This window comes from Spinacia oleracea, chromosome 4, assembly GCF_020520425.1.
Source record: "Spinacia oleracea cultivar Varoflay chromosome 4, BTI_SOV_V1, whole genome shotgun sequence".
NCBI classification, from domain to species: domain Eukaryota; kingdom Viridiplantae; phylum Streptophyta; class Magnoliopsida; order Caryophyllales; family Amaranthaceae; genus Spinacia; species Spinacia oleracea.
This window is the reverse complement of record NC_079490.1, coordinates 127509162-127581250: the sequence shown is the minus strand read 5'-3', so window position 1 is coordinate 127581250 and position 72089 is coordinate 127509162. Positions and strand designations below refer to the sequence as shown.

At 37.1% G+C, this 72089-nt stretch overlaps 2 protein-coding genes across 3 annotated transcripts; both read right to left on the bottom strand.

Annotated features, from left to right (window-relative positions):
* Positions 1 to 11702: 11702 nt before the first annotated feature.
* On the bottom strand, positions 11703 to 15738 carry LOC130471868 (protein DETOXIFICATION 34). Its single transcript, XM_056842205.1, has 7 exons — positions 15582 to 15738; positions 12602 to 12782; positions 12477 to 12533; positions 12252 to 12340; positions 12102 to 12191; positions 11903 to 12048; positions 11703 to 11756 (listed from the first exon to the last, which is right to left on the bottom strand). The coding sequence occupies exons 1-7, from the start codon at positions 15736 to 15738 to the stop codon at positions 11703 to 11705; spliced, it is 774 nt and encodes a 257-aa protein (XP_056698183.1).
* Positions 15739 to 37363: 21625 nt separating this feature from the next.
* On the bottom strand, positions 37364 to 45145 carry LOC110788238 (glycerol-3-phosphate acyltransferase 9). 2 transcript variants are annotated; one of them, XM_021992872.2, is made up of 12 exons: positions 44726 to 45145; positions 44545 to 44602; positions 42271 to 42389; positions 41441 to 41540; positions 40366 to 40461; positions 40174 to 40270; positions 39654 to 39741; positions 39485 to 39581; positions 39267 to 39352; positions 38605 to 38724; positions 38410 to 38508; positions 37364 to 37691 (listed from the first exon to the last, which is right to left on the bottom strand). In XM_021992872.2, the coding sequence occupies exons 1-12, from the start codon at positions 44854 to 44856 to the stop codon at positions 37643 to 37645; spliced, it is 1140 nt and encodes a 379-aa protein (XP_021848564.1). In that variant the 5' UTR covers positions 44857 to 45145; the 3' UTR covers positions 37364 to 37642. The 2 variants fall into 2 exon arrangements, 1 of the variants encoding a protein (XP_021848564.1); XR_008932853.1 differs by lacking the exon at positions 37364 to 37691 and adding an exon at positions 38974 to 39053 and having other exon boundaries at positions 38425 to 38508; positions 44726 to 45139.
* Between the last annotated feature and the right edge of the window lie 26944 nt (positions 45146 to 72089).

Sequence of the window (72089 nt, the reverse complement as noted above, 5' to 3'; positions counted from 1 at the left end):
CACAACTCGCACACTGCAGCTATGGGAATCAAGCATATTGGAGAATGGCTTTGATGTCTCTGTTTAATGTTTTGAAGTTTTAGAGTTTAAATCTTTGTAAAACATTATTGGTTAATCATTCACAATAAATGAAATGAATTCATTTTTCCATTTAATTTGTGGTTTATTAAATGATGAGTCCCTTCAATTTGACGATATATTCAAGATAGACTGTCAGGACCAGTCCTGTGACTAAGAAATGTCTATCAAGTGAACTTGAATGTCAAAGGTTGAAAATGGTCCCTAATCGGAGTTTTCTATAAAATTGGACGCATAGAAAACGTTAGACGATTAGAATGCAAGATGACTAGTAGTTCTGTTTCTTGAACTATGTGGACATGGCAATGTCATAATCATTTGCATAGATACTTACTTTGGGAAGACTAGTATCGGACAAGACCTATGAAACTTTACTGTAAGAGATGAAAATCTGTCATAAGTAAATTTCATTAAATTATTAGACACTAAATCCTCAATACCTGAGTGATTTGAGATTACTTGTTTGAGAACTGGTTGCTTTGACGTTGACCAACCGTCGCACCGTATAAGGAGGCTATAAAGGCAACGCTCAGGTAATCACCTATCAAACGAAGTCTAATCTCAAGATCGCAAGATTGGGATTGTCCTCCCATAAATCGGGATGAGATGCTTAAAAGTTGTACAAGGCCACTCGGAGAGCTAGAAACTGTGAAATGCATGGCCGTGCTCGGATGAATCATAGGCTATGATTATCTGTTTATTTGATCAGTTGAACTCTGAAACCGAGGAACACCTCTGGACATAATAAGGATGACAACTCTTACCTTATGTTCAAGAGCAAGCATCGAGCGACAAAGGAATTAGGAAATGCACACTTGTCCCTAAGGACAAGTGGGAGACTGAAGGAAATAATGCCCTTGGTCCAAGTATGCATTCTATGTTAAGTCTAATAAATGCGGTTCAGTATTAATTAACAAGTTAATAATTCAGTGAGATCAAGTGAGCTGAATGCCTAGCTAGAGGCCGCTTCAGTTCAAGTGGAATTAATGATATTAATCCAAAGCTTACTCTTGACTGAACCCGTAGGGTCACACAAATAGTACGTAAACGGATCAAGTATTTAATGGCATTAAATACTCCATCTATGAATATTCGGAATCGACGGATCTTGGTTTCAGTGGGAGCTGAGATCGTCACAGGCAAGAAATGAATACTCCGGAAACGATGATATTGCCGGAAACGGAAATATGGATCGTATCGAAAATATAAATATTATCCAAGTCGTAGATGTTGCCGGAAACGGAAACATGGTACGTATTGGAAAATATTATCGGAAATGGAAATATTGCCAGAATCGGAAATATTGCCGGAAACGGAAATATTGTCAGAATCGGAAATATTACCGGAATCGGAAAATAATTCCGGAAACGGAAATATTAAATATTTGTTCGAAACGGAAATTAATTCCGGAATCGGAAATGTTAAATATTGTTCGTATCGGAAATGAATTCCGGAATCGGAAATTTAATCGGAAGCGCATCGTACGAATAAGCATCGGACGAGGCCTGCCGGACGAGGCCCAGCACGAAGCCAGGCCATCGCCCAGCAAGCCAAGCGCGCCGCACAAACAGCCACGCCAGGCCCAGCGCTAGGCCAGGCCCAGCAGGCCGCGCAGCGCGCACAGCGCGCGCGAGAGCTGCCTGGGCTTGCAGCTCGCGCAGGCCTCGCTGCGTGGGCTGCTGCTCGCGCGCACGCATGGGCGGCCCTTCGTGGCTGCCGTGCGTGTGTGTGCAAGTGTTTGTGTTCGTGCACGTTTCCTAAAACATGCAGAGTTCGGTTAATGATTAAAATCCTAATTCTATTTGATAAATTAATTAAATTAGAGTTCTTGTAGGATTCTAAGTTTAATTAATTTGTATCTGAATAGGATTTCGATTCCCTTTCCATACCCCTATAAATATGAGGCTAGGGCTCACAATTTATAACGAGTTTCAAAGTATTCAAAGTGAGTTTTTGAGAGAAAAATTCAAACACACATCTTGCTCAAATTGCCGAAATTTTCTAGTACCTTAAGGGCGATTCTAGTTGGTCAATCTTAAGGCGGATCCGGAAGTGCTGTGGACTATCTACGGAGGGACGACACTTGGAGTCCTAAAGACTTGTTCTTGTTCGGTTCGGGCGCAGCTAGGGAGGGCACGCAACAAAGAGTATGCATCTAAATTATGCTATATGATTATGTGTAAATAATATGTAGTCCTGGGTTAATGGTTGTTTCCGCATGATTTATGCAATGTCATATGTATCATAACCTAACAATTATCCCCGCCCCATGACCCACCAAACTCACTCATGAGCCATCCAACACGCCACGTTGGCCATCTCTAGTTATTATCCCACTACAAATGCATCTTATCCGAAATTTCTTTTACCTTACATAGTAACTTTAAAATTTAAATATGAATCTATATAAAATGTGAAGTATATCTACTCATTTTTGAGAATTTTGAACTTATTTTACTAACAAAATATTTTATTAACTATAAAAATTATGGAAATATTCGGAACAAATGATTATAACTTATATTTCATATGTGTTTTCTTCACCCTTGAAAAAAAAAGTTATATCTTCAGATTTTATTAATTAAAAGTTCAAATTTTAATGTTGATTCGTTCGTTCATAAAAATTTGAATAATGTTAGCCTTTGATTTAATAATTTTACGAAATTGGATTGTCGTTGATGTTTATTAAATCGTTAAAAATCGTTGTTTTTCGAAAATAAAAATCGTAACTTTTTGAAAAATAATATTAATGCAAGTTCGTGAAATTAAATTTAATTTTAATCAAGTTGGTCCGTAGTACGAACCAAAGGCACGAACACAATGTATGGTGGACGTATGGCTCGCAAGGCCATGCGGGCTGCTATACGAGAGCCGAGCCGCAGCGACACGGGCAGCAGCAAGCTTGCTGCGTGCCTCGTGCTCGCTGGGCGAGGAAAGGGCGAGTGAATGCTTGCGGGGGCTGCGACGAAGCAAGGCACAAGGCCATGCGACGTCCAGGGCAGCGATGTATGACGACACAACGCAGGGGCAGCTACAGCTGTGGGCACGCGCGCGCGCGAAGGCTGCGGGGTGTGCGAGCTTGCTCGTGCGCCTCGTAGGCCACACGCAAGGGCTATGGGCTGGGCGCAAGCCTAGCCCAACTACGTAATTGAACTTTTTCGTTAAAAATTGTTTATTTTGTTGGGCTTCGCATATTTGCATTAATTTGGGCTAACGGGATATTTAATTTAATATTTTATTTGCTTGGGCCGGGCCGCGAGTTTTAATTTAATATTTCATAATTAATTATCCGGAATAATTATTGCTTTGAGTGGGAGCCACTAAATGAAATTAAAATGAAATAATTATTTTTAATTATTTTCGTAGGTCGCATTATTTTAATTAAATTCAATTTTAATTAGAATAAAGTCTAAGGATTAATAATTTGGAAATTGATTAATCTTTTAGGACGCGTTTATGTGAACGTGAATTTTAATTAATTCACGTAAATACTTGCATATTTACATGGGCCATTTGTTTTATCATACGAATGGGTGAATGCATAGAATGTATATTTTATGTAATGCAGGTACTCCAAGTGAATAGTATGGCCATTTAGGATAGTTAAATACGGTCTGCGTACCGTTCTATCTTTGAATGTAAAGTTTTAAATATGGTCTGCGTACCATGGAAATTTTGATGTAATTTAATTATTTTCAGGTATTTCTAAGTTTAGAACTTTAAGATAGCATTTGAACGAAGATTCAATACGATGCCAAGCTAACAAGGAGGTGATGAAGATTGGATGCGTCAAGACAAGATATTTTGGGCCGTACTAGATCACCATTTCTTTATGCAAATTATATATATATATATATATATATATATATATATATATATATATATATATATATATATATATATATATATATATATATATATATATATATTATGCGTGAATGTATGAATGTATGTATGCTTTGCATGAACAGGTTGTTTCATATGACTCGATTAGATTGAGTTCACTAAATAATCGAACCAACATAGAAACAACTAGGTCCAAGTAATATTGAGTTTAAAAATTGCGTTCCAAATCAAGCACTTAAAAAATCTAAGGATCTAAGATAGTAGGTTTACGCCAAAGCGAGGTGCTATTTTAGTTGACTTAGGTGGTAAGGCGTCCTAAAGGAGCACGTTGATTGTGGTTTCAACTCAAACAACAATGGCATTATGTTGTAGCAATGGGATAAATTATGGCATTAATTTATTAACCAAGAGTAATTTGGAGATTACTAGCAATAGGTTTTGCTTACCTAAAATCTTAAACTACTTAAGACATGCCAAAGCTGCTTAAGGATTTAGGACTTTTGGGGTCTTGGAATCGTTTCATTCATTTTTGGACCATGCTTTTGCCTTTGTATGAATGAAATGTTTTAATATATTTAATGATTGCATGTTTTTGCTTTTATTTCAAAGTTATTGAATTTTATGAATGGTTATTTATTGCAAATTCTTTTCGATTGTAGTAATAAAAATGGTAGCAAACATAACAACAATCATATCAGCAGAAATTCTGGATGTCGAGTTAGACTTGACTAATTTTCTTGAATAGAAAGGGGAACTTGTCGAAGTTTTGAAAGTTAATGGCATACACTATGTCATTGAACAACCTCTTCCTAGCTATGATGCGCGAGGCATGACTCCTGAAAAGTACAGAAGTTGGGCACTTCACAAGTACCTTGTCACAGAGTTCATCCTTAAGTCTATCCCTGAGAGTTGGAGAGGGAGGTTCATTACTTTTGAACCTCAAGCCCTCCTAAGTAGCCTCGAGGGTAAGTGTGCGGGTTTTCGACCCATGTGCCAAACTGGTGGCAATAGGGTTGATGAATTGGCTAATTCGATGAGCAATCTCAAGCTCATAACCCCACGCAAGTCGTGCCTAGAAATCGAACTTCTAGAGGCACAAAGGCGCATTTACTCTGTCAAGATGGACAAAAACACATCAATTCTGTTTCATGTGAATATGATGTCTGGATTATTTTTCACAATCGAGAGACTTGGTGGTTCCGTCAAAGAGTCGATAGCTATTGCACTAGTGCTGAATTCTCTTCATAAGGATTATGAGGGTTTCAAGATGCACTATCTCTTTAATTAGAAAGAGAGCACATTCTGTGAACTTGTGGAATTACTCGTGAAATTCGAGAAAATCCTTAAGTTCAATCAAGACCCTTTGAATGTGAGGTGCACTAAGTTCAAGAAAGTAGGCAAGGGGAAGAAAAGCAAGGCTGCATCTTCGTCCACTCCCGGAGGGCATCTGGCGCCTTCCAAGAGCAAGATAAAGAGGAATGCTTCTCCTTCCACATCGCAATGCTTCAATTGTAATGAAATTGGTCATTACAAGCGAGATTGCCCCAAACTAAAGGAAGAGAAGAAGGACAAAAACGTTGCTTCTCCTTCAGGTATGTATGTTATACATTGTAATCTTGCTAATTCTACTTCTTGGGTATTAGATACTGGTTGTGGCTCACACTTATGTTCCAATTCGTAGGGACTAAGGAGAAGTAGAAAGCTTGATAAAGGCGAGATGGATCTACGCGTGGGAAATGGAGCACGGATTGCTGCATTAGCCGTAGGATCTTATTTTATTTCTTTGCCTAGTGGGTTTGTTTTGGAACTAGAAAACTGTTACTATGTTCCTAGTATCACCAGAAACATCATTTCCGTTTCAAGTTTGGATTCTAAAGGTTTTAGTTTTCAATTTAAAGACAATAGTTGTTCTTTTTCTTTGAATGGAATGTTTTATGGTTCAGCACAACAAGAAAACGGTCTTTATGTGCTAGATACGAGCAAACACATTTATAACATAAATACCAAAAAGGCTAAAACTGGTGATTCGGATCTCACATTTCTGTGGCATTGTCGATTAGGCCATATAAACATAAAGCGCATGGAATTACTTCAACGGAAAGGAATTCTAGAATCATTCGACTTGGAGAAGATTGATCAATGCGAATCTTGTTTACTTGGCAAAATGACAAAGCAACCTTTCTCAAAGGTAGGAGAAAGAGCAAGCGAACTACTAGGGCTAATACATACGGACGTATGTGGGCCTATGAGTACAAAAGCTAGAGGTGAGTTCAGCTATTTCATAACGTTTACGGACGACTTCAGTAGATATGGCTATATTTACTTAATGAAGCACAAGTCTGAATCGTTTGAGAAATTCCGAGAATTTCAAAATGAAGTAGAGAATCAACATGGCAAGAAAATCAAAGCTCTAAGATCGGATCAAGGAGGTGAATATTTTAGCCACGTGTTTGATGACCATCTAAAAGAATGCGTTATTCTTTCTGAATTGACTGCTCCAGGGACACCTCAATGGAATGGAGTGTCAGAACGGAGAAACAGGACCTTACTCGATATGGTCAGGTCAATTATGGGTCAAGTCAATGATGGGTCTGGCCGAACTTCCTTTACAGTTCTGGGGACATGCGTTGCAAACTGCAGCACTCACACTGAATCGTGCTCCGTCAAAAGCTGTTGAAAAGACTCCATATGAATTATGGACTGGGAAACTTCCAAAGTTGTCTTTTCTGAAGATTTGGGGTTGCAAAGCATATGTCAAGCGATTAATTTCGGACAAGCTACAACCTAAATCTGACAAATGTTTCTTCGTTGGGTATCCAAAAGAAACTAAGGGGTATTATTTCTACAACAAGTCAGACAACAAGGTTTTCGTTGCTCGTGACGGTATCTTTTTGGAAAGAAATCATATTTCCAAATTGACAAGTGGGAGAATAATAGACCTCAAAGAGATTCGAGACGAACAACCAACTCAGAACTCTTTAGAAGAAGTTCAGGTTGATGAACCTCCAAGGTCTTTAGAAGAGCCAGTGGGAGTAGTTCCTCAAAACGTTGTTGCCCCTCGTAAGTCAAGTAGAACTATTTTTCAGCCGGGCAGATGGACAGGCGTCCTCTTGACTGAAAACTTAGACGTTCTCATATTGGATAGTGATGAACCTATGACTTACAAGCAAGTTATGACGAGCCTAAGCTCCACTAAATGGTTAGAGGCCATGCAATCTGAAATAGACTCCATGTCTGAAAATTAAGTCTGGGATTCGGTTGATTTGCCGTATGGGTTCACACCTATCGGATGCAAATGGGACTTCAAGTTGAAGAAAGACAAAGATGGAATTGTATACATATACAAGGCTAGATTGGTAGCAAAAGGTTACAGGCAAGTTCACGACATTGACTACGATGAAACCTTTTCTCCAGTCGCGATGCTTAAGTCTATTCGGATAATCCTTGCGATTGTCGCTTTTCATGACTATGAAATATGGCAAATGGATGTCAAAACTGCCTTCTTGAATGGTGTTCTTGAAGAGACTGCGTTCATGACACAGCCGGAGGGTTTTGTCGATCAAAAGAACCAAGGAAAGGTATGCAAGCTTAAGAAGTCCATCTACGGACTAAAGCAGGCATCAAGGAGTTGGAATAAACGATTTGATGAAGCAGTCAATAATTTTGGCTTCGTCAAGAATCAGGACGAATCTTGTGTATACAAGAAGGTCAGTGGGAGTAAAATTGCATTCCTAGTGTTGTATGTTGACGACATACTGCTTATTGGAAACGACATTCCTATGTTGGAGTCTGTAAAGACTTGGCTTGGAAAGTGTTTCTCAATGAAGGACTTAGGAGAGGCACAGTACATATTGGGCATCAAAATCTATAGGGATAGATCTAAGAGGATGATTGGACTAAGCCAAAGCACTTACATTGACAAAGTGCTAGCTAGGTTCAATATGATGGAAGCCAAGAGAGGCCATCTACCCATGTCACATGACACATTTTTAAGCAAGAATCAGTGTCCCAAAACATCTGATGAGCGTAGAAAGATGAGTCGAACTACATACGCTTCGGCTAATGGGTCCATCATGTATGCTATGATTTGTACAAGGCCGGATATTTCGTTCGCACTCAGTGCAACGAGCAGGTACCAATCAGAACCAGGTGAGGCGCATTGGACTGCTGCCAAGAACATCCTAAAGTACCTGAAAAGGACTAAGGATCAGTTTCTGGTTTATGATTGTATAGATGAGTTGATTGTTAAGGGTTATACGGACGCAAGCTTTCAAACCGACAGAGATGATTTCATATCACAGTCTGGGTTTGTGTTTTGCCTCAACGGCGGAGCAGTAAGCTGGAAAAGTGCTAAGCAAAGCACTATTGCGGATTCTACAACTGAAGCCGAGTACATTGCTGCCTCAGAAGAAGCAAAGGAAGCTGTTTGGATTCGGAAGTTCATCGAAGAACTTGGTGTTGTCCCCTCCATTAAAGGACCAGTGGCTTTGTATTGTGACAATAGCGGAGCCATTGCCCAGGCAAAGGAGCCTAGGAGCCACCAGAAGTCCAAGCACGTACTGCGGCGATTTCATATACTTCGAGAGATCGTTAAAAGAAAAGAAATCGAGATTTGCAAGGTTGGAACTGACGACAATGTCGCGGATCCATTGACAAAACCGTTACCACAAGTGACACACAACGCACATGTAGCAACCATGGGAATCAAGCATGTTGGAGAATGGATTTGATTTTCTAAGTATTGTTTTAGAACATCTGTTAGATTTATGTTTAAAACAATTGGTTTAACCATTTCATATTTATGAAATTTATTATTTCATATTCATTTAATTGTGGTTTAGAATTAAATGATAAGTCCATGTGATTCAAATCATTCAAATGGGATGTCAAGATGGATACTTCGACAAAGAAACACCCATGAGTGAACTTGAATATTGAAGTCACAAAGGATCCCTAATCCAGGTCATTGAAAGGTGGACGACCAATGATTAATGAAGATTAGATTGCAAGTAGATTACTTAGTTCTGTTTCTTGAACTAGAGTGACTGGATGTCAGAATCTTTTGCATAGATACTTATTGGATCTTGTATCGGATTGACCATGAGAACACTTAATAGATTAAATTCATGTCATAGGTAGTTCTCGTTAATGGTGATTAGAAACCGTTCCTCGGAACATGAGCGATTATGTCTGCTCGTTTGAGAATTAGTTCGCTTTGATGCTAGCTAAACGTCGCACCGTAAAAGGAGGCTATAAAAGCAGTTATCAGGCGTACTATGAATCAAAGTGAGTGTTCATAGATTGCAAGAATGGATTGTCCTCCTATCTTTGATAGGATATGGTGTTGTTGTGTAACAAGGCCTCTCGGAGAGTTAGATACTGTAAAATGCAGGGTCGTGCTCAGAATGGTTAAGGCTTAACCTTCTGCAAAAGTTTGACAGTTGAACTCTGTAATCCGAGAAACACTTATGGACCTAATAAGGATGGCTTGGATCTTACCTTATGTTCAGTAAGTAACACTAAGCGACAAAGGAATGTGAATGCACACTTGTCTGAATGACAAGTGGGAGACTGAAGGAAATATGTCCTTCACCCAAAGTCTAATACCAAAGTTCAGATTAATTGCGAACAATTAATTCAGTGAGATCAAGTGATCAGAACAGCTAGCTGGAGCAATGCTTCCGATCAGTGAGTTCTAATGAATATTAAACTCACATCTTACTCTTGACTGAACCTACAAGGTCACACCAATGACAAGTAACAGATCACCGGATTAAATGAATCGGAAATTCATTTAATAGCTTTTCGGGAATTAGTTGGAAAACGTATTATCGATACGACCTTGCATCGGAATCGTATATCGTATCGCGAATATTCGTAAGCTAGACGAGACGAATAAATCGTATCGTACGACGGTGATTCGTCGTGTACGAAACGATAAATAATATATCGGTAATATATTAATGGCGAATACGAAGAGCGGCCCACGAGCCGAGTGCACTAAGCACTCAAGGCCCATGGGCGCGCGCTAGGCAAGCAAGCAAGGCAACGACACAGCAGCGCTGGCCCATGGCCGAGGAGCTGTGTGCGCGCGGGCCAAGGCCACGTCACAGCAGCAGCTGCGCGGCCCACGGCCCAGCTCGTTGTGCGTGTCCGTGTGGTGTTGCGCGGGCTTGCTAGTCGGCCTTGCCTTATGGCTTGGTCGGTTAGTAAGGTTATGTGAATAACCTTCTAACCACTTTCCAACATAACACAATTCAGTTTACACACAACCCTAGGAGAAAACAGAGAACCCTAATTCTCTCTGTGCCTCCAAAGTGTGTTCATCCCAAAAAGCACAACTCTTGATCGATTGTCTAAGCTACAATAATCAAGGCGGATCTGATCGTGTCGGTGAACCAAGTAGAGGAACGACAACTGGAGTTCTAAGTTCATGTTCGTTGACAATTTGTGGAAAACACGCTTCAAACGTAAGTCTTCTTAATTTGTGCTTTATACATGCTTCCTGGCTTTGGGGATTGTTTCCGCACATGTTATTATGTTTAACTGTATTCCCCTACAGTTGGAAATTTTATATTCTCCATCTTCTCCAACAAGATTTCATCACAAAAGGGGGAATTACCGGGTTTAATTATGGCTCGAGTTGGGTTCAGATTACCCACTAGTGGAAAAAATACCTGTTGAGGGGGGCATTTTGGGCTTATTGAGGCGAACATGACCCGCTTCGACAGACGTGGCTTCAACAGCTCACTTAGCTGTTGAGGCGGGCTTTGTTCGCCTCAACAGGTGATCTGTTGTGGGGGGCTTTCAAAAGCCCGCCTCAACAGCCCAAAACCAAAGGTAAAAATGAGGACCTGTTGTGGGGGGCATTACCAAAGCCCGCCTCAACAGCCACCTCTGTTGAGGCTCACTTCTTAAATGCCCCCCACAACAGACCTGTATTTTTGCGCCAATATCTGTACATTTGCGCCATAAATTCATATGTTGTTGAGGCGTACATTAAAATCCCCCTTCAACAACATTAATTTTTTTTTTCAAATTCTTTTAAAATATAAAATACGTGGCAATAATCAAATCTATATATAAACACCATTGAGTATTGAAACATGTACACCAATCAACACCAGAATAGCAATGGTATGAATCTGCTTATTTTTGATAAATAAATCATTAAATTAACTTCATTTATATTAACCCAATAGAGAAAAGCGTATAGTACGTACGTTTACAATTTTTAAACACCTAGCTAGCTAGTCTAACAAATTAAAACTAATATTAACAAATAAAGACAAAAGGCTAGAGAGCTAGTCTAACAAATTTCTCTAATCTGGCCACTAAGCTCCCTTTAGATCATGCATTACAAACCTTAATTAAGGTCGTGTTGACTTTCTTCCAATCAACTCGATCCCTGCAAGATGGAAGGAAAATATATGAGCTATAGAGTACCAAAGTTTACACTCACGATATTATATTTACATTCCATTGAAGCATAAAAAGATATAGTTGCGCCTGAAAACCCTTGTATTTGATGAGCTCTTTCATCATGTCAACCACATAAAGCTGCCCTTCATCATCGAAGTACGCAAGATCTCCTGTATGCACCCAGCCTTGATTATCAATAGTCAACTTGGTGGCTTGTGGATTATTAAAGTAATCACACATCGTTGTTTTACTTATAGGAAAAATGACATGTATTATTGAACCAATAATTAAAGAAACTCACCTCTTTATTCCAGTTTGTTTCGTAAACTATGTAAACAAGGATAAATGTCTGAAGACTAGTTCCGATTATCATTCCTATCCAAATACCATGCATAGTGCAGCACAACACCCTATCAATCAGTGTTCCATAAAAATGAACTGATAAAGTTTATCACTTAATAAAATCAAATGTATTATTAGTTTAAAACAATTTCGATGACAGAGTTGTACAGAAAATAATGTATTTTGATTGAGAATATATATAGGTAATAATTACCTCCACACCTAAGGGAGTCTTATAGCCGAGGAAAAATCCCAGAGGAAGTCCAATAACATAGTAGGAAAACAGGTTTACGTAAGCAACTAAGGCCTGCCACCCTCCTCCAACCGCGACACCTATAATCAACAAAATTATACTTGAACCTGTTAAACCATGATCAGTTATATTTGATGTTGAATATTGATCAAAATAATACCTGATATGACTGGCTGGACACTGTTAAGCACCATGGTAATGCCCAGAAGATAGGCTAAATGAGCAACAGCGTTTTGCATATCTTTACTTTCTGTAAATATCACAGCAAAATGGTTCCTGGTGAGCATGACAGCTCACATTAGAAGAAGACCTATGTAGAGGGACTGAGAAACAATGACTATCACGGAATACTTGGCCGCTCTTGCATTTCCTGATCCAAGCTCGTTGGATACTCGAACTCTGAAATGTTTAAAGACAGTTTTAGAATGTTTAATGCTACTTAGTACTAGTAGTTAGTATGTAGTACAATCACAAGGATGCTTCGTAGTTGTAGAGTACAGTTAACTGGTTTAAGGAATATACAGAGAAGCATTACCCTATAGCAGCATTGATTCCTATTAATAGCATGCCTTCCCATCCATTTAAATTCATACTGCATAAGAAAAAACGAAAGCAGGATCAACTCATTGAATCAATGTATCAACTGTCAAGGTTTTTTACATAGTGAAAACTTCTACCATACATCTGTCAAGATTTATTGAAAGTGTTCTTGTTTTTACCAAAAAGTATATGAAATTGCTAAACCAAGTTCTAGAAGTTTTGAGGATCATAACAAAACTGCTAGAAACTACAAATGCATCTAAGCAGTTGTTTTGAAAGATAACACTGTAAGAATGCCAATCTGCAAGATGACTCAGATTTGACAAAGTCAGTAGGAATCAGAATTAAGAGGAGATGTTGAGCAGTGCATGTGTTCAGATCAGTTAAAGGGTTCTAGTGGTCAGAATATGCGGAAGCAAATTTTGAAGCTACATGTATACAGTCTAAGTAATCTAGCTTTATACAATATAGATTCAGGATCAATTTTTCAGCTTTGCGAATTTTGAACCTACAGGTGTACAGTCTAAGTTAACTTGGTTTCTGCTTTAATATTTCACGACCACACCGATGAACTGAACTGCTTTATACAATATAGATTCAGGATCATTTGTTCAGTTGCTGCTTCTTTTCTTGCTTAGTAACTTCAAGACCAAATCATTAATTGGTGAACAACTCAGGAAAGCAAACTATATGCAGGTGATGTGTGACTAGTTCCTACAAATGTTCCTCATACGACATACTTAATTAAGACTGACATTAAAAATATGAAATACTTGTGCAAACCAGAAGCACAGACTATCTGTTAAAGGGAAGAGGCTCAAATCCTACAGCATAGGTCGCAGAAAATGAGCATGAGCAATACTTGTGCAAACCAGAAGCACAGACTATCACACGCAATAAATTCTAGATGTTTCTAAATTCTACTCCGTAATGTTTTTGCCAGTTTCCACACAAAACAGGTTCAGAACTACAAAGGAAAGGAGCACCCATTCTTCCTAGCAAATTGGACCCGAATATTAGTGACTCCCTAAATTTCTACCAACTTCTAGTATAGAGCAAACATTGAAAGAACACTGTTAAACTCTGTCATACTCTATATTTCGCACAAATTTCTTGATCCACAGGTTCAGAATCTTGTGCATAAGTAAATGGAAAAACAAACTGCAAAAAGTTTTCTGCAGTGCCTCTAGAGAAGTAACAAAAAGTTGTAAACTGGCAATCTAACTTTTCCCTTCCAATGTTTCACATTAACCTCAGTTCCTTTTGCACTACACTAAGCACCAATACTACCAAAAGGGTGTCGAAAAGAAGAAAAGATATAAGATCCTCATAATTCAGAAGTACTCAAGTTCGAGTTGAACAGAAAAGGGTACTCCTTCCATCTGACAAGTTTAACATGAAGAATGAAACTTATGTAATCATACGAGAATCTTTGCCCATGTGATCCGGAGAGACACAGAGAGACACCACTAAGGTACTTACCAAAAAGAAATGTTAAAACTTATTTCAAAAAGACCAAAGAAAGAGAAGTGTTAATAGTTATTGACATAGGGAGTAATTGCTAATTAAGTTAAGAATACACATAAAAGAAATAATCACAGTGAGTCTGTCATAACACCAAAATTGAATATGATGTTGATGTTCTTACCTTCAAAGAGCTGTTTGGCTCCTCCAAGGAACCCAACCACGATTACTTATTTGCTGTAGACTCCACACCTATTATAGAAAGATGTAAAAAGATATTGCAATTAGCATTTCAATATATGATATGTACATATTACATATCAGTAATTTGATATCCATGGGGTTATCCAGAATCAGAACATCAACAGAAGATTATGTTATTTGACTTCTCTACGAGTGCCAACAAAGTACAAAACTAGCTATTTGCCATTTTTCGAAGACTTTGCATGTTTTTGCCAAGAAAAGGTCAAATTGTCACAAGTATAGCGGCAAAATTAGTGTGCAAAAACTAAGGTACTTCTGCTAAACTAACAACATTTTATAGTTTTGTATAATCCCCTATCGTTCACATTCTAAATTCACCACAGAGGTGTCAACCACAAATTGGAAAAAAGTCCCAATTGAACATATTACTAACAATTGAACTAAAAAACCACAAATATCAAACCCTAATTTGTAAATTCATCCAATAACTGTAACATTAGCCTAAATTTTCTGCAGAATCAACTCATTATGCTCAACTAATTAAGTGAAACTAAATTTCAAGATCAAACAAAACAGGAATCAAAAACGTTACAAACTAACCTTAAAAAAGAAGAGAGACAGAGGTGAGCGAGATAGGGAGGACCGCAGTCGGGGGCGAGTATTATGGAAGACGCGAATAAAGTGGTAGTGGTAGTGGTGGCGACGGTGAGAAGCGGGAACTGGCCGGGAATTCAGGAACCTACACCGCGCGGTGGGGAGCGGTGCGAATCGCCTTCAGATGCGTTGCAATAGATCGAGATTTGAAGTATACGTAGATCTCATCTGTTTGGCGGTGAGGAGGTTTAATTGTTTTAAATGTTGTGAAGCCCTGTTGAAGCGAACATACATAAGCCCGCCCCTTTAGACTAGTGTCTATTGAGGCGGGCAATTAAAAGCCCCCTTCAACAGGTTCTATAGAAGCGAACACCATAAAAGCCTGCCCCAACTTGTTAGTAAAATATTTGACCCGCGTTGACTAAGTGGTTATTGAGGCACGCTTATGTATGCCCCCTTCAACAAGGGGGCTACAACAGGGGTTTTTTCCACTAGTGACCTGACATGGAAGGATGCAATGGCCTGGATACCCCTTCTGTGATGGCCCTGAGTCTGGCTCTACTCGGAGTTGTACTCTCAGTGTCATATTCTTGAGAATCTGCACCTTCCATGTCTTGCTGCATGTTCCTCCTCTAGACACTAGGGCTGCTCTGAGGTCGGGGGCGTTTTTTCCTCTGCTGCTCTATCTCTACCTCTATAGAAGGCCTTTTGGTTTGAGTGTGATGATAAGGCTGAGTCAAGAAGGTTAAGATCTCCAAGGCAACGCGCATCTAGTCTGGTGAGAATTGAGCTCCCACACGCTACAGCAAAGCGGTAGTTGGGGTTTGGATGATCTGACCTGGGGTTGCTTTACTTTCTAAGGGTGGTGAATATTTGGTCTGTCCAACATTTGGAGGCATGCCGAACTGGGGTTTTGTTGTAGGTTCTGGGTTGGCCTTTGAGGTGGGTGGGTTTATTTGTTGGATTATCGGTTCTTCCGACTCTAGTGTTATCATTGTTTATAAGCTGGGTGATTTAGGACAAGATCTAGAAAGTAACCCTCCTTCTAGCGCCACTTGTTCCGGGTGCGGAACTGGGAGGACGATCTGGATGAGCCTGACCCTGTCAAGCAGAGAAAACGTAAGCTAATCTCGGGGGTTTAACCGAGGAAACCCCCTCCTATGCCTAAGCCAACAAATGTATAAGATGTATTTTGAGAGAGAAATTAGAAAGAAGGTGGAGCAAGTACCGAGAATATAAATGTGTCCCATCATGAATGATGTGGGAACAATTTATAGGCGTACTATTATGTACTTTGGCCTACTTGGATGTCGCCACGTGTATGACGGCGATGTACTTACTTTTGTCTGCTAGCCTGCAGATCTTCTCTTTGGACCGATGCTATTCTACGGAGTACGACCCTTTCTTATGAGCTTGGATTGCCTTGGGGCTTTTGGTCTGCCCTGATGCTTTTGGTCTGCCGGACCAACATCGCTTGTTTATGAACTCCAGATCTTGCCCAGTGACTTTGGTCTGTGCTGGGCTGGTGGCTTTGCTCTTGCACCTAAGGTCTGTCCTCTTCTAATAGGACATCGTACAAGTGCTATTTGATTTAATAATTTCATTTTAGTGCCCTGAGTTTAAACTCTTATGCACTATAATTCCTTGAAATGCATATTAATTTTCACATTCATAACATTGGGTTAATTTATTAATAATTTCACGAAGAGGCAAACAAATAGCTACTCTTTGTCAACAATTTTTTAGCACTTTGATTAATTTATTTCAAAATCGAACAACTTTTACAAGATTAATTTTCTCCGTACATAATTATAAGAATATAAATTTTGTATCTATCTTAAGTTTACTCATCATTTTAGGGGAAATACTAGTATAGGACCCGTGCGATGCACGGTTTACAAATTTTAACTTTAAGTGCGAAGTTAAATTAGTTTCAAAAAAAAAGTGGATTTTTCATTCTCATTTACACCCGTCACCAATAATTTCATGTTAGGTATAAACATCAATTAACATCCTAACTATCTCATTTTTTTATCGTGTTACCCATACACATTTGGTTACATGCCTCATTAGTCTTTATTAGAGATGGACAGTGAGTCGGGTCTGACCTAGCCCATCCTGACACAGCCCATAGTGGGTTATGTGGGTCAGACCCACTTACAACCCATGACACAATGTGTCGTGGGTCGAGTTTTTTCAACACAAACCATTTCGATCGACCCTATCGAACTCGACACAGCCCACCACGGCACACCCGACCCAACCAACCCAACACCCGAACCCAACCCACCCAATACACGAACTCAACCCACCGAACCATTTCTAATTTAAACTATTTTTTTTTTGGCAAATAACTATTTTGTATGTTTAAAATGTTAAAAATATATAATTTTATTGTTTAAATATACATTAACCACGTTTATGTGAGTATGTGAATATATAACATATATTAATTCATTTAAATTCATATAAAATTTGTAACTTTTTAACGCTTAGTAAATCTTCTAAACCCACCTAACCCACATCAGTTCCTAAAACTCGTCTAAACCCACCAGACCCACCTAATACATCTGACCCATCGGATTCACATTTGGCCTAAACCTGTCGTAACCCACCAAACCCATCGGACCCACTCGACACGCACAACCCACCACGACCCATGTAACTCACGACCCATCATGTACTTTGTCCATTTTTTCCGACACAACCCACGACTCAACCCACCCTAATTTAACTACGGAGGTTTGCGTGTTAATTATCCCCGCCCCATGACCCACCAAACTCACTCATGAGCCATCCAACACGCCACGTTGGCCATCTCTAGTTATTATCCCACTACAAATGCATCTTATCCGAAATTTCTTTTACCTTACATAGTAACTTTAAACTTTAAACATGAATCTATATAAAATGTGAAGTATATCTACTCACTTTTGAGAATTTTGAACTTATTTTACTAACAAAATATTTTATTAACTATAAAAATTAAGGAAATATTCGGAACAAATGATTATAACTTATATTACATATGTGTTTTCTTCACCCTTGAAAAAAAAAGTTATATCTTCAGATATTAAGTCTTGTTTTTTCTATTGTGTTACCTGTATCATTTTGTTGCCCACCTCATTTTGTTACTTGCTCTATTTCAAGTTTACTCTTTTGAAATCAGTTATGATCAAATCCAATAAGTTTTATTAGGTCTATTAGATTTAATCAATTCCAAATCCAATAAGTTTAGATAAATTTAAATTCATTTCACATAAGGTGAAAAGAATGCACCCTACTTCCATTTTTCTTTATTCCATTTGTTTTTTATGTGATCAAAATAAAATTTAAAAAATTGGTTGTACTTTGTGGAGAAAGAGACTACATTGGCTAAAACTCAAAACCAAACCCACCACATCACCATGGAGATTATTATTTTATCTATATAAATGTTCATCACTTATCAAACCACTACACTTTGTAAAAGTTTAGTAATAAAAATTAAAACAACCATTAACAAATTATTACTAACAACTTATTGTTATATTGTCAAATCGGTTGTTGAGTATTCCACGATTTTGGTCAATATGAATAACATATTAGCGCTCAAAAGAACGAAGAGTAGTATATGCTAAAATGCTTTCATTCCTTGATAGACAAAAAATTTTTTCATTCCTTGATTATATTATATAGGGAAGGTAAACTAATTTTAATTTATCGCAAACTTGCATTAAACTTTAATTTTTCTATAAAAGTACATTTTATCAACTATAAAAATAATTTAAGTTTAAGATTCATATCTTGTGTACTCTTACATAAATTATTCCCTCTAAGAAATTACTATGCAATACGGAGTACATATTATTAGTAACAATATTATGATGCTTGTTTATATTTCTTATTTAAAAATATGTATAGATATTCAGTTCCATTCTATAAAGACGTGAGAATGTACAATAAAATTGTATAATGGATTAAATAAGTACGTATAATGTTAGTAATGTTGTCAATGATATTATTGTGTATAAAGATATTGCATAAAATTATATTCCATAATAAAATATTCATGATATATTATTTAAGAAAAATATACATGATAAGATACAATTTTATTAGGTAGTACTCCATATAATTAAGATATTACGTGCCAATTTCCTACGTACGTAAAACATTGCATTTTTTAAAATTATTTTTCCATATTGATAAGTCATTGTTACCATGAAATATAATGCATTCAATCTAGTATGACAATAATTTATCTATTAATTAATTTATGTGTAATATAATTTTCTGTATTATAAAATGAGCAAATAAAAGAGAAAGGTATACTTGTCAGCACCATGTAGTCAGATTTTTAGTTTGAGGAAAATAACATACTTATTTATTTTTTACATAATTATATGAACTTTAAGAATGTAATCTTGATAATTTACATTTACATGTAAATTTTTACGATATTCAATATCAAAAGAACATTTACGATTTATAACAACCAACAATATATTTCAGGTGCATATTTTTCGTAAATTTGACAAATAAATTTATACTTATGCACAATATTTGCAATATTGTTATTTTGTTATAATCTATTTAGATACGAAAAAATATTTGCGCAATAGTTTAGATAATAAGTATTTCATTCAAATTTACTTGAATGTAAACAATTAGTATGCAATACTTTTTGTTGTTTGATTCTATTAAACAGGCGCTATAAAAAAGAAAGTGTCTTAGTTGTTTGATTCTATTAAACAGGCGTTATGCCGCTATTAATAAAAATAACCAACTTCTCTTTCAACCTTGTTCGGTTGTTCCTCGTGTTGTTTAATCTATTTAGATACGACAAACTATTTGCACAATAGTTTAGATAGTTCAAATTTACTTGAACGTAAATAATTAGTATGCAATACTTTTTGTTGTTTGATTCTTTTAAACAAACGCTATTAAAAAGATATAGTGTCTTAGTTGTTTGATTCTATTAAACAGGCTTTATGCCGCTATTAATAAAAATAACCAACTTTTCTTTCAACCTTGTTCGGTTGTTCCTCGTGTTGTTTAATGTTGAACATTGGAGCTCTTTTATGGATTATTGACATTGTTGGTATTGAATTACTTTTTTGCTTTTGATGTTATAGATCGATTTGCATTGGTTTGGGTGGTGGTCTTACATTGGGAAGAGTTTGGGAATTGTTTCTTTAAATTGTAGAGAATAATTTCATAAACCGTACTTTGAAAACATACTTTGTAATATGATATTGAACTATAAGCTAAAACATATTTCGTAATATGATAATGAACTGAAATATATATTCCGTATAATTGATTTGTTTGTCGAAAAATATTTATAGAATGTATATTATAAACAGAATCTTTAGGATTTGTAATCAAAATAAATAATACACTTCCTTAAATAAAATATTATAATTCCCTCAAAAAAAATTAATTAATTTTTTTAATTAAAAAGAGAGGCGAATCAATGAGTGACACTTGTCATCACCATATTGATTTCCTCTCTTTTAGTATATTATATAGATGAGTGCATTCAAGATTTATTAATCGGCATAAGTTTTAAGAGATAAATATTTCAGTTAAATATTTTATGGAAAAAATGGTCAAATAATAATTTTTGAATATCCATGTATGTACGGGACCTACTCTTATTGGATAAAAATAAGGGAAAATGTCAATGTATAAACTTGAGAAAAACTATAACTATGTGTTGACCAAATTATTCTCCTCCTTATTGGGTTCTCCAAAATTTAACAATTTATGATATCAATAGATCTCGGAATTCCGTCGCGATATATTCATATGCATTAGTTGGCTCGGCTGCGTTTTTTAATTTAGTTTCTTGTTTTTTTTTTAGGGAAAAAAACCAAGAAACTAAATTTAGTTTCTTGTTTTGTAGTGTAGAAGTTTGTGTGGCTTTGTTTACTTCTGTTTGTGTGTTTTTTCATACAAATTGAATGGGCTTGACCCTTATTTCTCAGTTCTCACCCAAAAAAATAGGAATTTTGGTCAGAAAGGACCTTTTATAAACAAAAAATTGTGAAAAATGATCTTTTTTAAAAAAAAGTTGTGAGATAGGACCTAAATTAGATTTTTTGTTGTGAATAGAGACCAACACTCATTTTCCGGTGGTCAAACCAATTTCTTCGGCGTCGACCATCGCGTGTATGGCACGGGTGTAGGGGAATACAGTTAAACATACATAACATGTGCGGAACATCCTCAAAGTCAGGAAACATGTATAAGGCACAGTTTAAGCATACTTACATTTGAAGCGTGTTTTCCCGAGTATAGTATCAACGAACACGAACAAAGAACTCCACTTGTCGTTCCTCTACTTGGTTCACCGACATGTTCAGATCCGTCTTGATAATCGGAGCTTAGACAATCACTCAAGAGTTTTTGGGAAGAACACATTCATGGAGGCAAAGAGAGAATTAGGGTTTCTCTTTTCTCCTAGGGTTGTGTGTAATCTGAATTGTGTGCTAGAAAAACATAAGTTTAGGTTATTAAAATAACCTAGATAGTAAACAAGCCAACCGACCAAGGCCTAAGGCCGTTGGTCGGCCAGCAAGCCCACGAGGGGCTTTATCCGCGCACAGCAACGTGGGCCGCGGGCCGCGAGCTGGTGCTTGCTTTGTGCCTTATTGGCGCGCGGCACACAGCAGCGAGGCTTATGGGCCAGCGCTGCATTGCCATTCAAGCTGCGCCCATGGGCCTTGCGCTTGTGCGCTCCGGCTCGTGGGTTGCTTTCGTATTACGATTAAATTATCTTTCGACAATTTATTTATCGTTTCGTACTTGACGATCCAATGTCGTACGATACGATTATTCGTCTCGCCTAGCTTACGAATATACGCAATACGATATACGATTTCACGATCCAATGTTTAATCGTATAATTATGTTTTTCCGAACTAATTTCCCGAAAAGCTATAAAATGAATTTCCGGTTCATTTAATCCGGTAATCTGTTACATGCCATTGGTGTGACCTTATAGGTTCAGTCAAGAGTAAGTTGTGAGCCTAATATAGATTAGAACTCACTGACCGGAAGCATTGCTCCAGCTAGCTGTTCCGATCACTTGATCTTACTAAATTAATTGTTCGTAATTAATCTGAACCTTGGTTTTAGACTAATGCACCTTGGGTGAAGGACATATTTCCTTCAGTCTCCCACTTGTCATTCAGACAAGTGTGCATTCACATTCCTTTTCTCTTAGTGTTACTTGCTGAACATAAGGTAATATCCAAGTCATCCTTATTAGGTCCAGAAGTGTTTCTCGGATTACAGAGCTCAACTATTAAACTTTTACAGAAGGTTAAGCCTTAACCATTCTGAGCACGGCCATGCACTTTCACAGTATCTAACTCTCTGAGAGGCCTTGTTACACAACAACACCATATCCTATCAAAGATAGGAGGACAATCCATTCTTGCAATCTATGAACACTCACTTTGATTCATAGTACGCCCAATAATTTCTTTTATAGCCTCCTTTTACGGTGCGACGTTTAGCTAGTATCAAAGCAAACTAATTCTCAAACGAGCAGACATAATCACTCATGTTCATAGGAATGGTTCTAATCACCATTAATAAGAACTACTTATGACATGACTTTAATCTCTTAAAGTGTCCTCATGGTCAATCCGATACAAGATCCAATAAGTATCTATGCAAATGATTCCTGACATCCAGTCCATCTAGTTCAAGAAACAGAACTATAAATCAACTTGCAATCTAATCTTCATTAGCCATTGGTCGTCCAACCTTTCAATGACCTGGATTAGGGATCCTTTTGTGATTTCAATATTCAAGTTCACTTATGGGTGTTTCTTTGTCGAAGAATCCATATTGACATCCCATTTGAATGTTTTGAATCACTTGGACTTCATCATTTAATACTAAACCAAGATTAAATGATCTATGAAATGTAATTTCATAAATGATAAATGTTTAAACCAAATGCTTACCAATTTGTGGGCCTCTAACCCAAAATCAAGCATTTAATGTTTTACAGATATAGGCCTTTCACCCAATACTTAAAACATTCATGGAACTCAAACTTGATTCCATTTCTGCATATGAATGTTGTGTCTCATTCAATGTAGAGGTTTAGTTTATCATACTTTGCTATTCTTAGCATGCTTTCTATCGAAAGCCTTTCGATGTCAGATGAAAAGATCTTTGAATATGTTTATAGAATTATCTAGTCTTTCATTGCTGTTAGAATGATTCTCATATTCAAAATAGAAAATTATTCAGATAGCAGACTTGTGATCAACCTGAGTTCATTGAAGAACTCCCACTAGAAACAATACCCTTTCATTGCTTCTTAGGCAATGATGAATTTATTTCAATTATGTAGAATTGCAAATGATGTCATCCTTTTGGAATACTCCAACCAGTTCACAGAGATGTGGGAGATACATCTTTCAACTGAGAACTTGGAAACTAATCATTGATTCAGTTTCCCATGCATCACATATGGTTCAGAACCTATGTTACCACCTTTTAATCACGACGCCTAATTGCCCGTGTATGTTTTTGGTTTGCCTAACAACAAGATTCAACTTTTTCTTAGGCAAATGCATGTAGCATCAAAACTTTAGTTCATCTTCACTTCCTCTTATCAAGTGCTCATCGTACATATCCAATTGTATTAGATGTTCTTGATATGGTTCTAATGATCTTTGATCTAGATCAATAGAGATTGGTAAAAACTCGTCACGAACCCAATGTTCACGAGTTATCTTGGCGATCTATATATCACATCATACATGATTGATTGTAATGCAAAAACCATTCGCATTTTAAAATCTATCCATGTAACTTTTAGCTTTATTATGTTTCAAGAGATACTGAATCTTGCTAAAATCTTGGCATTGCCATGTGATATAAGGTGAAGGCACATCTTCAAGGTCCTTCATGTTTAACTTTAGTGATAACAGCCTAGCTTTATACTTAGTTAAATCATTCATTACTTAGACTTACTCATATGGGTTGAGAGTCCCTTTTGAGTCTCTCAATTGTGTTTGATTTAGTAATTACTTTTACAGAATCCAAACAACGCTTTAGATCCTATCCAATAGATCTTTAACCCAGTATGTTCTAAGTTTCTCCATGGTTCTAATATTGACAAATACTTTCAAATCTAACCAATTAGAATTTGAATGTCATTTTTAATAGAGAGATATGTATCTCATATGTAGAACCATTAAACTTGACTTAGCTCCCACTAAACTCATCATCTACAAGATGATCCATGTTTTCATAAAGCTCTGATTGCTCAATAGCCTTGTTGAAAAATATAGTCCAATTCCCACTTGCATGCTTTAATCTACGAATAGATTTCTTAAGCTTGGTCTTTTATCTAGCATCCAAAACTTTTACATTGTCTGATGTACACAATTCCTTTCTACAAGTCCAATTGAGGAAGGTGTTTCGTTTTCCAATTGCCATATTGACATATGCAATGATTGCTAGATTTATCCAAAATATTTCAAGCATTCCGACTTGGTGAAAAAGATTTCAACATTATCAACGCCGTGAAGTTGTTTATAATCTTTAACCACCAATCTAGCTTTTCTTTTGTATGTGTATACAATATCATCTTTGTATGTTTTGAAAACATGTTTGCAACCAATGGGAGTGAACCCTTTATGCAAATAAACGTTGTAGGTTTAGAAAACATGTTTGCAACTAATGGGAGTAAACCCTTTATGAAAATCAACCAAATCATAGATTTGATTCTGTAAGATGAATGTACTTTGGATAAAATGGCCTCAAACCATTTTATATGGCCTCGAACCATAATAATGTTTCTGATGGCCTCAAACCATACTTGGGAATTTTAATTTGTCGTAGCTAACCTGTAAGTGGTATGTTTTGAAGCACTTCCAAAGTCTTCATAGTTTTCATTCCTCGAGATATCTATGTATCTATCTTGGTTGAATTCTATTCCTTATACGATTTACCTAGGTATTGAACATCAAACTTTAGTGTCTATAAAGACATTACTCAAGTCCTTTGAGTATTAGGATTCTCTTGAAGCACTTCTAAAGTATTCCTGAATCTCTTCCAAAGGCTTCTAAGTACGGAGCTTTTCCAAAAACTCCAAAGTATCCTACATTTGTTTGTTGCTTGACTCGAAGTCCTTTTGAGGTCACGTCGAGGTCATTTTCTCCCACTTGCCTTTTTGGAAATATAATGGTTTCCTAAAAGACATTATCTAGAGCAACAACCATATGTTCTCATATTTGTGGTAGAATCAATACCTTTTGTTTCTATGAGTCGCTCATAAAGAAACATATATTTATTATTGAGTTTGTTTGATGTAAACACTAACTCCCACTGGGTTTGACAACCCTAGATATATATATGTACTGAAAAGATGTACTGAACCGAAGTTCAATCCTTATGACATCTTATACTTAGCTTTGACAACTTTGTTTAGTGTGATAGTCACTTGAGAGTATCATTTAGAAACTGTATAGGAAAATAGTCGTGATTATCGTTAATCGAATAGATTCTGATTTCTCCATTTGGACATACCATATTCTTATGGAGCTTCGATTGTCATAATGCCATATAAACAATCTAGATAATCTTTCTTGGCTCATGCAAACATCACTTTGACCCAGCCTAGATGTTCCAAATTTCTTGCCAAGTTGATTTTATACCCTTTTGTGAATCGCATTAAAGCATTTCACATATTTCACGTTGAGTAAATATAGCCATATTTTGTCAAATTCTTGTGAAATAGGTAAGTCATAAAATCCATCTTTGGCCCATGAACTTTATTGTCTAGAAACTTCTAACAATAGTCCATTTCTATGTCATGTTCAACAAGCAAGACCCACGTGTCTTAAAATAACCAACTTTCAGAAATCCATGCCATGGAATCTTGGAATGTTGTCTTGTTGATATGGTCGTATGACATTTCCAAAGATATGTGGAACGCAAATCAAAGTGTTTGATTTGAACCTTCTTAAATTTGAGTGTGAAGAGATTCGTTTGTTTATTAATCAATCATATGACTCAACCCTTAAATGACCATTTCATTCAAATAAACACTCAACGAATGTTTTTGTTTACTTTGAATGTGAGTGCTTCTGTTGTCCAAACAGAAATTGATTATGATGATTAATGGAACATAATACCATTAAGTTCCAGCCTTTAAAAGGACTTTAAAACAAACATGATGACCCTACAATTAATGTAGCACAACTTTGCTTCATTTCCCACTTGTAGGTCAATAACCAGACTTAGCTCCCGGAATTTGAGTTCTTAACAAGAGTTACAACCTCAAGCGGTAATCTAATACAATGGGAGTTTATTTTCTAAGTCGTTTCTCTTTAACATAAACCTCAAGGTAGAAATAGAATATCTAAATTCATTTCTTTTGTTCCCCTTTCCTATCCTTTCTAGCACGTTTTCTTATAGTCCAAAAGATTTTACTCTTTGCTTGATCTTCTTACTTTGTTATGCTTACAAAGTCCCTTTCTTTTATTCACTTTGAATGACAACATCCAATGAGTCTATTTCATTTATCGAATCAAAAGAAAATTGGTTGTTAACCATTGGTTATACATGAGCCTTTAACTCAATACTTCATTATTCCAAAATTACCTAGTATTCTGAATATATGAGGTCCAACTGGTCTACCATTCAAATTTTAGTTTGAAAACAACCATGAAGATCATTATAAGAAAATAGCACTCAAGATACACGCTCATTCTCCTTTTCTTTGAGAATCACTCTCAAAATTAGTTACCAATCGATCGAGGAAATATCGCAGTTCTTTTGTCTGAACGCAACAATGTTGAAGATTTACGATTCTACAAAATGAACTAGCAAAGAAAACATTTGTCATAATTTAATAACTTGAAATAAAATCATTCATGCAATCATCAAAGCTATTAAACATTTCATTAATGCAAAAATAAAACATGGTCCAAAATGAATGAAACGATTCCAAGACCCTAAAAGTCCTAAATCCTTAAGCAGCTTTGGCATGTCTTAAGTCTTTTAAGATTCTAGGTAAGCAAAAACTATTGCTAGTAATCTCCAAATTACTCTTGGTTAATAAATTAATACCATAATTTATCCCATTGCCACAACATATGCCATTGTTGTTTGAGTTAAAACCACAATCAACGTGCTCCTTTGGCACGCCTTACCATCTAAGTCAACTAAAATAGCACCTCGCTTTGGCGTAAACCTACTACGTTAGATCCTTAGATTTTTGTAAGTGCTTGATTAGGAAGGCAACTTTTGAACTCAATATTACTTTGGACCTAGTTTTTTCTATGTTGGTTCGATTATTTAGTGAACTAAATCTAATCGAGTCATACAAACAACGCATTCATGCATAATATACATTCATTCAATATATAAAAGCATAAATAAAATTGGTGAACTAGTATGGCCCAAAACTCTTGTCTTGAAGCATCCAATCTTCTTCACCATCTTGTTAGCTTGGCATCGTCTTGAATCTTCATTCAATGCTAACTTAAAGTTCTAAACTAGAAATACTTGAAAATAATAAAATTACATCAAAATTTCCATGGTACGCATACCATATTAAAAACTTTACATTCAAAGATAGAACGGTTCGCAGACCGTATTTAACTATCCTAAAATGGCCATACTAGTCACTTGGAGTACATGCATTACATAAAATATACATTCTTGCATTCACCCTTTCGTATGCTAAAACGAATGGCCCATATTAATTATGCAAGTATTTACGTGAATTAATTAAAATTCACGCTCATATAAACTCGTCCTAAAAGATTAATCAATTTCCAAATTATTAATCCTTAGACTTTATTCTAATTAAAATTGAATTTAATTAAAATAATGCGACCTACGAAAATAATTAAAATAATTATTTCATTTTTAATTTCATTTAGCGGCTCTCACTCAAACCAATAATTATTCCGGATAATTAATTATTTAAATATTAAATTAAACTCGCGGCCCGGCCCAAGTAAATAAAATAATTATTAATTATCCCGTTGGCCAATTTTAATGCAAACATAAAAGTCAAGCCCAACGAAACAAAAAAAAATATTTTGTTCGAGTGCAAGTGCGGGCTAGGCTTGCGCCCAACCCAGCAATGCACGCTGTGGCCTACGAGGCACACGAGCAAAGCCCATGCCCCGCAGCCCGCGCCCACGTACTCGCAACAATGCTGCCCCTGTGTGCTGTTGTGCTCGACGCTGCGCAAGGCAAGGTGCCTTGCTTGCTCGCACCTTTCGTAAGCCAAGGCGCTTGCCTTGCTCGCCCAGCGCGCGCGCGGCACGCAGCACGCTTGTTGCTGCCCGCGTCGCTGCGGCTCGTCGAGCCACGCGGGCACACGTCCACCCCACACTTGTGTTTGTGCCTTTGGTTCATACTACGGCCCAATTTAATTAAGAAAAAATTTAATTTCACGAACGTTTGCATTTAAGTTATTTTTCATAAAAAGTTACGATTTTTATTTTCGAAAAACAACGATTTTTACGATTTAATTAATTTAACAACAATCCAATTTCGTTAAAATATTAAATCAAGGATAACATTATTCAAATTTAAGAACGAACGATTTCAACTGAAAATTTGAACTTTTAAATATCAAATCTAAAACTTTAAATCGTTCTAAACATTTAAATTTCAGATTTTTAATCAATTTGGTTTAAGTGTCGATTAAAATTAACGAAACTATTCAAAATTTTAATCCAATAATTTTTAAAATTCGCCATTGACCATGAAATTATATTCCCTTTCCCAATTAACCAAATTACTAGATCCAAATTATTTAAAAAATCAATTAGTGATCTAAAATTTACGAATTTGAGGAAAGAAGAATTAGGGTTTATACTTATCAAAAACGGCTGAAATGTTTACCATAACTAAAGAATATACACAGAAACAATGTGTCAGAATTTCAATCAAATCCGAGTAATTTAGGTCGGCCAATTAATTGAAAAACTTTCCGAATTTATTAATTTTAACTTGAAAATTAACAAAAATGCCCAAAAACACATACTTCGAGGCCTATCTTAGAAAATCGTTTTCAATCAAATTAGGGTCAGAAAAGTCGAAAATACGAATATTTTTTATTTCAGAACCTATTATGCAATTAATCCAATAATTCATAATAATTCCGAAAAAATCAACAAAAATTCCAAAAATTTCGACAATAGCAAAAACAATTAAATCATGCTAAAAAATTCTTTGAATACACAAGGCTCATGATACCACTGTAGGGGAATACGGTTAAACATACATAACAAGTGCGGAACATCCCGAAAGCCAGGAAACATGTATAAAGCACAGTTTAAGCATACTTACATTGAAGCGTGTTTTCCCGAGTATAGTATCAACGAACACGAACAAAGAACTCCACTTGTCGTTCCTCTACTTGGTTCACCAACATGTTCAGATCCGTCTTGATAATCGTAGCTTAGACAATCACTCAAGAGTTTTTGCTTTTTGGGAAGAACACATTCATGGAGGCAAAGAGAGAATTAGGGTTTCTCTTTTCTCCTAGGGTTGTGTGTAATCTGAATTGTGTGCTAGAAAAAACATAAGTTTAGGTTATTAAAATAACCTAGATAGTAAGCAAGCCAACCGACCAAGAAGGCCATTGGTCGGCCAGCAAGCCCACGAGGGGCTTTATTCGTGCACAGCAACGTGGGCCGCGGGCCGCGAGCTGCTGCTTGCTTTGTGCCTTGTCCGCGCGCGCCACCCAGCAGCGAGGCTTATGGGCCAGCGCTGCATTGCCATGCACGCTGTGCCCATGGGCCTTGCGCTTGTGCGCTTCGGCGCGTGGGTTACTTTTGTATTACGATTAAATTATCTTTCGACAATTTCTTTATCGTTTCGTACTTGACGATCCAATATCGTACGATACGATTACTCGTCTCGCCTAGCTTACGAATATACGCAATACGATATACGATTTCACGATCCAATGTTTAATCATATAATAATGTTTTTCCGAACTAATTTCCTGAAAAGCTATTAAATGAATTTCCGATTCATTTAATCCGGTGATCTGTTACATGCCATTGGTGTGACCAGGTTCAGTCAAGAGTAAGTTGTGAGCCTAATATAGATTAGAACTCACTGATCGGAGCATTGCTCCAGCTAGCTGTTCCGATCACTTGATCTTACTAAATTAATTGTTCGTAAATAATCTGAACTTTGGTATTAGACTAATGCACCTTGGGTGAAGGACATATTTCCTTTAACGTGACCCTTAAAATTGATTTTTTTTAATTTTATTTTCAATTTTCCCTCCAATTTCCCCCTGAAGACCTAAGAACAAAATCTCAGGTAATTTTTTATTGCTTAATCCATTTTACAAGATGAACCCTAACTTCGACAATTATGAAACTCCTTTGAAGTCAGTAAATAATTCAATGGAACATCTACAATTTGAAAAGGAATACTCTCCGATCCACTATTGGCCTCCCCCGGCACATCTTGCAAGAGAAAATCCCGAGCACTTGACATCGGAAAATCACCCAAGCATTTGAGATCCAGGTCTGTATTTCACAATTTGTCCCTCCACAAATGTCCATAATTACTACAGCTGGTGCACCAAAGGATAAAGAGGCTTTGGGAAAGAAACATCCTTCCATCTGCGGAAATTATAGATAAATATGCAGCTTCTCTTGCTAGATCAAATTGAGACATCATAAACACTGCAAATTGTTGCAACTTCAACGTTGGTATCAAGTTTGAAATTTTAGCAAGGACATTTATTATCATGACGTCTCTATGAATTGCCTTTCTAGCACCAGGATGCTTAACCTTCACAACAACTAATATAGGCTTCATCGAGTCACAAGGATGATGGAATTTGGCAGCCCATTGTCCCTACAGTTCAACAACCTCTTGCAAGGACGCTTTTCCTTATGAACCCTAACTTCAACAATTATGAAATTGGAGGAATTGAACCAAACAAAATTAGGGCTTTTACTCTTACCTGGTATGAATTGCAACGAAAATCAAGGGGAAAGCATCAATTTTTTTTTTCCAAGAGCAATATGCCGCGAATTGATGAAGAAGATGAAGAACCTTCGAACAGATAATTAGCGGAACAGAGGAACGATGAGAGGGAAAATTGATTTTTTTAGGTCTTTCAGTAGTTAGAGAAGGGGGGAAATTGGAGGGAAGACTGAAAAAAACAAAAAAATATCATTTTAAGGGTCACGTGCCACGCACGCGTTGGTCATCGCCGGAGAAACTGGTTTGACCACCGCGAAATGAGTGTTGGTCCCAATCACAACAAAAATTCTAATTTAGGTCCTATTTCACAACTTTTTTTAAAAGGTCCTTTGTCACAATTTTTTGCTTATAAAAGGTCATTTCTGACAAAAACTCCAAAAACATATGCAAGAGTGAGGTAGTCGTTTTAACTTGTAACCTTTCTCAATGCAAGGGCTAAAGAAGATAGGGTTGCGAACGAGCCAAACCGATTCGAATTTTACCTTGTTCGAGCTAAGCTTAATAAGAAATTTCACTGTTCGAGCTTGTCTCGAGCTTAACCGAGCTTTGCAAATTGTTGTTCGAGCTTTGTTCGCTAACCATTAGGATATCTCGAGCTCGCTCGTTTAGCTCGAGCTTGAACCCGGGTTCGAGTCGAGCTAAACGAGTTTTATTAGAGCTTAATAATCGAGTTTTGAGAAATCGTCAAATTGATTTAAATCATATAATCAAGGAGAAAGATCACAAAATACATGTATGACTGGAATATTCTATGGGATATTATACTACATAATATATTCCCTTCCATTATATAGATTTCTTGACATTTAAAAATCATAATTTTTTTAAAAACTTATATTTTTATTCCATTTAAATTACTTTTTCGAGTTCGAGCGAGTTATAAATTAAACATGCTTATAAACGAGCTTATGAACGAGTAATTAATGAGATATAAACAAGTGCTCATGAACGTACATTAACGAGCAGAACATGATGTTGTTCGAGCTTGGCTCGTTTACTTATCGAGCCTAGAATTTTTGTTCAAACTCGTTCATTAATAATTAAACGAGCTTTGAGTGAGCATGTTCGCGAGTTGTTAGCGAACATATCGGCTAATTTGCAGCCCTAGGAAAGATAAAAGGATCTCCACTACCAACATCCTCATGACTCATGTGGTAGATTTAACTATTTGAGTAGGAGTTAATTAAGATAAGAATTTTACCAAGTGAGTCAAATGTTACTTGGTAATTGTGGATTCAAAGATGGCGTGATTAGTTTCCTTATTTGTGGACAAAGTAGCGAGGCAACCCAAAATAAAGGAAAGAAGAGTCCTGGAGTTCCATTGGGTTGGTTCAAATGGAATGTATACGTAAATTGTAGATGTTCAGTGATTTTAGAAGGATAGGCCAGACAACACAAAGTTTATAAAATTAAGCACTTGAAAAATGCATCAAGTTTACAATAATGTTGCAAAGAAGAAAATGATATGATAATTCCGGTTAAGAAATAAGAATGCATGCGTATGATTACGATGAAAGAAAATAGAAGATTAGCATGACAAATGGGTTTTCAACAGCAAGGGTTGTTTTAGAAAGCATATTCATTATACATGCCATATTCTGTCCTTTGATTTAAGTAGGATTTCCAATTTTAGAGAGAGTATTTTAGCACAACATGCCATAACTATTACTACGCGAGTACTATTATTCAAGGAAAAATCCAAAAGCAACTTGAAAGTTGATACAGGGGAGATAAAATAGCAATCACACGAAGCAGGAACAAATATTGCAACGGATTAAGCTGCCACGAAAAAGGCCAAAGGGTAACAGGACGATGAGTCCAAATCTATCTTATACTCTTTCCGTATTTTATTAAAGAATATACTTTTTATAAATGGTCGTATTTTATTACATAATACACTTTTCTTTTTTGACATGTCATTTCTCACTTTCAATTATATTAATACTAGGTTAGGTACCGTGCAACGCACGGATGTGACAAAATATATTTTTTCTCTGTTCTGAATTATTTATTTAAACGAAGTTTTTAATAAAATAAAATCATTTTTTTATCAACGGCGGTTGGAAAAATCATAGAAAATTATTATTTATTTGGATTGTAAAACGATTAGTGCAATTTTAGGAGTTTAGCGTTTCACCAGAAATAATTAAGTTGGGAAAATATAAGAAAAAAACTTACCAGACAATTATTAGATATCATTTTTCTTGGAATGAATAATATCCGTAACCGTAACCATACCCGTACCCTCGATCTATCTAAACTTTTGGATATGGTATTGATTTGATAACCATATAAGTTATAATACCCTATTTTCTAGATTGGGTATATAACAGGCTTTCGGGTTTATAAGTAATTTTGTTGGACCCACTTTTTAACACTTGTTTTACATAAAATAAAAAAATAAAAAAATTATTTTTTGTTCGGGTATGGTCGTATAATAACACATTTCAGTGTAATTTGTTTATTTATTTATTAACTATTATAGGTTAAGAGTATAATGCATTTTTTTGAAAATTTTATATGAAAATCAAAAAAATATTTTTCTATTTTGCTTTTACTGAGTTTTCGTAATAGCTTACTATGTATATTCTAGAAACAATAATATCAAAAAAGCTGTGATTTTTTTCCATTTCTAACCTATATGTTCTTCAAATGAGTAATAATTTTTTTTATTATCTTTGTCGTAATACATGAAATCATAATTTTTTTTTTCATATATATACTTCTATTGTAAGGAGTAATAGAAGGAAAGAATAAGAAGAAAAAAAATTAGGAAATCAGATATTTAAATGATACTTAAATTAATTTATTTATCTTTTAAAGAAAAAAGTACTAAAGACTCACCAGAACATGACACATGTCATTCCTGGTGTCTTTCAGTATATAGTAATAGATTTCTCTCTTTCTTATGATACTCCAACTTATCCACGGCTTATTTTATTATAAATAAGTAATTCACCGCTATCTCACTTCTTTTTTTTTAATAAATTCAACTTTACTTGGAATAAGATGTACAATCCTAATCCTAACACTTTAAAACATGCAAAGTTCAAGTTACTATTGCAACTTATGATACTCCAACTTATCCACGGCATATTTTATTATAAATAAGTAATTCACCGCTATCTCACTTCTTTTTTTTTAATAAATTCAACTTTACTTGGAATAAGATGTACAATCCTAATCCTAACACTTTAAAACATGCAAAGTTCAAGTTACTATTGCAGCAATAGTGCTTTGACCATTTTGCCCCCACCTCTAACCCTTTACTACTAATCTACCCTTCTTCTCGGATCTTGCCACGTTGCTCTCATCACCGCGCTCCTTTCTCTGATCTCCTCCTTCATGCTTCCCTTCTCCCTCTTCACTGATTCTTCTCCCTTTCTCTGGTTTCTTCAGCTCTCTCTCTCTTATTTTCTCTAATGGCAGTAACTACATCTTCCATGGCCACCTTTCACTTCTTCGATCTTTTATCACCGTTGTTCTTAGCAAGGTATTCCCCGTTCTGAAACCTAGGTCTGCAATTTAGTGTGAAAAATATGTCGAAGTTATTCTCTTGGTCTTTTAGTGTTCCAGCTTTTCTTTTTTTCTTCCATTAGATCTGGATGTCGTTTTTGTTTTTGATATGAATTCGATTTTAGATTTGATCTTGGTTGGGTTTGAATTTTTGGGTTTTGGTGTTCTTAGTTCAACTGATTTATTCAAATTTCCGATTTTGTTTGTTCTTGGTTCAAATGTCCCCGAATTATTGTTTTTTTTTTGGGGTTTTAAAATTAATTACTAATCTTCAATGCAAATTAATGTTTATGAATTTTCGGGATTTTTTGGTTCTTGGTTCAAATGTCCCTGGATGATTGTCTTTTAAATATATTGAGGTTCAAGAATCATATTATTTCGTTTTTATCTTTGATTTAGTAGTTAATTGGGATTTTAATTTTCAATATTTTAGGGTTTACGATTCTTTTTTATTTTGATTCTCGATCAATTGGTTGATTTAGAGATTATTTGATTGAGCATTTGTTAATTGTTCTTCTTCCTCGTGAGTAATGAAGCTAACATAACTGAGGACAATTCATGGGTAATAACCGATGTTGTTGTTAGCTGGGGTAGCTTGCTGTAGAAAGATGGATCAGTTTTTCAAATTGGACTGGTATCTATCTCTATCATCTGCGATTTTTTTTTCTTTTCTGGGTTTTTGTATTGAATTTCATGGAGATATTAGTTTGGTAAAACCTGTTTGCTAATGTTTCGAATTTAAGTGTTGTATATTGTAATTAGCTGCATTTTGCAAGTTTAATTTTATTGGTCGTTTTGTTGAATTTGAGTGGTTAGGGTTTCTGGTGGTATCTGAAGTTTAATGGTAGATTCTAGGTGATGATTTCCGATAGATTCTCGATTGGTTTCTGTATTCCTTTCAATAATTTGCTCTATTTTTTTCTTTGTAAACAAGCAGAGAGACCATTAATAAGTAGTAGACACTTTTAATTTTCCTGAATTTTACTAAATAATGAAACTTGCAAGGAACTCAAAGGAGGTCCATTAGAAGCATAACCTTGTTAGTCGTGACTCTCATTTTCGGGCTTAGGTTGCAATTTCTTGTCCTCATGTATTGCTTGCTAATGGTGGCAAACTGTAACAAACATGTTCTAAGTTTTTTTTTTTATTATTGTTTTATGAGAGGCATGGCTTTTATGTTCAAGATAGATGCTTTAATGTTTATGGCCAATTCAAGCATTATATTATAGATTTTTAGGATTTTGGTATTTCAAATTCTTATTTCTGAAAATTCTAGGTCTAGGTATTCGAATTTTGATTTTTAGGGATTTTTTTGGGTGTTTCTGATTCTAAATTAAAGGGCCAAAATTCCAATTTTTTAGGGGCTTTTGGTGTTTTCAAATTCTTATCTTCTCCCAAAATCTGAATTTTCTAGGTCTAGGTATTTATTTAAATTTAGATTTTTGGGATTTTGGTATTTCAGATTCTTATTAATGAAACTTCTATGTCTAGGATTTAAATTTTGATTTTTAGGTTTTTTTTGGGTGTTCTGATTCTAAATTAAAACCAAATTTTGGAAGTGATTTCGGGCGGTACTTTTGACGATCAAAATTACAGTTATTCTTCTTGTTAACATTAGCAACGACGTATTTCCTGGAATTGAAATGAACTTATAAGCTTGCTTTGAAGATTCAACGTCGTCTCATTCCTGCTAAACACCACAGAATTCGCCAATTTGTTCAAAGGTTTGTTTCCTTCTTTTCAATTTATTTATTCCATTGTTCTAGATTATTCTTACTGATATTGTTTATTATTGACCAAATATGATCATGATTAACGGGTTATTTTTTCCCACTTTGTAGTAGTAATTACCTTGCTTGTAAAATTGGTGATATTCTTCTATGTATTATTGAGATGTTTGATTAATTATCTGTTATTTATTGAAAATGGGTGTTAAACCGTTAATGATCTTGGATTAGCTGAAGTTTTAGGGTTTAACATCTTAGGAAGGTTATATTGGAGATTTGGTGGTTTTCTTGGCGGTAGTTGTGGGACCCATGTTTGAATTTCTCTGTCAGGTGTTTAGAGGATCTTCGGTGCAAGGTAAATAAGTAGGGAGTATGATGCTAAAGGCTAAATGGATCGAAACTACTAATATGATAATACAAGGATTTATACCAGTTGCAGTAGTCTGATTTCAAAACACCTTGGTTCTTATATGTGGACTCGCATGATCAGGTTCCCTTTTTCGGAATCAATTCAATCATAAGATGGAGAAGTATACTATTTCAAAAAAAGATTAACTCTTTTGCAGCCTTTGGGGAAAATCTGGTGTTTTGAAAAGATTAAGATGTAGGGTCTTGCTTGATAAATTTATTGTCTTGTCTCTTTGTTACTTCGTAGTAGTTTAAGGTATTTCTGGAAGTATAAGTATAAGGTATTTCTGCGTGTGCATAATGAACCGCCGCACGTCATCACAGCTGCAAGGAAGTGGAATCCACATTCCACAGCTTCTGAGTTCTGGCCCACGTAGATAAGATTAGGATCCCTGATGCGATTAACGGACACGATTTGATTGTAATCCAGTAGACCCATCATCTTGTACTACAGTGTAGTGAGGTACACGGTTAGACATTCCTGTACCGTTGTTGCACCGGCAAGGGAAAGGTTGAATTAGCTCTAACTGTGTAGCTTGATGGCGTGTTGAGACTTGAGACTTGAGACTTGAGACTTGAGACTGAGGGAGGTTGTTGACTCCTAGGATAGAACGGATCAGAGACTTTTGACTTCAAAGAGGGATTGGATGTGGCCGAGTGTAGTGCCCTACATGTGGACCTGGTGGTGCACCAGAACACGGGTGGTGTTTGTGCGGTGGCGAAAAGTATGCTATGGCACGAAAATGGCTGGTTGGATGGATGGTATTTACTGTATCATTCAACTGGTCCCATTCCATTGTCAAAACTTGTAACATTGAAATTCTAAATAATATTAATAATTCTAATGCCAGTCAACATGGACAAAAGCATAATCTGATGCTAGGTAGATCAAAAGAATAATTTTAGGACAAAAGCAAAAGTAGAAACCAGGGCAAAAATACAACTACGGTATCAAAATAAACAAGAAATAAACTGCACAAGCATCTAATTTGGTTTTCATTTCTTCCTAGTGCTGTAAACAAGGCTCATATTAACAATTCAAAGTTTACAAGTTAATGATGATCCAAGAATTTCTAATCAAACATGTCTCCCAAATCAAAAACTTCCTATGGAACAGGCAGCTACATGCAAAATCACATGTAACAAAAAACTTTATGTTCTATTTATGGATCAAGAGCAGCAAGTAAGCAGCTGATTGCTAAATACAGTAACAAGTTGTCGAAAGGAGCTCACCGAAACATGGATAAGAACTTCACTTTTCTTGAAAACGTCGTAATATTGATTCAGCAAAGCTTTGTTGCCTGCTCAAACAAAAGTACAAAACATTGAAAATCAAGCTTTTCCCCTGAGGATTTAGAGATCGATCCATTGACACAGGCCAATATTATATTTAAAGCATAGGGGAATTTCAAGCCCTCAATGACATACATTTCATGCTTAACAAACAGCTACCCCACCACCCAAACACAAGAGAAACTTGAAATGGAACCATTCTTATCGCGGGGAAAAGCTGGATCAGGGGCAATGCATCAAGGATATAAAATGAAGACAAAATAAGAGAACGGAAATGAGTTTTGGTCATGGTGGAAAGGATGCAAGGAGGGAGGACTTATTACCTTCATTTTGGGGGAATACTGAGTAATTATTACTCTCAAAATGAGTGTAAGAATTCTCCAATTCCCCCCAACACAACAACTACCTCATCTAATCTACCAGACTACCACCACCTCCATCCACCTTCATTCTCTTTATTTTTTCTTTTACTACCCCCTTGATACATTATTACCCCTAAACGCCCAATCCAAGCATTCCCTAAAAATGAGAACACAGGAAACATAAGTGGGAGGGGGGGGGGGGGGCAAAGAGGAAGCAATGTTACAGTAGTTAGATTACTTATAGGCCTTCTGACGAGGACAAGATGGATAGAACTCATAGAAGTACACTCAAGTAAACGATTAGGCAAATTAAGTCCAATGACGCCGTAGATATAATTGGGGGGGGGGGGGGGGGGGGACTTACTTGCTCTCTGTGAACCTAGGGCTAGGGCGTAAGTACTTCAGGTAGCCATCCCAAGGAACCTTTTTCAGGCCTGCTCTATGAGAGATCATGTCTCTGACCCTGCAAAAAGAGATAGATACAATAGGCAACAAATTGATCCGGTATCCAACATAACATGTCTATAAAAATGTACCAGAGAGAGAAATATTCATTCACCTCTCGGCAAATTCAATGGGAGTCTCTCCAGGTTTTATTGTTTGGGGCTCTAGATACCAAACATCACAAACAACGGCCCAAGACGTCATTAGCTGAAGCAGGTGTGTAGTAAATGACTGCCTGCATATACATAGTTCAGAATTTCCCCAAGATAACCAGACATTCAAAGAGCATAGCTGGATAAGTACTGGCACACAGAAATCTAGAATATTTTTAGTTAAATTGTTTTTTTCTTGCAGCTCATGGAACAGACATAATGCACATTTAGGGCTCAGCATAGAGATCAAGTATCTTTTCACTTTATTCTTTTTTTCTTTCCTTTTTCCAGGCCTTTGCTTAAAAAAGGCTATGAGAGTTTGAGAACTTAACTAGAGAATAGAGATTATAAATCCTGGAGTCACAACTTGCAGTCACAGGAAGCACTCACAAAGAAGCAACCAGTCAACCACCTAAAAATATCACATATTGCTGGTTTAAAACAAGAAAAATCCTACTAAAACAAGCTAAATGAAATTGTGAACATTTCCTGAAAATTTAAAGGATGCCTGAAGAAGCTATGAGAACATCAAATTCAAAAAAATTCAACCAAATCAGTATTTCAGCATATCCTTAATTCCTTGTTGACTTGCAGATTCGAGAAAGAAGCTGTTAGCAGCACTTACTTCTTACTGTTCCAGAAGGCATCCACAAAAATCTTGTTGTACTTGATAGCAACGGGACAAACAGGGCAGTCAAGTTCAAATGCACCCTAAACAAAACAATAAACAGAAAAATGACAGTTTTGCATTAAAAACCAAGTTACTGTTCACAAATTTCATTCAAAACTCAAAAGTAAAAAACAGTGGCATTCATTGATTACTTCGTATTAAAATGCTCTTACCTTCTTAAACATGACTGTATACTCATTATTAACACAAGTTCCTTCAGGAAATATCAGAAGAGGGTTATTGTCATACCCATGCACATGGTCCCTCAACCTGCAATATGTAAGCTTAGAGTTTAGAAAGGCCTAGGTAAAATACAAAACTTACACATTTTCAGATACGCACTTTCTTTGTACAACAGCACGATCATTTACTTCTGCGCGGTTGAACCAAATACATCCAAGACTTTCTAAAATAGTACTCTGTAACAATCCTGCACCAAAAGGACAACAGTCACAAACTCACAACATAAAATTACCCTTTGCAAATAGAACAACAACAAAGAAACACTATGTTTGAATAGTTTGATATTAAGACATTTAAATGCATTTATCTCATCCTATTCGATGTCTGAGTGCAACTTTGCGATATTATGATATCAATACGTCCTAAGCTGTAAACATGAAATGCTTCACTTCTGGAACACTCTATTTGCAACCGGAGAAAAATATAATGAAAAAGTTCAACAGCTCAACAAACTTAACAGCTAGCTCAATAACCTGTATCCTTTGAGCATCAAATTTCTAATAAAAATCTATAGAAAGAAAATCCGTAAGTTGCAAAAAGCTTGCGGAAAACATCATCTTCTCAAACGTGGAACATGCAAAGAGTACTGATAGCATATCCATTGCTTTGAAATACTTACCGACCCAACCAGGATGCTTCTGCATGATCACAGCAAATGCAGTCATTTGTTCTAAAACAATGAAATCAATCATGGAGGTGTGGTTGGCCACAAAAATCTGATTAAATAAAAAACAAAAGAGCAATTTTCAGTGTAAATGTTGTATAACATGGGAACGACATTGATGAAAACAAGACAGAAAAAAATTATCACCTGCTTAGATCTCACACTTGGTCGTGGCCCGTGATACTTAATTACCCCAGTCCACGATGCAACAAAGAAACTGCAAATCAGCTCCACGAGAGAACGCTGATAGGAAAACAAATGAAAAATATGTGGTCTCAGGCTCTCAGCAGGCATTTTGAGGACTACCCATGACAACATTAATAGAGAACCTGAGTAACATGTGTAATTTAACTAAATCCACAGACGGCGGAACTTGACAACATATGTATTACTGCTAACTAGTGAAATGCACAATCACCAATCAGAGCTATCCAAATTCAGACAACGTTTAACACAATGGATGGTGTGACCATAACACCATATGATCACAGAACATCTTCATAGGCTATTATTTCAACATTAATCATATAAACCTGCATACTATGCAGCTATTTCAGATTGGCTACTTTTGTACTCCTCTATGTGGAAATGAAAGTAATGCATGCTAAACTCGGATGTCTGAAAAAGTTGTCACCTTTTTTTTAATGGATCAATGATATCGAGGAATCATTTATTAAGATAAAATGACATGGGGGAGTGTGTGATTGGTCCAACTGTTATATCTAACTGCCGGTGAACTTGCACTAACATGACTGATCACTGATGCTGTTGTTTAAAATATGCAGTACAGACAATGCTGCTATTAACAAATGCAGACAATTGTTCTTTTTCTTGGGTAACTTTTCAAAAGTACAAAAAAATGTTCTTCTTACTCCGTTTTTTTGTTGGTTAGTAGATACAAGATTTTAAAAGAGTAGGAAGGGAGAAGAAAGTTAGTGGTGTTTGTGTAAGAAACAATAGGAGAGATAGTGAAACAAGTGGGGTATATGTAATAGACATGTGGGGAAAGAGAGTGTTGCAAGTGGGGTTTGTGTGGGATAGTAAACGTGTAACCAACAAAAAAGTGGATGACAATAAGAAAATGTAACCAACAAAAAAAATAGAGGGAGTACATGTGTTCACAGGATATAGTTACATATTTCCTAGACATGTATTATAGCTTAAACTGGAGGGAAGAAAAAAACAAACAAAAAACATGCAAAGGAACTCAGACAAACTGTACCTCTATCTTCTTCCTCAGCTTATCATGTCCTTTCAATAAGAAATGAACTGGCATGTAGAGAGAAAGGAAAATAATCCATCCAAGCGTCAAAACTAGGACCCTATGGTAATTCAGCAAACAAGTGTCAGCCGGGCAGTAGCACCACTGCAAATGTTTAGCATCGTTACAAGGGTTAGGAGCTCTTTTATACGTAAATAACTCCCACAGACCTATAAGAAAAAGATTGTCCAAACAGCCTTAAAGCATCCACTACAATTTGGATAAAAATGAATTATCTGACTTTCCTTTTTATCCCAAAGAAGTTGAAAAGAGGGGACCGGTACCCCTCTTCTCTTCTTTTGGGTGTATTAAATAAATAAACATCAGCACAACAAAAAGAATGTGGAAAACTCTAAGTGAGTCACCATAGTGTACCAAGAGATACCAATACCAACTTCGCCATGTATCAAATCTGTATGCAGCTCATTCAGTCTGACCGTTAACATATCTGCAGCTCATTTCTAATCAAATCTGTATGCAGCTCATTTCAGTCTGACCATTAACATAAACTGGCGCTCAACGTATTCAACACGTTCGTCTACACAAAACTAAAAAATACAGATTGTTTCACATTCTCGTGACTCGTGAGGGGTAAAAATGACTTTAGTATGAACAAGCAAAACAATTTCCCATCTTTTGTAGAATGAATACTGCCATGTCTTTGTAGACTCCTTTTAAGTGAGGCTCAGATCAAAGATACTAACTCCACTACCCTCTAATCTTATTGTGATGTATTATTAACACAACTTTCAAGAAAAAAGTGGTTCGAATTCATCGGTTTGAAACCTAACCTAACTGGGAAAATAATCAAGTATCTTGCAACAACTCCACCACACCACAGAGGAAATAGATAGATATTCCAGTTCCAGGGCTCTGGAGGATTTGACTTGAAGCAACGCGTAAATGAGTCCTGAGCACAGATAGTGGAAAGAATTCATAACCCAAACATGTGATAATTAAAAACAAGACATTGACAGTCAGGTATTACCTGCAGGTATGATACCCATACACACACACACACACATATATATATATATATATATATATATATATATATATATATATATATATATATATATATATATATACACGCAGGAAAGAACAAATACAAAAACACACATGGCACAAGGCACAAGGCCTTTGCAATTTTCTTATGCATCGCAGAGCATGATGCACATCATGCTCCCAAATCACGGTTTTTTGAACATGTAGGTTTAACTTCTTACTACCATCTACTTAATAAATCTGAGCATGCAGGATAAAATTTTATTAATACACATCAGCAAAATATCGGTCGGTCTTGAACATGCAGCATAAACTTCTGATCACAGAGAAGAAGCATCATTAAAACATCTATAACGGATAAAATTTAAACATACACGTAGAAAGAAATTTTCATATGAACATATCAACATGAACAGATAAGGAACATACAGTTAGTACTTAGTAATAATCTATGTTCAGACATTTTACCTGCATATTTATAAATTAACTATGTTCTATTGACTGCAAACCGTGACCATGATGTGGTCCCAGATGCATAACATAACAATTGAATTGTTAACCAACGGAATTCTACATTCATATCCAATTTGTTAGCGCTTGCTTTACACATTCACTGCAGCCCAAGACAAGGGATATAAGAATCATTTGAAATTATAGCTGAAAGGATCAATGATATAGAAAGGAAACCTTACTGACTGAGAGCGAAGGAATAGGTAAAGTCGTTACAATCATTTACTTTGACCAGGTTAGAGTTCTTTTAATATCTCTTCTATATCACTAAGCCATTTTTATTTCATCAACTCCAATTTGAGAAGACTCAAACTACCATCTGTATGCCTATCCTTACACTACGATCCTTTCCTCTGATCAAGCAATATTTACTTCCTATAGTTCCATCTTTATAAATCGGACACAAGATTCAGATGGTTCGATAATAGCACACTACAATAGGAACTGCTTTAATGGATTATATCCTATAGAAACAATATAGTGAATTAGTGATAGGCTATAACCTATAGCACACAGGCTCATCATCAAGCAACCACCATACGGAAATGTATTTCCCTCATTCAAAGCATAAAGGCCATAAACCATCTTCCCCTCGAGCAGCGAATCTACCATGAGTTGCTATATGCTACTTATACGTAGTCTCCACAAATGTAATATTTATTCAAACTCTATGTCACCTACGGAGTATGCACCTATTTGAACTCAATCTCCCTCCTTCTCTCAACAGATGATACCAGTTCAAATATGCCAAGTTTCTTTCTCCTCCTACCCCTCCCTTTCAGCATCAAGACAGCTGTTTTATTTTTTTTACATTCAAGTAGAATCTATGCTCAATCAACCCTTTTTCTAGAATAATCAGGTGTATATGAAAGAAGCAAATCCATCCCTTTACCGTAGTAATAGTTAACGCTTAAAGCATAAAAACAATAACCAACCTAAACTTAGAATCCCCAATTCTTCTCAAATGCATGTACTGGAATAATCCACTTCAGCACTTGGAAGGGGAAGAGAGCTTAACTTCTTCACCTTTCCTAAACTATTTTCCTTCCTTCATTACGTATAGAAAGGGTTCCCCCATGCAGTTAAGCTAGTTATTACCAACAAAACTTTCTTGGACAAAATTCTCAGCCTATGTAAGATCAAAATTTGGAAGGATGTTAACGAAGCTGATCTACAACATTGTTCTAAACTAACCCCAGTAGAGTAATTACACTACAAAATATGGCTTGGAAATACATTACAAATTTACCTTTCTGGCTTTCTTACCAAAAAAAAAAATAACACAACCAACCAATCTAACAATTGTGTAATGTGCTTTCAATAACGGTATTATAGAAAAATCTTCCAGCAACAAACAAGATTTACCCAACCACAGCAAAACATAAATAGTTTTGCTATAAAGAAAATCACAAGCAAACAACATTCACAAACTAATCAACATCTAAAGAAACAAAGTAAGCAACAAATCAACAAGATGAAGGCACAAAAAATCTAATTCTTTTTGTTCGAGTTGTCTTTTCAATAAAAAAAAAAAAAGTTAAAGCACTCACATCAACAATGGCACCAGCAGCCTCAGTAAGAACAGGAGAAAGATCAATCAAGTCCCTCCTGAAATTGAGTCAATTCAATCCACAATTACAATATTTTCATTAAAAATCTAAAAGAACAATAGTAAAGCGATCAAACAGTAGGAAGAAAAAAGAAAGGGGGAGGAGAGAGAAAGAGGAGTACAAACGAAGCTTGCCATGGGGCTCAGGGAGGGATTCAGAGAGATAATCTTCAATGTTGGGTCGATCCGAATCTACTTCAGTGTTGCTTACTGATGTATATAACTTCCCCTCTTCACTCTTTCTCTCACTCATTTCTTTCTTCACTTTTGCTCTACGAAGCACGGAAACGCCAAAAAATCACGACGTACCGTTTCCAAAACGTCCTGAAACCGGGAAACGCGATTCGGAACGCGCCGAAACCGTTTCAGAAAAATAGAGACGTGTTTGAAACTGAATTTATCCCGGAAACGAGATTTCAATCTAATATTCACGTTTCCCAAGCAAACTTGCTGATTGTATGAAAGTTTTTCCGCCAGAAAACTGAAATTAGGTTGAAGAAGATAGGTTGAAGAAGATATCAATTACTCTGTATTTCACACTTGCATCAAAAGGTCTTGGATGCACTAGGTGTACAATAAATTTATTGTACACCAACATAACTTTTGCCCACTTTTCTCTAACTTTTACCTAATTTTCTTCGACTTTTATATTATTAAAAAAATATTGATAAATGAACATTTTAAAGGGCTAAATGATAAATTATATCCATTATTATTGATTTTGAAGAAATATTTTTTATTAAAATGAAAAATTTTATCACTAAAAAATAGATAACTTTTACGTATATAAAGGTAACTTTTAAGCATTTTTCGTTAACTTTAACTTTGGTGTACAATATTTATCGTACACCCCATGTAAATAAGAATTTGTGCACTTGCATAGCCTATATTCGCAAATTATTAGGTGCACCGGTTGCGTGTAGCTCTACACGCAACCGGGTTAAAACTACGTCGTTTTGAATTTTTTGCCAAAACAAAATAAAAAAATATAAAATCACATAACTAACTTCCCCCAAAACCACGCATATATCATGGTTACTTTACAAAAACAATCAGTTATTTTTATTGATTAAAAAAGTCAAAGATTCTATTAATATTTTAACAAATCTTTACAAAAACAATCAGTTACTTTTATTTGCATTTAAATCTTTAACAATTTATATTGTTTTAATTGCGGTTTTTTCATACTCCATATTTCTCGTATTATGTATTAAATTAATATGGAGTAGAAATACAATACTCCCTCCGTATTTTTTTTAAGAGATACACTTGGTCGGGCACGGGTATTAAAAAGAATAATTGAATGAAATAAAATAATAAAGCAAGTGGGGTTGGATAGATATTTTAATAATTAAATATGTGGGGACCATGTCATTTTGGTGGGTGGAGGGTGGGGTGGGTTTATGAAAATATTTGTTTAATAGGATGGTGGGTGATAGGGTATATTAGACTAGTCTTATATGCACGCGATGCGTGCGAAATTATAATAAAACTTAAGATTATGTTGTTACAACTAATATATCATAAAACGAAAAATCAAAATTTCATTATTGAGAATAAAGGATTGGCAGGTGCAAACATAATTCCATAACCCAGTAGAAAAATTTAAAAAGTTATTTTACTGAATTTCAGTCGAAGACAGACAAATGAGAAAATTAAAAGTTGAATACAAAGAGCAGAATCAGGACCGATTGGCGATTGGGACACCATTTTTACCGACGGCAGTAATCAAAAACCAAAAACCAAAAACCAACAGAGAAAACAGTTAATAAAGAAAGAAAATATGAAAAAGAACAGACATATATCTCTATTGATAATAGAATCCTTCATAGCATAAGGATCAATCTCCTGGTTGAGGGAGTTCTTTTGACAGCAGAAAAGGCAACTCAGTACTCTCTTCTTACTTCGACGCAAAGCTGCAACGAAACCACAACCTCTACTAATCAACTAAAATGATCCACATTTCTTTAAAGAAGAAAGCTCAAATGTAAAACTGACAGTAAATGAAAACTCACCAGCAAGACGACCTTTTATGTCCTGATGTAGAAGTTGCAGCCATTGGGAAGCTACTGTAGCAGCTGAAGACCGACAAAAAGAAAGAAAAAAAGTGTTAATGGTCAATCATAGCAAGTAGCAATCTAGAATCAAAAGAAATTAAAGCAGGAAAAAGACACATAGTCTAGATAAGTGCTCCATCTTAACTGCAACTTTATAAAGATCTTCAACAATCACCAGTTCACCACAACATTGAGCACTTCAATTATAAATCAAAGGGAATATTTACAATTAAGGAAATTAATTGAAGGCCCTATAAGAAGCAACCATAAGGAAATTAATTAAAGAGTGAAGGAATAGGATTATAGGGTGTATGTGGATAAGATCTGAAAACAAATTATAAATCAAAGGGAATATTTACAATTAAGGAAATTAATTGAAGGCCCTATAAGAAGCTAGCAACCATAAGGAAATTAATTAAAGAGTGAAGGAATAGGATTATAGGGTGTATGTGGATAAGATCTGAAAATAAATTGAAGTGATGGCTAAAAATTACTGCATTTAAGTGGGGATTGGGACGATGTGGCTATTGATACTGGTCGGGGGAGTATGTTTGGTGTAATTTTTGCTTTTCTGCATGATGTAGAAATTTAGTTCCTGTGATGTTCATTCTGTAGGCTGCCTTGAAGAAGAGTGTTCTTGAGTTTCTAACAAAGAAAGGAAGTAATACAAAACTTCAGCTGGGATTTAGGTCTGCTCAATCCGTAAAACTTACCTATTTTTCCCATAGTTAGCTAAAACTGTACAGCTGGGTCTGAGTTCAAATCAACATACAGTAGGTTGTTACCTTGTTTTCTTGTAGGAAGCCTGCTGTAATCATGATAGTTGGTAATGGAGGTGGAAAAACAACTTCTCTTGGTAAGTTAGATAACATAACACTTCAAAATAATATTATTTTAGAAATTGTGATTATTTATTCTTGTGCAGCCTACTTCGTATTTACTTTGGTATCTGGTGATGGTGAAATAATAAGATTCATATGGGTTTTCCCATAGTACCTTATATCCTATCTTTCTTTGCAGGCAAGTTGGGTCATAGATTGAAGACAAAAGGAGCTAAGGTTAGGTTTCCCCAAGCTTTTCCCTAGGTGCTTAGATGTGATCTATTTCGTGTTAATTTTTTGTGTCAATTACCTGTTTTATTATGAAAGTTACTAAGTAGTGAGATATACTCATATATACCTTAGCAAAGACCTATACATTTAAAATGGACCCGGATAGTGCAAATCATGATGTATAAACCTATAGAGCAGAAAATCACAGGAAATTTTACTATCACATAAGGGAGGGGAAATTTAATCAGCTATGGAAGGGTCCTTGGGAGAATATTAAATCTCTATGTCCATGTTATCTATTGTTCCACATTAAGCTAGGATTTTATTCTAAATTTGAAAACCTAATTCATTAAAAGGAAGTCAAAATTAACTCCAATACTTGTTCAATCAAACATGAAGTCGACAAAAAAAAAAACTCAAATCCAATAAAATCGACCATATTTCAATAAAATACCATATTAAATCCATAAAATCAAACAAAAAATTTGAGACCTAAGTAAAAGAAAAAAACCGAAAAAAGGAAAAATTCAAAATACCTGCTCGAAACACAGCCACCCAAGGGGGTTTATGCAGGCATGACCGGCGGTCCTGCGGCCGTGCGACACTAATCCACAGATCTGTCCCAACATTAAAAGGAAAAAAACCACCAAAGCAGCCAAAGTTTATTCCTAAGCCAAACAAAACCTAGTAAAAAAAAAAAGCAATAAAGTATAAGAAACCTGAAGATTATTCCTCACATGATATTTGGATAAGTTGATGCCTGCATTTCTTTTATAGCCATTGGCGAGTCAAATCAAGTCAGGTATAAAATAGCTGCTTCAATTCATCTGCTAATATTGTGTAATCGCTCACCTGAATTGATTTGAGGAAGGAGAGAATATGAGAGTATTTTAATACAGGTTGAAGGAGAGGATTTGAGGAAGAAAAACGGGAGGGAGGAGAGAGAAGTTCAGATGTCAGAAACACACCAGAGGAAGCCGTCTCCACGATGTCATAAATATCATCAACACCAAAGAAGTTCAGAGAGTTGTGAAGGCCCAAGGCAGCAGTTGTTTGGGCAAGGAGCTGCTGGCTCTCATTCATGGTTCGACCTATAAATGACCAACAATCAATTTTGCAAGTTCAATCAATTTGTAATAACTGACACTTCAAAATCAGAGCATGAAAGACATTAAGATCCTTATCAATCACATCGAAATCATTATTTTTTGAAAAATCGAAAATAAAAAGAAAATTATCCTTAATAAAACATTTGGTAGACGGCCATCAATTACTACTGTCACCATACATTACGACCTACCAAACAGGCGGTTAAAGTCAGTTAAATGCCGAATAGTAAGAGTATTTCCATATTCATATCCAATCTCCCTTAGGAAGCAATCACCTACATAAAAACCAAAGCTCTCTCCATACCCTTTAACAATGATTTCAACTACTTAGACTATCACAAAGATTAAGCAAACTACAAATATTAGTTGTACTTTGGACCAAATCAATCAAATTTAAACCGACAAATCTTAAATTTGGAGGAAATAGACCCTAAACCCTAAACCGACTGAATATTTTACAAAATAATTTACATAATTATCTCTATTGGAAAATGAAACCAAATTGCAAAATTTAATTCAGAAACTGGGCACACGATATTAAGAATCAAAAATTTAATTCAAAAATCAAAAGCTTCAGAAAAGAAAATACCCCAGTTTTGAAGCTTTTTGCCGCTTTGGCGAAACCTGTGAAGAACTGGGATCATCTGTACAACAAAAACAAAGTTAATAAAAATCACATAAATTCGAGAAGGAGAGAAAAAGATTATGGAATGAGGGTTGAGAAACCTTAAAGGTCGATAAAAAAAATTAATTCCTATTGATTGGTTATTATTACTATACAATTTAGATTTCCCTTTCTAAATCCCTAATTTAGATTTCCCCTAAAAAATCAAAACCCTAATTTCGAAATTTATTTAATCTCTAATTTCAAATTTTATTTCATCAAAACAAACCAATTCATTAACAAAAATAAAACCAAGAAAAGTGATCTCACCAGCATTAGGCACACGACGTTCGACGTGCCGGCGGACATGACGGCGGAGAGATCCGAGGGATATTAATCTTCGTTGGACGTCTGAGGCAACGAAAGTTTCAATGAAGGAGAGAGATTCGAAGGTTTCAAGGTTTCAACGAAGGAGAGAGATTCGAAGGTTTCAATGAAGGAGAGAGATACTGGAGCCATTTGAGCGTTTCTTTATTTTTCTGGATTTTTTGGAGAGAGAGAAGAATAACGGTACTCCGTAAGATGTAAGGGCTAAAATTTGAGGGTGTTTTTTGTAATCTATTAGGTGGACACGAAAAGTTAAGTTACTATATTGTCCATCCCCTCTTGGCTTATATAATAGAGATGTATTATTTAATTAGATGGTGGGGTTGATAAGTTACTAAAAATGGCAAGTGTATCTCTTAAATAAATACGGCCGGAAAAGGCAAGTGTATCTCTTAAAAAAATACGGAGGGAGTACATGTGTAAAGGCATACTCCCTCCGTCCCGGAATACTCGACCCGGTTTGACCGGCACAGAGTTTAAGGGACTTGAATTGACTTATTTAATTTAATAGGTAGTAGTTGATAGTGGGGTATTATTTTAATGTAGTTAGTGGGAAATGTGTAAAGGGGTGGGGATGGGGAGAGTAGGGGTTGAATTTTTAATTATTTTTTTGTATGGAGTAGGGGGTAGGTGGGTTAATAAGGGTGGAGTGAGAAATAATATAATATTGTTAGAATATTTCCATTTTTAGAAACAGGTCAAGTATTAAGGGACAACCCGATAAGGAAAACAGGTCAAGTATTCCGGGACGGAGGGAGTATAAAAAACAAATCGTAAAACAAAAATACATTGAAGGTGTAAAAGTACATGATAGGACAAAAAAAAATACATTTAACCAAAAGCACATAACTAAGACCAAAAACACATTACTATATATAAAAGTACATCTTACTTCACATATAAGTACATATTTACAACTACAAGCACATAACTATGACCAAAACCACATTATTTCACATAAAAAGTACATATTTACAACTACAAGCACATAACTAGGAAGAAAAGCACATGTTCAATTGGAAAAGGAAATCAACGCAAAATAGGACAAATTCTAATTACTGGTTGATAAACACTACGTCTTCCATTGATTGAGATGCACGTCTGTTCTTGGGTGTAAAGAAAACCCATGAAATTCCAATTAATAATAGATAAAATTATCAAAAACTGTCAAAATAAATGAAATTAACAATTAAATTACACATGAAAGAACATCAATACACACTTATTTGAATAAATGAAGATTAACGCATACGTAATTTACGAATTTGAGCAACTGTGTCGCTTTGCGATTTTTGGAGATGAAGATGTTCTTTATTTTGGTTTTCCCCTTTTGACGACATCAACGAGGATTCTAATTGATTCTCTAAATCTTTTTCCTTTTCTATTGACTTTTTATTTGGCAGTTTTTTAAATTTAAAAATTCTATCCTAATATAATTGCCAAAAGATACCAAAATATCTGGAAAGTATTTTTGTGTTATTAATTTTTTTTTTTTTTGGTAAAAAACTATCAAAACGACGTAGTTTTGACCCGGTTGCGTGTAGAGCTACACGCAACCGGGTGTACCTTCTACTAATTGGCCTATATTCGAAACCGTGCTACAAATTTGAGCCTGGCCCAAGTAGACAAATGGAAACTAAATCATTAAGGGTGCGCAATTTTTTGGCTGCCCTCGGGTACAGCCAAGCTGGCTGTACCCCTAACCAAACGACGTCGTGTGATGCGGGTACAGCCAAGCTGGCTGTACCCCCGAAAACGACGTCGTTCAGCATCTTTTTCCTAAGTTTCCTAAGTTTCCTAACTTTTTTTTTTTGTTACTTCTTCTTCAAGTTGCGCAATTTTTGTTCTTAGGGTTTATTTCGATTTTTTCTCTCTCCTATTTTCTCTCTCCTATTTTCTCTCTCCTCTGTTTCGATGGAGCTCGCAGTTATGGAAAATTCTGAAGCTCTTTTCGAATCTAATTCTGGAATTTTAAGTACATTGATGACAGAATGTAAGTTTATATTTTTATTATTTTCATTTATTTGTTTTGATTTCAATGTTTTTGGTTTTGATTGTTTTCGATTTTATATTTCGATTTTGGATAAAATGTGTTTAGAATTTTGTTATTTTTCGTGTTTTCGCTGGATATTTCGATTTTGATTTGTATCTTTGTTTTGGTTTTCTGCATAATTTCTTATTTTTTTGCAATTGTACGTTAGTTTTTTGTTTGATTTTTATTCATAATTTTATTTATTATCAATTTATATAATGTTAATGAATTTTTAGCTCAGATCTTATGAACATTATATATTTTGATAAAATACATATTATGTTATGAATTTTTGAATTGTTCTGTCCCAAAAGAAAAAATTGTTCATTGTTTAGTTATGACATTCTTAACAAATTATGAATATTCAGTTCATGGAAATTGAATATTGTCTACAATAATAATGAACATTTTATTTAATGACTTTGAATGTTACGTATATTAGTAATGAACATTGCATTGAAATATATTGTGTCTTTTTTATTTAGATAATGAACATTCTATTGTATTATATTGAACTTTCTATTAAGATTATTCTATTGTATTATATTGAACTTTCTATTAAGATTTATTGATCATTATCTATTTTACAATGAACATTTTATTTAATATTTTGAATATTACCTATGTTCGTAATGAACATTTTACTTAAGTACATTGAACAACACTTATTTAAACATGGACATTCTATTTTAATATTTTTAACATTACTATTTTAATATTGAACATTTTATTTAAGGATATTGAACACTTAAAATTTCAAAATGTTAGTTATTATTGAAATTGATCATTCACTATATTAACATTGAACAATCACTATTTTAACATTCAACATTTCTTCCATTCGCAGTGAATAAGGAAGTAAGTCTTTTTGTTGAAGGGTCAGAATCTATGTTTGTAGACACCTACTTTTGTCCCCATTCCCGCAAGGGAAAGGTTCGATGATGAAAGCATAAAAACTCCACTTGACAACGCATCTCCTATAAAATAAACGAATCTCGATTCCCCATTTCATTTCACCCGAAACCTTCTATTTATGGAAACCTGCTAAAAATAGTAACTGCCGTAAAAGGTAGCGTCTAAAAGTGGCAAATCATAAAAGATAGAAACCTGTCAGAATTAGGTGTTGCATTCCAACATAAATCCTAAATGAGATAGAAAACCGCGAGAATCCTATTCCTAATAGGATTCGGAAATAGGAGTCACGTATTAATTAAAATCCTAACGAACCTAGAGTTCGTAACGGGCCCAGACGCATTCCGTCATAAAATTAATACGCGCTAAAAGACTCGAATTAATCTCAAACTCTACGGATTTTAGGAATCCGAATCTGACTAAACAAAACTGCCCAGACCCTATTTTCAACGCCTGGCTTTGGGCGCCGAAATCTTCGGCGCCCAGGCCTGGGCGCTGAAAATACCTGGGTACGTCTCTTTTCCTAATTCTTTATGGATTAGAACTCTGCAATTCTATCTTTCCACGAACTCTTCCCTATAAATAGGCCCCTAGTTTCGACGTGAAACAACACACAACAACACATAACTATATTCTGAGTATTGACTCTAAACCCCTTAGCCTAAGCCTCTCGCTGCGAAACTGTTCACGCGTTCTGTCGCAATCGATCCATAAATCGAACAGAACGTATCCTGTCCCATAATTGAGATTCGTTAAATAAAAAGGAGAAATAGCAAAGTCAAAGTGATTAGTTTTCTGAGAACCGTGACGCACCTCTCAAGGGTGCGTCGTAATGTGTCCCTTTTCGATGATTTAACTGCTTTCCTCGCCCTTTTTATGAACTGTTAAACTAACCTAATCTGATTGTTCTATCACGCCTAACAAATATAATATTTTTGGGAAATCGGATTATCATGCTAGGTCCCTTAATGCTATTTAAATCAGATAATCACGATCGAATTAGTATTATATGTTGCATATTGTTAAAATCAACTCAGATTAGTTTAATAGTTAACGCATGTCCCTTCAATTATTTATGCTGAGCTAGTAAGGATATCCTGCCTCTGGAGTTATCGACGAGCGAATTACTCCTCTCGGTAGTTACAGTCCCCCGAACCCTCAATCTCTACCTTGCGGGTGTATATTGAGAGATCCCCACACCAGGGATCACAAGGGAACCTACAGCCGTCGTGGTCAAACATAATTGCACTCCATTTATGTCACGACAACCGGGTTTTGTCAGTTTTTCTCATTGTCGTTAAAAACTGAATGGCGACTCCTATATTACTAGTCAATTGGGTGTATACTCACAGGAAATCCGATTACACTTGATTGAATAAAAAGAATCGTCACACCCACGAGGGACAAGGTCACGCATTAGCCTCGCGCTTTTTCGACCCCCTCACAGTGGCGACTCCACTGGGGATAGTGAAGGAAATACTCGTGCTTGTAGGTAATCAAAATAGCCGAAGGGTGAAACGATCCTACCCCGCGTTTATTTCCCCATCAAGTTGGGACGACCTGAAAATCAGCATATTAATGTGAACGGGCAGAACATCATGACGAATCTCGACTCCCTCGGGAGTTGGGACTAAGGATACCTTTTTTCGCCAATAGGGGGGTGCATATGCCGCGCATGTTTCCCACTCGGTACTTGTGCAGGTAGTACACCTATCCCGAACCCAATCGCTCGCCTATTAGGTCCCTCTCGCCTGCATGCCCCCTTGGCTTGCACTTGCGGGTTGGCCTCTTGAGCGAAGTTCGTCTGTTGAAGACACTACCTCGACCGGGGCATGTGTTAGATCTACGATAGAAGCGGTACCAAGCCAGGCGCAGATAAACTACCCATAGAAGTCTATCATAAACTACGTGGCATATTTAATTTTCAAATCCATGTTTTTAATGTAGTTATGTGTAGCGAAATATGTGATTGTGTGTGACAAACTATCCTAGAAAACCAACGACCTTAAGAACTGCCCAAACATTCATAGACTAATTTGCCAAAGAGTAATACCGAAACACGTGTTCCGCAAACCCGAATGATCGCCACGAAATAAGCGACGCTCGGGATGGCCTGTAACGAATCCCACAAAACGCTGCCACGCGTAAAGGACGTTATTAGGCAAGCACGCAAATCGAAGTCGCATAAACAAAAGACAGAAAACGAGAACCAGCCAGGGACGCATTTTCAACGCTCCTGGCTGGGCGCCAGAATTTCTCACGCCCCTAGCTGGGCGCTGAAGTTGCTGCTGGGCCTTCTGGTCAGCCGCAGCAGCTTCGGTGCCCGCACGAAAGGAAAACGTAGCAAAGAATGTTCATAAAAAAAATAAAAAAAAAGAATTGCTACGAGGGCGTAAGAAAAGCACTCGATTTCAAAAGCGACTCGCGAAAGATTAATAACTCTTTGTGTCGTTGTTAGGCCTCCTACGACGGCAATGCTCGGCATCGAAACCGAACATGCTAATAACTATGAATGTCACACAGGCAAGTGTTTCGAAAATCCAAAGAATGGCCAAAATAAAAAAAAAGAAAAACCCAAAAAGTGTACCGAAAGAAGAAAGAGCGAAAAAAAAAACCAATTTAGAGAGTCGAAGTCTAGACTAAGTAATGCTTGAAACTTTGGGAACCTAAACTTTAGCTTATCTTACGCCTAGGACTGGTCCTGCCACTTGGTGCCGATCAGAGAATCAACGGCTAGTGCGTCTCGAAGATACATCGCCAACACCAGGTTTAGTAACTCCAAGCTCCGTCCGTCGTCCCTCATTTCAAGGATCTCCGCTTCCCCAAACTCGATTCGCACCTCCAAACATGTCCATCGAAGATTTACGAGACCAGATGGTCCAAATGACCCAACTTATGGGCCAACTGAAAATGGAAAACGAAGCCTTAGCGGCTGCGCACCAAAAATGACCTCGAAAACGAGAAGAGGATTGAAAAAATGGTCCTACAGCAAACCATGGGGAGCAAATACTTCTCCCTCGAGCCTGAACCTTTTCCTGGCAAATTACCAGAAAAGTTCAGTTCATCTGACTTACCAAAGTTCAAGGCCACGGACAACCCCCGTGACCATCTACTGAGCTTTGTGAATGCCATGAACTTGAAAGGCGTGGACAAATCCATGTACTTACCTGCCTTTCCTTTGTCCTTGGAACCTGTGCCGCTCAAATGGTACTATCACCAGGACCCTAAGCTCTTCCCCACTTGGGAAGACTTTGTCAATGTCTTCATCAAGCAATACTCGTCGAACATGGATTTCCAAGTCACCATGCGCGAGCTGGAAGTTCTCTTCCAAAAGAAAAATGAGGGTTTCACAACCTACTTTGCTAGATGGAGGGACCAGGCGGCCCAGCTAATGAATAGGCCTCCCGAAACAGAATTGGTCCAAAAATTCATTGACAACCTGGACCCGGCTTACAGACAACACCTTAGGTACCTGGGACTTAACACTTTCAAAAGAGTTTATGATGTGGGAATAAAAATCGAGGACGACCTCGCCAAAACCATACAGAGCAAACCTACATATAAGACCAACACCTATAATCGGGGTAACACATCCCAAGCCCAAGAAGTCCATGCTGTAGAAGAGGCTCCCGCCCGAAGATACCCTGTAAGATGGGTCCGAGACCGAAAGTTTGCCCCACTCGGGTCAACTTTGGTACAAGCCTTTGAAAGACTAACCAATCAAGGAAAGTTGAGACCTATAGGCCCCACCCGTGACCCTCCTGTCAAAAACAAATATTGGGTCGAAGGTACTTACTGCAAATTCCATCAGGGAAAGGGGCATGACACTGAAAACTGCTGGACCCTAAAACATACAATCCAGGACATGATAGAGGATGAAGTAATACCTCTCCCTAACGTTGGCAAACTCAACAACAATAATAGCCCACTCGGCTCTTGTCACATCTCTCTCGACCAACCAGAGAATTTCGACCCCACGGTGTATATTACACCTCAAGGTGCACCACTCGCTGTGGTCCCTATGGATCGAATCGAGAGGGAAGTGTGCGGTGTGTGGAATGATGATGCCGAAGATATTTACCTATCTCAAGTCTCGGGCCAGGACCTCTTCACTGAAACTTGGCCCGGGTATGCTCTCATTGATACCACCTATCAGGAGCCCGAGGTCGACAACCTCACCCGATCCGGAAGGATATACCAACCGGATACTCACCCGCCTCCTATGGACGACATCCCGGTTAGGCAAATTCCTGAGAACGGGCGGCACGCCACCATCGCGGAAGTCATTGAAAATCCTCTCCTGAACCAACTGAAAAGAACCAAGGCTGAGATTACCATCTGGGATCTTATGTGTACTTCAAAGGAACATCGCGAAAAGCTTATTCGCTCACTTGACCTCATCTCAGTACCCACAGATATCACACCTAACTCATTGGTTAGCCATGTCACGAGAGATGCCGGAGAAAAGGCCATAGTTTTCACTGATAAAGACTTACCCAAAGAGGGGGGTGCTCACAATAAAGCCCTTTACCTAGTGGTTGGATGCAAAGGACAAAACATCCCCCTAGCGCTCGTAGATAATGGTTCGGCGGTTAATGTCTGCCCATTGCGAACCGCCCATTGCTTGGGGCTAGGAAACGATGATTTCCAAACCTCCACGCAAGGGGTACGAGCTTATGATAACTCCCAAAGGCCTGTATTGGGAAAAATCAACCTTACCATACAAACCGGGCCTGTGGCACGCACCAGGGAGTTTCAAATTATCGACATCAAGCCCACTTTCAACCTCCTCTTGGGGCGACCTTGGCTCCATGACTTAGGAGGTGTGGCTTCTACCTTGCACCAAATGGTTAAACTTAACCATAACGGGGTAATACTAGAAATCCGCGCCCCTCCTCTCGACGTCAGTTGTACTATGGTTGGAACGGCCGAAACTGCAGACGACCTTTATGGGTTTCAAATGGAAGAAACAATCCAGTTCATCGAAGATTATGATCCAGCATTCCTAGACCCGCATGCATCCCGAGTCATCCCTAGAATGCTGTTAGCTCAAGGCTATTTTCCAGGAACCCCATTGGGCATAAGGAAGAAGGAATGCACATTCCATCATTTTCCCAACAAATCTACTCCCTTTGGCTTGGGTTATGTGAAGGAAATAATGCCCTTGGTCCAAGTATGCATTCTATGTTAAGTCTAATAAGTGCGGTTCAGTATTAATTAACAAGTTAATAATTCAGTGAGATCAAGTGAGCTGAATGCCTAGCTAGAGGCCGCTTCAGTTCAAGTGGAATTAATGATATTAATCCACAACTTACTCTTGACTGAACCCGTAGGGTCACACAAATAGTACGTAAACGGATCAAGTATTTAATGGCATTAAATACTCCATCTATAGATATTCGGAATCGACGGATCTTGGTTTCAGTGGGAGCTGAGATCGTCACAGGCAAGAAATGAATGCTCCGGAAACGATGATATTGCCGGAAACGGAAATATGGATCGTATCGGAAATATAAATATTATCCAAGTCGTAGATGTTGCCGGAAACGGAAACATGGTACGTATCGGAAAATATTATCGGAAATGGAAATATTGCCGGAATCGGAAATATTGCCGGAAACGGAAATATTGTCAGAATCGGAAATATTATCGGAATCGGAAAATAATTCCGGAAACGGAAATATTAAATATTTGTTCGAAACGGAAATTAATTCCGGAATCGGAAATATTAAATATTGTTCGTATCGGAAATGAATTCCGGAATCGGGAATTAATCGGAAGCGTATCGTACGAATTAGCATCGGACGAGGCCTGCCAGACGAAGGCCCAGCACGAAGCCGGGCCATCGCCCAGCAAGCCAGCGCGCCACAACGCACCAGCCAAGGCTGCGCCAGGCCCACCGCAAGGCAGGCCCAGCGCGCGCCAACGCTGCGGCAGCGTGTGGGCCTCGTGGCAATGGGCTGCGAGCTCGCGGGCTGCGCGCGCGCGCATGGCGCCCCTCGTGGGCTGCTGTGCGTGCGTGTGTGTGTTTGTGTGCTATACGAATCCTAAAGCTATCAGGTTTCGACATATGATTAAATTTCTAAACCTAAAAGGATGAATTAATTAAATAAGAATTCTATTAGGATTCTTGTTTAATTAATTCGTATCCTAATAGGATTACAATTCCCTTTCCATACCTCTATAAATAAAGGCCTAGGGTCATTATTTTGCATAGAGTATTCAAGTATTCAAAGTGATTTTTGAGAGCAAAACATATAATTGCCTACATTAGCCGAAAATTCTAAGTATCTTAAGGGCGATCCTAGTTGGTCAAGCTTAAGGCGGATCCGGACGTGCTGTGGACTATCTACGGAGGGACGACACTTGGAGTCCTAAAGACTTGTTCTTGTTCGGTTCGGGCGCAGTTAGGGAAGGCACGCAACAAAGTGTATGCATCTAAACTATGCTAAATGATTATGTGTAAATAATATGCTTTCCTGGCTTTATGGTTTTTCCGCATGATTTATGAATTGTCATATGTATCATAACCTAACAGTGGTATCACGAGCCTCTTATTATATTCATAATCTAAATTGCATGAACATGGTTAAATATTACAAATTTGCAAGAATTAAAAGGGGTGATTAATTTTCGTAATTGTTAATTAATTGCAAATTGCGTTTATTTAATTATACGTACGCAGTTTTTTCGGCAGTTTCTTCGTTACTCATCCGAATCGAGTGATTTTTGTGTCAATTCCGCATGTAAAAGGCATTCTAAAATTTTGACAAAAATAATAATTTTCGGCCGAACCCAGAATTCTCAAATTCGAAGCCTAACTATGACTTTTCGGAGGTTTTAGTTTTTCGAATGCAAAATTTCGTAAATTTAAGATGTTAAATTAAATATTTGCGATTCTTGTTGATAAATCTTGAATTTTTGATTGACCTACTGTATATGTTTAACAAGTTTGAATGCCTAGCCTTGTTAATTATGCAATCTAATTTGTAATTATGATTAATTTGCTGAAAATTGGAATAATTTAGAATTAATTTGATTTTCATAATTAGTTATAATTTAATTAGATACCTATGATTAAAAACCACCATAAAAATTGTAAATTTATGTTAAATTTTAAATTTTTATGACCTAGACTTGAATCCATGTTAATCGGAAATCAATTAAATAATAAATTTTCGATTTTTTCGCCCTAAAATTATGAAATTAATATTATTTATTAATTTGTCATTAATTTTGAATATAAATTTTAAATTTTTATGCGATTCGCTCATATAACTTGCACGCACAAAGCAATGGACGCTACGTGTTACCCTTAAGGGGTGTTGTATAGTGCGGGCATGTGACGACGAGCAAGGGAGCTCGTCGCCCATGCGGTACGAATGCAATGAGCAAGGCCATGGTGCACGAGCACAAGGCAGCAGCCCTGCCTTGTGTCGTGGGCTGTGTGCGATGGGCGAATGGGCGAGGGCGAGAGCAAGGCACGAGCAGTCGCGTGTGGGCAGAAAGCGAGCTACGCCACAGCGTGCACTGCCTCGCGCAAGCATGCGGAGCCTCGCGCGCAGCGAGCTCTAGTGTGCGTGCGACGAGCGCTGCGCCCAGCGATGGCGTGCAGCGTGCTTGTTGCGACGTGCGACGAGCGCTGCGCCCAGCGATGGCGAGCAGTTTGCTTGTTGCGACGTGCGACGAGCGCTGCGCCCAGCGATGGGCTGCGGCAGCATGCTTCTTGCGTCGAGCGCTGGTGCGCGCAGCGAGCACCAGCTCACGTGATGCCTTGCGATGGTGAGCAGCAGCGATGCGACGCAGCGCATAGGCTGCGCGCACATGGCCATCGATGGTTGTGTGCGTGTGGCCCATGGGCGTGCGTTGCGTGGGATTGTTGCGTTGCGATTAGATCGTTTTGAAATTTTAATTTGAAATTTTCAGTTTACGTAATTTTAATTAATTTTAAAATTAATAATTTAAATTATTTTCTTGGATTTTAATTTTGAATATTGTAATTATAATAAATTTTATTTATTCTAATTATTTTACTAAAATTAAAATCATGAATTAATTTAAATACGACTGAAATTAAATTAAACTTTTTGGATTCAATTATAAATTTATATGAGCTTTAAATTTTAATTAAATTTGTATGTTTCCGGTTAGACTAGAAATACATTTTTATATTTAAAATTAGTAAAGCATATGAATTTATTGGTTTAAGTGGGAGCCCTTTTTAGTCATAAACTCTTGATTAGGTCTACAAATCCTTAAGGTTAAAACAACTTGATTAGAATTAATAAGGACTGAATAATTTGTAGATTATTGGTGCCCTTGATTAATTGCTGCAAATGTTTATGTGATGCATAATGTGTTTTACTAACCAGCTATGTGGGCCATTCATGATAATGAATGGGTGAATGGTATATATTGTATATGTACTGTTTTGCAGGTTATGAAGTGACTAGTATGGCCCAAATAGGATAGAAAATATGGTCTTTGTACCATTAATTTGAATGTAATTGGTCTAAAGTACCAAAGTTGTTTTTCAATTCAAATATGGTCTGCGTACCATCAAATAGTTGTAATTAGTTTTTAATTATAACTTATCCTATTTGAAGAAAATGGTGCCACCCATGGAGATTTTCAAGACGGACTTTGAAGTTAAAGCTTCAAGATGAAGTCGGGCCATACTAGATCACATTTATCTTATGCATGTTTTAAGTTATTTATTGCTTTTAAATATGTCTTAAAATGCATGAGATCAAAAGCTTGATTATGTTGCATAATTAAGGATTTTAGTTCACTTAAAATCTAACCAACATAGTAAGAGCCTTAAGTTCCAAACTTAAAAATTGAGTTAAAAGGTGCCATGCCAAAATATACACTTGCTTGGATATCCTTTACATCAATCTAGTAATAGTTTTCGCTCAGCGAGGTGTTACTTATTGGTCCTAAAGGGGCAAGGTACACAAATAATTGTGAGTACATGTTAGTTTTGGTGAAACTCAACGATATAAATAAGGAGTCCTTTTATGTCGTGGCAAAATCTATAGGTTTACCTAATAAGTTCTTAGACGTACCTATCAACCAAGAATAGTTTCTAGACTATTAGCAAAAGGCTTTTGCTTACCTAAGATATTTTAGGACTAAGTCGACAAACTGTGCTTAGTTCTTCAATGATTTTAGGATCTTGGAATCATTTTATTCACACCTGCCGGAACACATAACTTGAATAAAATGCTTAATGAACATTGAATTATGCATGTATGCTAGAATTTAAGTTTATTAAGAGAAACTGTGAATGGTTATTTATTTGTTTATTCTTTTCAATTGTAGTTTTAAATATGGCAAACAACAATTCATTCAACATTCGATCAATTCTCGAAAAGGAGAAGTTGAGCGGGAAAAACTTCCTTGACTGGCAAAGGAACTTGCAAATAGTTCTTATGCAGGAAGAAAAGGAGTATGTCCTAGAAGAGGCGATGCCCGAAGCCGCAGGCGACGGGGTCACTCAGGCAGCCCTCAATCGTTGGATTGATGCCAACAAGGATGTGAAATGTCTAATGCTCGCCACCATGAGTGCAGATCTGCAGAAAACGTTCATCAACTCAGATGCTTTCACAATCATCAGTGAGTTGAAGAACATGTTCCAAGATCTGGCTCGAGTCGAAAGATTCGAGACTCATAGGCAAATTCTTGAGACCAAGCTTAAGAAAGGCGAGCCCGTAAGTCCACATGTTCTCAAAATGATTGGACTCATTGAGAATATGAGTCGGCTGGATCAGCAATTTTCTCAGGAAATGGCTATAGACACCATCCTCCATTCTATTCATAGCGGGTATGATCAGTTCAAACTGAACTACAGTATGAATAGTCTGGACAAAACGCTCACTGAGATTCACGGTATGCTGAAGACCGCTGAAAAGACGCTTAAAAGTGATAAGCAGGATGTGCTTATGGTGCGTGGGGGCAAGTTCAAGAAATCTGGAAAGAAGAGGAATGCTAAGAAAGGTGGCAACAAGGCCAGCCCAACTAAGCAAACTGGCGCCAAATCTGTAAAGAGGAAGGTCAGTCAACCCACTTCTGAATCCGAATGCTTCTACTGCAAGAAGAAGGGGCATTGGAAGAGAGATTGCTTGAAGCTAAAGGAAGATCAGAAGAACGGAACAGTCGTTCCATCTTCAGGTATTTTCGTTATAGACTGTATACTTGCTAATTCAACTTCTTGGGTATTAGATACAGGTTGTGGCTCACACTTATGTTCCAATCCACAGGGACTAAGAAGAAGTAGAAAGTTAAGCAAGGGTGAAGTCGACCTACGAGTGGGAAATGGAGCACGGATTGCTGCATTAGCTGTAGGAACTTACTATTTGTCGTTGCCCTCCGGCCTAGTTTTGGAACTGGAAGAGTGTTTCCATGTTCCAAGTCTTACTAAAAACATCATTTCAGTTTCTTGCTTAGATGCTAAGGGATTTTCCTTTTTAATAAAAGACAATAGTTGTTCGTTTTATTTTAAAGAGATGTTTTATGGATCTGCTAGATTAGTCAATGGACTTTATTTATTAGATCACGACAAACAAGTATATAACATAAATACCAAAAAGGACAAAAAGGATGATTCAGATCTCACCTATCTGTGGCATTGTCGATTAGGCCATATAAACTTGAAACGCTTAGAAAGACTTCAAAAGGAAGGAATTCTAGAACCATTTGACTTAGAGGATTATGGTAAATGCGAATCATGTTTACTTGGCAAAATGACAAAGCAACCTTTCTCTAAAGTTGGAGAAAGAGCAAATGAACTATTGGGTTTAATCCATACAGATGTATGTGGACCAATGAGTACAAATGCTAGAGGTGGTTTCAGCTACTTTATCACTTTCACCGATGACTTCAGTAGATATGGTTATGTCTACCTAATGAAGCATAAGTCTGAATCCTTTGACAAATTCAAGGAATTTCAGAGTGAAGTAGAGAATCAATTAGGCAAGAAGATTAAGGCACTGCGGTCTGATAGAGGCGGTGAATATCTGAGCTATGAATTTGATGACCATCTGAAAGAATGTGGAATTCTATCAGAATTGACTCCTCCTGGAACACCACAATGGAACGGTGTGTCGGAACGGAGGAACAGAACCTTGCTAGACATGGTCAGGTCAATGATGGGTCAGGCCAAACTTCCATTAGAATTTTGGGGACATGCACTAAATACAGCTGCACTCACTATAAATAGAGCTCCGTCTAAAGCTATCGAAAAGACTCCATATGAATTATGGTTTGGAAAGCCTCCAAATGTGTCTTTTCTTAAGATTTGGGGATGTGAAGTATATGTCAAACGATTAATTTCAGACAAACTTCATCCAAAATCTGACAAATGTATCCTTGTGGGCTATCCAAAGGAAACAAAGGGGTATTACTTCTACAATACATCTGAGAACAAGGTGTTTGTTGCTCGAGATGGTGTCTTTTTGGAGAAAGGTCACATTTCCAAAATGACAAGTGGGAGAAAAGTAGACCTCGAAGAAATTCGAGTCGAACAACAAACTCTAGAGAATGCTCAAGATGACATTCAGGATGAAACTCAGAGATCTTTAGAAGTATCTGATGAGAATCATGGTCAATCTAGAAATGTTACCCCGCGTAGATCGCAAAGATATAGATCTCAACCGGAAAGATACTTAGGTATTTTGACGAACGAGAGCTATGACGTTCTATTACTTGAAAGTGATGAACCTACGACTTACAAACAAGCTATGACGAGCCCTAGCTCCAAGCAATGGCAAGAAGCCATGCAATCTGAATTAGACTCCATGTCTGAAAACCAAGTATGGGATTTGGTCGATTTGCCAGATGGCTACCAAGCCATTGGAAGCAAATGGGTTTTCAAACTGAAAAAGGACAAGGATGGGAAACTTGAAGTTTTCAAAGCTAGATTGGTTGCAAAAGGTTACAGGCAAGTCCACGGTGTGGATTACGATGAAACCTTTTCACCAGTTGCAAAAGGTTACAGACAAGTCCACGGCAAGTCTATTCGGATAATGTTAGCAATTGCTGCATATTACGATTACGAAATATGGCAGATGGATGTCAAAACTGCTTTCTTAAACGGCGTTTTAACAGAAACTGTGTTTATGACACAGCCTGAAGGTTTTGAGGATCCAAAGAATGCTAAAAAGGTATGCAAGCTAAAGAAGTCAATCTACGGATTGAAGCAGGCATCCAGGAGCTGGAATATACGTTTTGATGAAGCAGTCAGTGACTTTGGTTTCATCAAGAACGCAGACGAATCTTGTGTATACAAGAAGGTCAGTGGGAGCAAAATTGCTTTCCTAGTATTATATGTCGACGACATATTACTTATCGGAAATGACATTCCTATGCTGAACTCTGTCAAGATTTGGCTTGGGACATGTTTTTCGATGAAAGATCTAGGAGAAGCACAGTACATATTGGGCATCAAGATTTACAGAGATAGATCTAAAAGGATGATTGGACTTAGTCAAAGCACTTATATCAATAAGGTGCTTGATAGGTTCAAGATGGCAGACTCCAAGCGAGGCTACCTACCCATGTCTCATGGAATAACTCTAAGCAAGACTCAGTGCCCAAAAACACTTGATGAGCGTAGACGAATGAATGGGATTCCATATGCATCATTGATTGGTTCAATAATGTATGCTATGATATGTACACGCCCGGATGTTGCGTACGCACTCAGTGCTACGAGCAGATACCAGTCAGACCCAGGAGAGGCGCATTGGACTGCTGCCAAGAATATTCTGAAGTACCTGAAAAGGCACAAAGATGACTTCCTGGTCTATGGTGGAGATGATGAATTAATTGTTAAAGGCTATACGGACGCAAGTTTCCAAACCGACAAAGATGATTTCAGATCATAGTCTGGGTTTGTCTTCTGCCTCAACAGAGGTGCAGTAAGCTGGAAAAGTGCTAAGCAAAGCACCATTGCGGATTCTACAACTGAAGCGGAGTACATTGCTGCACATGAAGCAGCAAAGGAAGCTATATGGCTAAGGAAGTTCATAGGTGAACTTGGTGTAGTCCCCTCCATTAAAGGACCAATAGCCCTGTATTGTGATAATAACGGAGCTATTGCACAGGCAAAGGAGCCTAGACACCACCAGAGAATCAAGCATGTACTTCGTAGATTTCACCTTCTACGAGAGTTCGTTGAAAGAAAAGAAGTCGAGATAAACAAGATTGGAACTGATGACAACATATCAGATCCATTGACTAAACCTCTGCCGCAGGCGAAGCACAACTCGCACACTACAGCTATGGGAATCAAGCATATTGGAGAATGGCTTTGATATCCCTGTTTAATGTTTTAAAGTTTTAGAGTTTAAATCTTTGTAAAACATTATTGGTTAATCATTCACAATAAATGAAAAGAATTCATTTTTCCATTTAATTTGTGGTTTATTAAATGATGAGTCCCTTCAATTTGACGATATATTCAAGATAGACTGTCAGGACCAGTCCTGTGACTAAGAAATGTCTATCAAGTGAACTTGAATTTCAAAGGTTGAAAATGGTCCCTAGTCGGAGTTTTCTATAAAATTGGACGCATAGAAAACGTTAGACGATTAGAATGCAAGATGACTAGTAGTTCTGTTTCTTGAACTATGTGGACATGGCAATGTCATAATCATTTGCATAGATACTTACTTTGGGAAGACTAGTATCGGACAAGACCTATGAAACTTTACTGTAAGAGATGAAAATCTGTCATAAGTAAATTTCATTAAAATTATTAGACACTAAATCCTCAATACCTGAGTGATTTGAGATTACTTGTTTGAGAACTGGTTGCTTTGACGTTGACCAACCGTCGCACCGTAAAAGGAGGCTATAAAGGCAACGCTCAGGTAATCACCTATCAAACGAAGTCTAATCTCAAGATCGCAAGATTGGGATTGTCCTCCCATAAATCGGGATGAGATGCTTAAAAGTTGTACAAGGCCACTCGGAGAGCTAGAAACTGTGAAATGCATGGCCGTGCTCGGATGAATCATAGGCTATGATTATCTGTTTATTTGATCAGTTGAACTCTGAAACCGAGGAACACCTCTGGACATAATAAGGATGACAACTCTTACCTTATGTTCAAGAGCAAGCATCGAGCGACAAAGGAATTAGGAAATGCACACTTGTCCCTAAGGACAAGTGGGAGACTGAAGGAAATAATGCCCTTGGTCCAAGTATGCATTCTATGTTAAGTCTAATAAGTGCGGTTCAGTATTAATTAACAAGTTAATAATTCAGTGAGATCAAGTGAGCTGAATGCCTAGCTAGAGGCCGCTTCAGTTCAAGTGGAATTAATGATATTAATCCACAGCTTACTCTTGACTGAACCCGTAGGGTCACACAAATAGTACGTAAACGGATCAAGTATTTAATGGCATTAAATACTCCATCTATGGATATTCGGAATCGACGGATCTTGGTTTCAGTGGGAGCTGAGATCGTCACAGGCAAGAAATGAATGCTCCGGAAACGATGATATTGCCGGAAACGGAAATATGGATCGTATCGGAAATATAAATATTATCCAAGTCGTAGATGTTGCCGGAAACGGAAACATGGTACGTATCGGAAAATATTATCGGAAATGGAAATATTGCCGGAATCGGAAATATTGCCGGAAACGGAAATATTGTCAGAATCGGAAATATTATCGGAATCGGAAAATAATTCCGGAAACGGAAATATTAAATATTTGTTCGAAACGGAAATTAATTCCGGAATCGGAAATATTAAATATTGTTCGTATCGGAAATGAATTCCGGAAACGGGAAATTAATCAGAAGCGTATCGTACGAATTAGCATCGGACGAGGCCTGCCAGACGAAGGCCCAGCACGAAGCCGGGCCATCGCCCAGCAAGCCAGCGCGCCACAACGCACCAGCCAAGGCTGCGCCAGGCCCACCGCAAGGCAGGCCCAGCGCGCGCCAACGCTGCGGCAGCGTGTGGGCCTCGTGGCAATGGGCTGCGAGCTCGCGGGCTGCGCGCGCGCATGGCGCCCCTCGTGGGCTGCTGTGCGTGCGTGTGTGTGTGTTTGTGTGCTATACGAATCCTAAAGCTATCAGGTTTCGACATATGATTAAATTCCTAAACCTAAAAGGATGAATTAATTAAATAAGAATTCTATCATGATTCTAGTTTAATTAATTCGTATCCTAATAGGATTACAATTCCCTTTCCATACCTCTATAAATAAAGGCCTAGGGTCATTATTTTGCATAGAGTATTCAAGTATTCAAAGTGATTTTTGAGAGCAAAGATTCAGTCATATAATTGCCTACATTAGCCGAAAATTCTAAGTACCTTAAGGGCGATCCTAGTTGGTCAAGCTTAAGGCGGATCCGGACGTGCTGTGGACTATCTACGGAGGGACGACACTTGGAGTCCTAAAGACTTGTTCTTGTTCGGCTCGGGCGCAGCTAGGGAAGGCACGCAACAAAGTGTATGCATCTAAACTATGCTAAATGATTATGTGTAAATAATATGCTTTCCTGGCTTTATGGTTTTTCCACATGATTTATGAATTGTCATATGTATCATAACCTAACATTATGAACCAACGGAGGAAGATATTGTTGACCGCCTATCTAGGCTACGCCTTAACAAAACCAAACAAACCACCCTCCTTCCCCCATACCAAAGGACCCTTAACGGGATGTTCATTCGGGAAGGAGAAGAACACCCATGCTGTGATTTCCCTGAACCCTTCGTTCAGGATGGCTTGCTAAAACCCGGATTTGAAATTTTCCATGACTGCCACACCTTGGATGAGGCACCTGAAGGAAATAATGCCCTTGGTCCAAGTATGCATTCAATGTTAAGTCTAATAAATGCTGTTCAGTATTAATTAACAAGTTAATAATTCAGTGAGATCAAGTGAGCTGAATGCCTAGCTAGAGGCCGCTTCAGTTCAAGTGGAATTAATGATATTAATCCACAGCTTACTCTTGACTGAACCCGTAGGGTCACACAAATAGTACGTAAACGGATCAAGTATTTAATGGCATTAAATACTCCATCTATGGATATTCGGAATCGACGGATCTTGGTTTCAGTGGGAGCTGAGATCGTCACAGGCAAAAAATGAATACTCTGGAAACGATGATATTGCCGGAAACGGAAATATGGATCGTATCGGAAAAATAAATATTATCCAAGTCGTAGATGTTGCTGGAAACGGAAACATGGTACGTATCGGAAAATATTATCGGAAATAGAAATATTGCCGGAATCGGAAATATTGCCGGAAACGGAAATATTGTCTGAATCGGAAATATTATCGGAATTGGAAAATAATTCCGGAAACGGAAATATTAAATATTTGTTCGAAACGGAAATTAATTCCGGAATTGGAAATGTTAAATATTGTTCGTATCGGAAATGAATTCCGGAATCGGAAAATTAATCGGAAGCGCGTCGTACGAATTAGCATCGGACGAGCTTGCTAGACGAAGGCCCAGCACGAAGCCAGGCCCACGTCCAGCAAGGGAAACGCGCGCCACAACACGCCAGCCCAAGGCTGCGCCAGGCCCACCGCAAGGCAGGCCCAACGCGCGCCCAAGGCTGCGGCAGTCGTGGGCTGCGATGCTCGGGCTGTGCGCGCGCGCATGGCGCCCCTCGTGGGCTGCTGTGCGTGCGTGTGTGTTTGTGTTCACATACGAAACCTAAAACGTACAGGATTCGTTTAATGATTAAATTCCTAATTCTATTTGATAAATTAATTAAATAAGAGTTTCATTAGGATTCTAATTTAATTAATTCGTATCCTAATAGGATTCCAATTCTCTTTCCATACCCCTATAAATATGTGGCCTGGGTTCACAATTTATAACAAGTTTTTCAAGTATTCAAAGTGAGTTTTTGAGAGAAAAATTCAGACACATTCCTTGCTCAAAAGTGCCGAAATTTTTAGTACCTTAAGGGCGATTCTAGTTCGTCAATCTTAAGGCGGATCCGGACGTGCTGTGGACTATCTACGGAGGGACGACACTTGGAGTCCTAAAGACTTGTTCTTGTTCGGTTCGGGCGCAGCTAGGGAAGGTACGCAACAAAGAGTATGCATCTAAACTATGCTATATGATTATGTGTAAATAATATGTATTCCTGGCTAAATGGTTTTTCCGCATGATTTATGAATTGTCATATGTATCATAACCTAACAGTGGTATCACGAGCCTCTTATTATTTTCATAATCTAAATTGCATGAACATGGTTAAATATTACAAATTTGCAAGAATTAAAAGGGGTGATTAATTTTCGTAATTGTTAATTAATTGCAAATTGCGTTTATTTAATTATACGTACGCAGTTTTTTCGGCAGTTTCTTCGTTACTCATCCAAATCGAGTGATTTTTGTGTCAATTCCGCATGGAAAAGGCATTCTAAAATTTTGACAAAAAGAATATTTTTCTGCCGAACCCAGAATTCTCAAATTCGAAGCCTAACTATGACTTTTCGAAGGTTTTAGTTTTTCGAATGCAAAGTTTCGTAAATTTAAGATGTTAAATTAAATATTTGCGATTCTTGTTGATAAATCTTGAATTTTTGATTGACCTACTGTATATGTTTAACAAGTTTGAATGCCTAGCCTTGTTAATTATGCAATCTAATTTGTAATTATGATTAATTTGTTGAAAATTAGAATAATTTAGAATTAATTTGATTTTCATAATTAATTATAATTTAATTAGATACCTATGATTAAAAACCACCATAAAAATTGTAAATTTATGTTAAATTTTAAATTTTTATGACCTAGACTTGAATCCATGTTAATCGGAAATCAATTGAATAATAAATTTTCGATTTTTCGCCCTAAAATTATGAAATTAATATTATTTATTAGTTTGTCATTAATTTTAAATATAAATTTTTAAATTTTATGCGATTCGTTCATATAACTTGCACGCACAAAGCAATGGACGCTACGTGTTACCCTTAAGGGGTGTTGTATAATGCGGGCATGTGACGACGAGCAAGGGAGCTCGTCGCCCATGCGGCACGAATGCAATGAGCAAGGCCATGGTGCACGAGCACAAGGCAGCAGCCCTGCCTTGTGTCGTGGGCTGTGAGCAATGGACGAATGGGCAAGGGCGAAAGCAGGCACAGCAGTCGCGTGTGGGCAGCAAGCGAGCTGCGCCACAACGCGCACTGCCTCGCGCAAGCTCGCGTGCCACGAGTGCTACGCCCAGCGTCGATGCCTCGCGCAGCGAGCGATGGCTCGCAGGAGCGAGCGCTGGCAAGCGCGAGCAGCGAGTGCTGGCTCGCATAAAGCGAGCGCTGGCGAGCGAGCGCAGCGAGCGCTGGCTCGCGTGCGTCGAGCGCTGCCGCGCGCAGCGAGCACCATGCGTGATTCCTTGTGATGGTAAGCAGCAGCGATGCAAGGCAGCGCATGGGCTGCGCGCACATGGCCAGCGATGGCTGTGTGCGTGTGGCCCATGGGCGTGCGTTGCGTGAGGTTGTTGCGTTGCGATTAGATCGTTTTGAAATTTTAATTTGAAATTTTCAGTTTACGTAATTTTAATTAATTTTAAAATTAATAATTTAAATTATTTTCTTGGATTTTAATTTTGAATATTGTAATTATAATAAATTTTATTTATTCTAATTATTTTACTAAAATTAAAATCATGAATTAATTTAAATACGACTGAAATTAAATTAAACTTTTTGGATTCAATTATAAATTTATATGAGCTTTAAATTTTAATTAAATTTGTATGTTTCCGGTTAGACTAGAAATACATTTTTATGTTTAAAATTAGTAAAGCATATGAATTTATTGGTTTGAGTGGGAGCCCTTTTTAGTCATAAACTCTTGATTAGGTCTACAAATCCTTAAGGTTAAAACAACTTGATTAGAATTAATAAGGACTGAATAATTGGTAGATTATTGGTGCCCTTGATTAATTGCTGCAAATGTTTACGTGATGCATAATGTGTTTTACTAACCAGCTATGTGGGCCATTCATGATAATGAATGGGTGAATGGTATATATTGTATATGTACTATTTTGCAGGTTATGAAGTGACTAGTATGGCCCAAATAGGATAGAAAATATGGTCTGCGTACCATTAATTTGAATGTAATTGGTCTAAAGTACCAAAGTTGTTTTTCAATTCAAATATGGTCTGCGTACCATCAAATAGTTGTAATTAGTTTTAATTATAGCTTATCCTATATGAAGAAAATGGTGCCTCCCACGGAGATTTTCAAGACGGACTTTGAAGTTAAAGCTTCAAGATGAAGTCGGGCCATACTAGATCACATTTATCTTATGCATGTTTTAAGTTATTTATTGC

Excerpts from the sequence above, each read along its gene's own strand:
- LOC130471868 (XM_056842205.1), bottom strand. The coding sequence starts at position 15,738 with ATGATAACACTAGAGTCGGAAGAACCGATAATCCAACAAATAAACCCA. Across the intron at positions 12,341-12,476 it reads GGAATCAATGCTGCTATAGG|AGTTCGAGTATCCAACGAGC; the intron begins GTAATGCTTCTC and ends TAAACATTTCAG. Across the intron at positions 11,757-11,902 it reads AGACTCCCTTAGGTGTGGAG|GGTGTTGTGCTGCACTATGC; the intron begins GTAATTATTACC and ends ACTGATTGATAG.
- LOC110788238 (XM_021992872.2), bottom strand. The coding sequence starts at position 44,856 with ATGAGTGAGAGAAAGAGTGAAGAGGGGAAGTTATATACATCAGTAAGC. Across the intron at positions 39,353-39,484 it reads ATACAGTCATGTTTAAGAAG|GGTGCATTTGAACTTGACTG; the intron begins GTAAGAGCATTT and ends TGTTTTGTTTAG. Across the intron at positions 38,725-39,266 it reads GCCTTCTGGAACAGTAAGAA|GCAGTCATTTACTACACACC; the intron begins GTAAGTGCTGCT and ends ATGTATATGCAG.